The sequence below is a fragment of the Rhinopithecus roxellana genome, chromosome 1 (assembly GCF_007565055.1).
Source record: "Rhinopithecus roxellana isolate Shanxi Qingling chromosome 1, ASM756505v1, whole genome shotgun sequence".
In the NCBI taxonomy this organism is placed as follows: domain Eukaryota; kingdom Metazoa; phylum Chordata; class Mammalia; order Primates; family Cercopithecidae; genus Rhinopithecus; species Rhinopithecus roxellana.
This window is the reverse complement of record NC_044549.1, coordinates 98,131,513-98,203,601: the sequence shown is the minus strand read 5'-3', so window position 1 is coordinate 98,203,601 and position 72,089 is coordinate 98,131,513. Positions and strand designations below refer to the sequence as shown.

Below are 72,089 nucleotides of genomic sequence, written 5' to 3'. Positions count from 1 at the left end.
CTCTAATTTAGTCTCTGTGAAACTGTAGCTCAGAGCACAAGATAAGCACAAAAAGTCTTCAGGGTAGGACTGCCAACATATAGGACATTTTAATGCCATCTTCTTTATATTTCTGGGACTATTAAAATTCAAATCTGTTGAAAATGAAAAATATAAAACACTCAATTGCACAGAGTATAGAAAATAAGTGATGATGAAACATTTGGTTTCATACAAACATGCTTTCCCATTCTAAATAGATGCTAGTTTCCTTTTTCCTTAGCTGCAAATAAAAGTGCCCCAAATGAACTGAGATTTGTGTGGTTTTTAATATAGATGCATACAATTTTAGTGACTTTAAAAAGGGGTTACAGTTTATGAAATATTTTTATTTCATACTTTGTAATAACTTATAAACTATAGAAGTACTACCACCCTATTGGAAAGTATATTTTAGTGGTCTGGGCTAGGCAGTTTTCTCAATATCCCTCATCATCTTATCTATAAAACAGTGAAAATCTGGTCTACTTCAAGTATATTTAATACCAGTGTTCCTCTATGGCAAGTTCCCCAAATACAGAAGCTTGTACTGTGACAGAATTGTTTTTTGAGTTTTTGTTTGTTTGTTTGTTTGTTTTTTAGATGGAGTCTCACTCTGTCACCCAGGCTGGAGTGCAGTGGCGCGATCTCAGCTCACTGCAAGCTCCGCCTCCCAGGTTCATGCCATTCTCCTGCCTCAGCCTCCCGAGTAGCTGGGACTACAGGTCCCTGCCACCACGCCCAGCTAATTTTGTGTGTGTGTGTGTGTTTTTAGTAGAGACAAGGTTTCACTGTGTTAGCCAGGATGGTCTCGATCTCCTGACCTCGTGATCCATCCGCCTCGGCCTTCCAAAGTGCTGGGATTACAGGCGTGAGCCACTGCACCCAGCTGAAAACCAAATTTTTTAAATGAACCAAACTATGGTCCCTACGGGAATTCAGTGACTACTTCCCTCCTCCCTGATTTTCTACATGATTCATTTTTATATATTATTAACTTCATTTACCTGCATGCCTATCAAAGACCACAATATTACCACACAAGCCAAATCAAATTTCATGGAAAGGACTGCATAGAACATGATCAAACATATTGCCTAACTCAAGCTAGCCTTCTTTAATATACTTTTATAGTGAGTCTATAAAACAGAGTAATTCCTTTCATGTCACTTGATTAATAATAATTTGGATGTACATGAGACCTTAAGTATTTTATGAAACATTGATTTCTTCAGAAATGATGGATACTGATAATACAGGTTAAGTTTTCATTTCTGACAACTAAGTATATTCTCAAGGAAAATGAAATAAGAGCATTTTTCCTGGCACTCTCTAGTTAAGAGGAGGCAAAGAGCTAAAGATATGAGCACAGAATACTTTGAATCATTCACCTCCTTTGCTTCATCATCCTAACATGTGAAATGATACTAATTGCAGACCTGCCTACTTTGATTTTTCAGTAAAATGACATAAAAGAAAGCCCTTCATAGAAACTTCTGCTATTTATGCCAAGGGAACATTTGACATGATAGACATCTTAGTGAAATGTGGAACAAATAGTTGCTATACTCCAACTTAAATGTGTTTATGTGTGTTCTTGAGCTACCATGGTCAGTAGTTGCCATTCCAGCGATTTCCTCAGCCCTCCCTGCTCTTCTTCCCTGCCAAGGTCATAAGAAACCTTACTTGCTCTGCAATTAGTGACCTACCATCTACTTACTTGAGAAATCTCAGGTCTTCTTCACAGTCAGATTTACCCATTTATTCATTAATATCATGTTGAGTACCTACTTCATGCTGGGCACAGTAAGATGTGCTTGAGGAATGCATATCTGAATCCAGTAGAGATCCTGCCCTCAAGAGGCATAGTTATGAAGCCCAGACATGTAAATGTCGGTGATATAGTACTTAGTGGCAGAGGAGAGGGTTTGGTTGCAAAGGAGAGAAATTAAGTTAAAAAATTAAGGAAGGCTTCATGGAAGAAATCACAATCGAACTGAGTCTTGAAGGACAAGAAAGCTGGAGCCACAGGAACTCCCAGTCACCCACATATATCTTCCTGATAGCTATTCTAGAAGACTGGGAACTACTGCAGTTTTGAACAGAGTCCCTCTCATGAAATACCCAAGTGGCCCTGCTCAATCAATCTTATCAAAAATCCAGGCAAAATTTCAGGTACCTGGTAACCCTCTGTCTCTCTATTTCTTTATTTTTGCGGAGAATAAGCTGAGTAAGATAAGTCTTGACTTGGCCAGAAGCATCAACAATCTTGCGTACTGCCACTTGTCAGCCAAGACAACAGATTCTGCAATGGAACTGAAAAGAGACTTTCAGTGCTGCTAAAAAAGAACTGCATCTGCCAATAAGGGCTTGCACGACCATGTGGACCACTGTGTGTTCCTTTACTCTGTTTTTCTACTCTGTACTGTTATAGAAAACATCGTTTTGGAACTGAAAGACACAATTCATTTGCCTGTGGTTAGGTCCCTCCCCAGATTTTCCTTTGATTTGTGCATCAAGTGAAAATCTTTAAGTGAGCAAATAAGATAGTAACAAAAACTAGAAATGAAATAAGACATAGAACATTTTCAGCCACTAAACTCTAGATAGAGTTTATCCCAAAGCTTTCGCCCATGTTACTCTTTCCTTTCCTCCTTTCCCTACCCCAAAATTCCTTGTGAGTATTACAAGAGATTTTAAATCAACTCTTGGTCATTACTCAACTGATACAATGTTTGGATTATTTGGACAATTTTTTAATGCCCTCCTGTAAGCCTTACTCTTTGTAACTCCTTTATAGAATAATGGAAAAGTAAGTCCTCTTGATAAGAAAACATTTCAGTCAGTAGAGCACAGCAAGAATACAAATGGATATAAGAAAGAACACGTTGTAAAGTCTGTAATCATCTTAACCTTTTATCATAGGGATGGACACTGATTAATATATTCAACTCTATTTGGTAAGTTTTTTCTAAAAGAAAACGCTGTCATGATATATTTCCAAGTTATTTTGGCTATTATTGTTTCCCCAGAATCTGGTCTAATGCCTGACATAGAGAAGGTCTCAATAAATATGTTTTAATGAAGAATTAATTAGCCCATCTTAAATAAGAAATCTATTTAGCAGTCTGTTTATTTAAATTGCTCAAGCTATTTGGAGTCAGTGCAAAAATAAATAAATAAATAAATGTTATAACCAAATTATTTTGGTTTCTCTGATTTATATCTACAAATGGCTCTGAGCTGACAGAGGTTTTTGGATGTCATAGGGAAGTACACTGTATGTGGTGCCTTCTCTATTGCATTAGGAACTAAACAGTGGGGCTGGAATTTAAGCAGGGATCTTATTAGTCCTACTCTTGCCCAGAATTTTTCTAGTCTGACTCTTTTTTTGTATAAGTATTTCAAAATTTGTTGATGTAACCACTCTGGGTCCACCAACTGGCACCTATCATTGCTGTCCTTCCAAAGCTATAGGTCAACTTTCAAGAAATAAAAACTACGAATAGAGTAAGACAACACTTTAAAATCAACAATGTAATCGTTTTATTTTTAGGTCTTGAGAAGGAATGGCAAAATGATCCCAGTGCAGTTCTGAGAGAGTGATGAACTGAACTGACCCTCTCTCCTTAGCATCTTGTATTGTTGTTCAGGCTTGTTATCTCACAGTGTAAAAAACGTAGTATAGTTCAGGCTCCCTTTATAATAATCTTTTAAAATATTAGGGAGGTGCTGGGCATGGTAGCTCATGCCTGTAATCCCAACACTTTGGGAGGCCGAGGCAGGTGGATCACCTGAGGTCAGGAGTTCAAGACCAGCCTGACCAATATGGTGAAACCCTGTCTCTACTGAAAATACAAAAATTAGCTGGGTGTGGTGGCAGGTACCTGTAATTCCAGCTACCTGGGAGACTGAGACAGGATAATTGCTTGAACCCGAGAGGTGGAGGTTGCAGTGAGCCAAGATCGTGCCACTTCACTCCAGCCTGGGCAACAGAGCAAGACTCTGTCTCAAAAACTATATATATAAAAACTAGGCCTACCATGGTAACTCATGCCTGTAATCCCAGCACTTTGAAAGGCTGAGGCAGGAGGTTTGCTTGAGGCCAGGAGTTCCAGACCAGTCTGGGCAACAGCAATGTGTCCGGAATTTATTCCTTCCAGTGGGTTCTTGGTCTTGCTGACTTCAAGAATGAAGCCGCAGACCTTCACGCTGAGTGTGTACAGCCCTTAAAGATGGTGTGTTTGGTGTTTATTCCTTCAGATGTTCAGATGTGTCCAGAGTTTATTCCTTCTGGTGGGTTCGTGCTCTCGCTGACTTCAGGAGTGAAACCACAGACCTTTGCAGCAAGTGGTACAGTTCTTAAAGGTGGTGCAGACCCAAAGAGTGAGCAGCAGCAAGATTTATTGTGAAGAGCGAAAGAACAAAGCTTCCACAGCGTGGAAGGGGACCTGAGAGGGTTGCCGCTGCTGGCTCGGGTGGCCAGCTTTTATTCCCTTATTTGGTCCTGCCCATGTCCTGCTGATTGGTCCATTTTACAAGTGCTGGTTTGGCCATTTTACAGAGTGCTGGTTGGTCCATTTTACAGAGTGCTGATTGGTGCATTTACAATCCTTCAGCTAGACCCAGAGCACTGATTGGTGCGTTTTTACAGAGTGCTCATTGGTGCATTTACAATCCTTTAGCTAGACACAGAGTGCTGATTGGTGCATTTAGAATCCTCTAGTTAGACACAGAGAAGTTCTCCAAGTCCCCACTCGACCGAGGAAATCCAGCTGGCTTCACCTCTCAGCAAGACCTCATCTCCAAAAAATAAAAATAAAATTAACAAGGTACAATGGTGCATGCCTTTAGTACCACCTATTTTGGAGGCTGAGGCAGGAGGATTGTTTCAGCTTAGGAGTTCAAGGCTGCAGTGAACTGTGATTATGCCACTGCCCTCCAGCCTGGGTGACAGAGCAAGACCCTCTCTCTAAACAATAAATAAATAAAATGAACTGCTAAAATCCCATGTCTTGAGTAAAATTCATAGCTGCAGTCTGTGATTCTATAAATGTTCTATGAAAATTGTGTTATAAACTTGAATTGAAAATCATAAGTAATTGAAAAACGAATCTTTTTTAAAATAGCACAATGGATTGAATGACTATATTAAAGATTGGGTAGATTTTTGAAACAAATTATATAACTAGATTGTTTGACCATATTATAGCTTTTCTCTTCACTTTTTCTGCTATGGTAAGTCTTAATTGATCCAGAGAAGATAAGGTAGATGATAACTGATTTATTAGCAATTTGAAAAAAAAGTTTTTTCTCAAAATGCTGTATATTTGAATCATCTGCAGTCTAATTACACGAGGTGAAAATGGAAGTTCATCTAAAATTATAATGTCTGAGATATATACATTTCATGCTTGAAATGTTTTCTTAAAAAACAAATTTTTTTTTTTTTTTTTTTTGAGATGGAGTCTCGCTCTGTCGCCCAGGCTAGAGTGCAGTGGCCCGATCTCGGCTCACTGCAAGCTCCACCTCATGAGTTCACACCATTCTCCTGCGTCAGCCTCCCGAGTAACTGGGACTACAGGCGCCTGCCACCATACCTGGCTAATTTTTTTTGTATTTTTAGTAGAGACGGGGTTTCACTGTGTTGGCCAGGATAGTCTTGATCTCCTGATGTCATGATCCGCCCGCCTCGGCCTCCCAAAGTGCTGGGATTACAGGCGTGAGCCACTGCGTCTGGCCAAAAAACAATTTTTTATATGCCTATTATAACGCATAAGTAGCAGCTCAAGCCCTGTATTACTTAATAGCTACTCCATCAAAAACACTTTAACCTTTAAGAAAAATGTATTTTCACATTAATACTTGTTATCCCATAATCATACCTGTGTTTCAAAGGTCATGTTACCCATTTTCAGCAAAGTGCTCAGAGAATTTTAATATATCTTATTTATAATTAACAATATGAGAAGGTGACAAGTGATTGATAACAGGTTATGGTTCACCACAGCCTAGAGAATGCCAGAGACTCTGTTTCTTTTGGAGGTCTTTAACTTGAAGTTCCAATTTTTAAGTATTTTTACCTTACTATAATAACTGCAATATAATTATCCAGAGAAATCATTCAATTGATTTATTACTTCCTTGGAAAGATATTTACACAGAACTTGGAGATCTTTGAAAGTAAGAATTATAAAAATATATGCTGCTTCTCTTATTTTTTGAAAAAACTGTTTCAGAATTACCACAATCTGTGGCAAAAATTTCTGTCCTTTTACTAACAAAGGCAGCATAGATTTGAAATGTATTTTTACTCTGGGAATTTCTTTTTTAATCTAATGTTTAAATGTCTTCAATTGGGATTTAAATATTGGATTCCAGTTTTAATATGGAATTTGTAAATTAAATAGGACTGACCAACATTTTACTAAAGTAATTATCTTTCTGCTAAGTACTTAAAATTTTTCTCAATATTTATATTTTTTCTATAAATTATATAATGTAAGTATCCAAGCTACCAAATGGCCACATGTACTTTAGTAAATCTGCTGATTTGCTAACCTTATATAGAGGAAACTGCCTGATAAAAGGATATTCAAAATGAAAGTTATATCCTGAATTAAGCTTTTTCTTAAGTGAGATCTTCCATATTTTTGTGATTTGGGTTTTTTTATTGGAAAATACTAAAAAACATGAAAGGAAAGTCATCCATAGGCAACCAACTGTGTAAGGTAAAGAAAGTCTCCCCCTCCTTTTCTGCTGCTGCTGTTTTTCTCCTGACCAGGTGACCATTCTGAACAGTTCTTCTCAACTTTGCACTATGCCTAAACAAATACATCTGTATAGAGATATTTACACATGAGCTTGCTTTTCAGACCATAACAACATACTGGTTTCAGACCATGAGAAACATATTGGTCTGCAGTTAACTTTTTTCCCTGGTTATATACATTGAATAACTTTCCAAAGCAGTACAGCTATATGCCTCATTCTTTTTAGTGGATGCACAGATTCCTAAAAGTGGAATTGCTGAGCCATAGGGTATGTACCTTTCACATCTAAACTAGTAAACAATAAATGAACAGCAGCAATAAACTTTCAAATTATGTGATTTCATGCAAATTAAGATTATATCAGTCTCTTCTTCAAGCCACTTAAAAACTAAAAAGTGGGCCAGGTGTGGTGACTCATGCCTGTAATACTAGCACTTTGGGAGGCCGAGGCAGGCAGATCACCTGAGGTCACGAGTTCGAGACCAGCCTGGTCAACATGGCGAAAAACCGTCTCTACTAAAAATGCAAAAATTAGCCTGTAATCCCAGCTATTCAGGAGGCTGAGGCAGGAGAATCATTTGAACCCAGGAGGTGGAGTTTGCAGTGAGCCGAGATCACGCCATTGCACTCCAGCCTAGGCAACAAGAGTGAAACTCCGTCTCCAAAAAAAAATTAAAAAAAAAAAGAGCTAAAAAGCCAATTTGTAATTAGGATAAATTGCATATATGCTAGTATTCTCCATCATCCCTTCACAATCACTCTGGACTCCTCTTTCCCTGCAGTGTCCCAAGAGGCTGACTCGCAGACTGCATCACCCAGTTTCCCTTGCCCTCTGGCTTCTGGTTGCATTTGGCCAATGGGAGGGACTGTCAGGAAATTAAAAGGAGGGAGGAGAAAGAATTGGGTATCTGTTGGGGCCATGTTTCAGTGTGGCTGCCTTTTTTCTTTTTTCTTTTTTTTTTAAGATGGAGTCTCATTCTGTCCCCCAGGCTGGAGTGCAGTGGCACAATCTCAGCTCACTGTGACCTCTGCCTCCTGGGTTCAAGTGATTCTCCTGCCTTAGCCTCCCTGAGAGGCTGGGACTACAGGTGTGCACCACCATGCCCAGCTAATATTTGTATTTTTAGTAGAGAGGGGGTTTCACCATATTAGTCAGGCTGGTCTCGATCTTCTGACCTCAAATGATCTGCCTGCCTCAGCCTTCCAAAGTGCTGGGATTATAGGCATGTGCCACCGTGCTGGGCCGGTGTGGCTACTTTTCTAACCCTTGTAGGCTAGCCTCTGTCTCAAGGATACAGCTCTCACCATGTTGAATCAACAGCTCCCTCCTTATACCTCTTCAGACCTAGGTGCTGAAATAGTTTCTTGTAGCTACTACTCCCAAATTGGTTCCTTTAACCCTGCCCACATCTCTGTATATAATGACTTCATTAAAGTTTTGAGTATGTCATCTTTTCCTGCTGGGACCAAAGCTGATAAAATTATCTTCAAAGGCATTGTGTCATTTAGGATTAATTAAGTATATCAATTAGTTTTGATAACACAACAGAAACAATGAACAGTGGCTTACGTAAGAAAGATGTATTTTTCCCTCAAGTGAAAGACATTTTAAGGTAGGTATGGTGGCTTCATATGTCAGGGACCCGGGCTCTTGTTTCACAGGTCTCAGTAAGTGGCTTCCACCATATGGTTCTAGATAGCTGCTGAAGCTCTAGCTGTGAAGAATGCACTGCCTCCCTTTAAGGTGATTCCAAAATTAAAATTTGAAGATATATATATATATATATATATATTAAAATTTATACCTCATTGGCTACAACTGAGTCAACTGACTGCTCTCCTGTTGCAAGAGATATTTGGAAAGATAGTATTTCAGTTCATCCATAGCAGAAAATACCCTGATAATTATGAAGCTTTAGAAAATATTTAAATCCTGGAAAAGAATCTGGCCACCTAGCACATCTACCAATTCAAATTTCCATTAACTCATGGAATACTGCTAGGTGGCATAATTCCTTTCCTAGCTCTTCTAAGGCTAGTAGACAAGCACTCTTTTCACAAAGTTATATTGTAATAGCAAGAATAGCTTTATGTAGAAACATTTCGAACATGAAGTGAACGACTACATATAGTCCCTGAGAATTCCTAATTATCATTACTCCTCCGTTCTCTATTCCAAGTCAATGCTAGTCAGTTAAGAGTACCTCTCTGAAACTGAATGTATCCCATTTAGAGAGATCTGGCATGAATGTTTCAGCTTGACTTTATGTCATAATGGTGTGATCTCTTAAGGAGTGGGCTCAAGGCAAAGAAGGCACCAAATCATCAATTTAATTCTGGTGCCTGATCACCTCCTTGCCAATCTAATTAGTTTCTACATCTTTACTCAACTAAACATTTCCTCCTTTAAAGAAAAAAAAAAAAAAAGCCTTTCATTCATCTTATATTCTAACCACATGGAAATGGCTAATTCTACTCTAATTCTATATTTACCAACCATTCTTTGAGCCATGATTTCAGTCTCCACCAGCAGATGCTTCCTATCAACAAATCTTTTAATTTACAAAGGATTAGATACCAGGTGCATGAACTCCTGTGAGTGAAGCAATAAATAGGAATTTTTTCAGCCTGCACTTGGTCCTGAAGAGCCAAGAGAAATGATCTATGGGAAACAAAAGGTATAATGTGGCTCCCTCTGTCCTCCGGAGAAAAGGTTGAAAAGGGTCTGCGGCTGTTTCTATTCTTCTCTGGCCAACTTATCAAGGCAGCAGACCAGCTAGAAATTAGTGGCAGAAGCTCTAGCTGGTAATAGAGGTGCATTTGCCTGGAGCTTCTCCTTGCTTCTTATTTTCCCGGGAATCAAATAGGTAATCAGGAAGCAGCTGGAGAGAAAGTGGGTCAAAAAAAGGAACTAGATAAGAACCCCGCACCAAGAAGTAACAATATATAGTAGAGTTGATACTGTCTGTAATGGTGTTATAAAACATGTCTGCAAATTTTTGATGCTTCTCCCATTGAGAGGTGAACATCTATGTCCCCTTACATGACTCTGTGTCAATCTTAGTAACTTGGTTGTAGCCAACAGAATACATCCAAAGTGACACAACATAATTTCCAAAGCTAGTTCAGTAAAGGTTTGTGCCTAATTCTTGGGATGCTGATATGGTTTGGCTGTGTGAAAACAGACTTATAGAGTAAATCGGTACCAGTAGAGTGGGGCAGTGCTGTAAAGATACCCGAAAATGTGGAAGTGACTTTGGAACTGGGTAACAGGCAGAGGTTGGAACAGTTTGGAGGGCTCAGAAAACAGGAAGATATGGGAAAGTTTGGAACTTCCTGAGAGTTGTTGAATGCTTTTGACCAAAATGCTGATAATGATATGGACAATGAAATCCAGGCTGAGGGGGTCTCAGATGGAGATGAACAACTTGTTGGGAACTGAAGTAAAGGTGACTCTTGCTATGTTTTAGCAAAGAAACTGTTGGCATTTTGCCCCTGCCCTAGAGATTTGTGGAACTTTGAACTTGAAGGAGATGATTTAGGGTATCTGGCAGAAGAAATTTCTAAGCAGCAAAGCATTCAAGATGTGATTTGGGTGGTGTTAAAAGCATTCAGTTTTAAAAGGGAAACAGCAAAAAAAAATTCAGAAAATGTGCAGCCTGATAATGTGATAGAAAAGAAAAACCCATTTTCTGAGGGGAAATTCAAGCCAGCTGCAGAAATCTGTATAAGTAACCAGGAGCCAAATGTTAATCACCAAGACAAAGGGAGAGATGTCTCCAGGTCATGTCAGAGACCTTTGCAGCAGCCCCTCCCAATACAGGCCCAGAGACCTAGGAGAAAAAAAATGCTTTTGTGGGTGGGGCCCAGGGCACCCCTGCTCTGTGCAGCCTGGGAACTTGATACACTGCATCCAGCCACTCCAGTTGTAGCTAAAGTGGGCCAAGGCACAGCTTGACCTGTGGCTTCAGTGGGTGCAAGCCCCAAGCCTTGGCAGCTTCTATGTGGTGTTGGACCTGTGGGTGCACAGAAGTCAAGAATTAAGGTTTGGGAACCTCCACCTAAATTTCAGAAAATGTATAGAAATGCCTGGATGCCCAGGCAAAAGTTTGCTGCAGGAGTGGTGCCTTCATGGAGAACCACTGCTAGGGCAATGCAGAAGAGAAATGTGGGGTGTGAGCCCCCACACAGAGTCCTCACTGGGGCACTGCCTAGTGGAGCTTTGAGAAGAGGGCCACCATCCTCCATTCCCCAGAATGGTAGATTCAATGACAGCTTGCACTGTGCACCTGGAAAAGCAGACACTCAGCCCATGAAAGCAGCCAGGAGGGTGCTGTATCCTGCAAAGCCACAGGGGCAAAGCTGCCCAAGGTATGGAACCCCATCTCTTGCATCAGTGCAACCTGGATGTGAGACATGGAGTCAAAGGAGATTATTTTGGAGCTTTAAGATTTGACTGCCCTGCTGGATTTTGGACTTGCATGGGACCTTTAGCCCCTTTGTTTTGGCTAATTTCTCCCATTTGGAATGGCTGCATTTATCCAATGCCTGTACCCCCCATTGTATCTAGGAAATAACTAACTTGTTTCTGACTTTACAGGCTCATAGGTGGAAGGGACTTGCCTTGTCTCAGATGAGACTTTGGAGTGTGGACTTTTGGAGTTAATGCTAGACTATGGCCTTTGAGTTAATGCTGAAATGAGTTAAGACTTTGGGAGACTGTTGGGAAGGTATGATTGGGTTTGAAATGTAAGGACATGAGATTTGGGAGGGTCAGAGCAGAATGATATGATTTGGCTGTGTCCCCACCCAAATCTCAGCTTGAATTGCAGCTCCCACAATTCCCACGTGTCATGGGAGGGACCCAGTGGGAGGTAATTGAATCATGAGGGCAGGTCTTTCCTGTGCTGTTCTTGTGATGATGAGTAAGTCTCACAAGATCTGATGGTTTTAAGAAGGGGAGTTTCCCTGCACACACTGTCTGTCTTCCTTGCTGCCATGTAAGGTGTGACTTGTTCCTTCTTGCCTTTTGCCATGATCATGAGCCCTCCCCAGCCATGGAGAGAACTGTGAGTCAATTAAATCTCTTTTCTTATAAATTACCCAGTCTTGGGTATGTTTTTATAAGCAGTGTGAAAATGGACTAAGATAGATGCTCACTCCTGGAGCCCTGAGCTTTCATATAAGATCACCACCTACTCTGAGGCTGCCACATCCTGAGAAAACCCACGCACTATAGACAGTGTGGATTTTAGTGTTCTAGCTAACAGTCCCAACTGAGTTTCTGACGAATAACCAGAATCAACCACCAGACATGCGAGTGAAAACCCCTCTAGCCATAGAGTCTTCCCAACTGAGGCTCTAGAGATAAGCCATCTTCATTTCCCTGGCTAGATTTCTAACCCATGGAATCTGTCAGCATAATAAAATGGTTCTCTTATACCACAAAGTTTTGGGAGTAGTTTGTTACACACAACAGTAACCAAAACACCAACTCTGTTGAATCCCTGAAAATCTGGTTGAACCACATACTGATAAATACTGATGTTCATATAAATGCTGTGTACATGCTACAAACATGAGGTATAGAGCTAAATTTTGGCAAGCTACTTCCTGAACCTCCATGTCATGATCTAGTAAATAGGAATAGCAATTTCTGTCATGCAGAGTTCTCATGTGGATTAGAGTTGATGTGCATAAAACACCTAGCAAAATGCCTTACAAAGAAGCAGAACCAATTTTTAAAATAGTTAAAATAACGATACTATAATTTTCTGATTTTATGTTCCCTTTATTTTATGAAATTTTATTTCATGAGTGATTTCCTAATTTTATGAATCAACTCACTATATACTGCTATGGAGGGACATACCTATAAAGAGTGTTTGGGTTCAATGACAAATATAATTAGAAAATGAGAGTGCCATGAAAAACAAATACAGGGTTATTAGTGCCTTTAGCTGGAAATCAGTGTGTCCTACCAAGCTGACTGCCATGAGTAAGACTGAATGAGCTGTGATCATCAGAATGACTGAAAATTAAGAAAGAACATTAATTCCCAAAGGAAATCACTGTACATCTCATTATTTCAGGAATAACCTACCTTAGGACTTTAATTAAAAATAATATTTATTCAAAATAAATGAGTGCTGGCAGGTTTCTGCAGAATCTGTAATCTTGGTTATGCTAAATTTTCTTATATTAAGGCAAACATCATTAATCTCATTTGAGATGCCCTCCTGTCTGACAGTCCTTACAGCACTGGGGCAATTTCTTGCAGAAGCCTTTTTATCTTCACAAAAGAGTTATAACTCATGCAGATACCTAATGTGAAAAGGTCTGGGCAATTACAGCCTTCACTTTGAGATCTACACTGGTACTTTATCATGTTAGCAAGCATCTCATAGTAAATTTGCTCTCAAAAGCAGGCCAATATCTCAACATTACCATAAAATTAACAGTGGTTATTTTATTATTTATTTATTCCTACCAATCTTTGTTTCAGAAAACCTCCAGGTGTTTTATCAAAATTCATAGAATATGACCAGATAAAACAGAAATTTCAGCAAGCCAGCGGATAAAATGGGACAAAAGAAGGAATGAAAGTAGAATAGTGATAGGGTTTGGCTGTGTCCCTACCCAAATTTCACCTCCAATTGTAATGTGAGTTGTAATCCCCATATGTCAAGGGAGGGACCTGATGGAAGGTGATTGGATCGTGGGGGGAGATTCCCCCATGCTGTTCTCATGATAGTGAGTTCACACAAGATCTGGTGTTTGATAAGTGTCTGGTACTTCCCCCTTCTCTCTCTCTCTCTCACCCACCACCATGTAAGACATACCCTGCTTCCCCTTGGCCTTCCACCATGATTGTAAGTTTCCTGAAATCTCCAGTAGTATCTTTATAGTAGTGTGAAAACAGACTAATACAGAACATTGATACCGAGGTAGTGGCGCATTCTTATGAGATATCCAAGAACATGGAAACAACTTTGGAACTGGTAACTGGCAGAGGTTGGAGCAATTTGGAGGTCTCAGAAGAAGACAGGAAGATGAGGGAAAGTTTGGAGCTTCCTAGAGACTTGTTGAATGGCTTTGACCAAAATGCTGATAGTGATATGGACAATGAAGTCTAGGCTGAGGTGGTCTCAGATGGAGATGAGGAACTTACTGGGAACTAGAGTAAAGGTCATTCTTGCTATGCTTTAGCAAAGAAAGTGGTGACATTTTGCCCCTGCCCTAAAGATCTGTGGAACTGATGATTGGATCATGAGGATGGTTTCCCCCATGCTGTTCTCATGATAGTGAGTACGTTCTCTCAAGATCTGGTTGTTTGATAAGTCTCTGGCGCTTTCCCCCTCACTCTCTCTTGCCTGCCACCGTATAATACATGCCTCACTTCCCCTTTGCCTTCCACCATGATTGTAAGTTTCCTGAGACCTCCCCAGTCATGCAGAACTGTGAGTCAATTAAACCTCTTTCCTTTATAAATTACTCAGTCTCAGGTAGGATCTTTGTAGCAGTGTGAAAACAGACTAATACAAACAGGTAAGAAGTTAGAAGGAATGAGGTTAATCTCTACAATGCATACTGTAAAATTTTGTAAAGTCATATACTTTCAAGTTTGCCAGGTGATTGTTGGGTCATATTGCAAGTCTTATATAACAGTTAACACTGATAATTTTGTTCTCTAGCTATTCTGATTATCTTTGTGCAAGTTACTAATAGATACTCATACTGGGTTAAATAATACCCTCCCTTAAAATGCACATCCACATGAAAAATGTGAATATGACCTTATTTGGAAATAATGTCTTTGCAGATATAATCAACTTAAGATGAGGTCATAGTGTATCAGAGTGGGTCCTAAATCCAGTGACTGGTGTCTTTATAAGGAGAAGGAGAACTGGACTCAGAGACACACGGGGGAGAAGGCCACGTAATGACGGAGGAAGAGATTGGAGTGATGCAAGGCAAGCCAAGTATCAGCAACCATGAGAAGCTAGGAAGAGGCAAGGAAGGATTCCTCCCTAGAGCTTCCAGAGGAAGCACAGCCCTGCAACAGCTTGATTTCAGACTTTTAACCTTCAGAACTGTGAAAGAATAAATGTGTGTTGTTTTAAGCCACCAGGTTGTGGTACTCTCTTAAGGCAGCCCTAAGAGACTAATAAAATGCTTAAACATTTTTTTTTCCTGAGAACCTAGAGTACATATTCAATATAAATATAAAGGTTTCAAACCTTTATATTTATATATAAAGGGGAGAAAAATAAGGTAAAAGAAAGACTCTCCTAAAAATATTGCCTAGTAAGTTTTTTGTTTAACACCTATGACTCTACAATAGGTGACAAAACAAGTAACAAGTAAACAAATGACTAATATTATGAGAAAAAAATTTGGAAGCAGTCACCTTTAGTTTAATAGATTGTTTTTATATGGAAATATGGGCTTTTGATATTTCATTATATACATTATTAGAGTCTAATTTTGCAAAGCTATACAGGGAGGACTGTCTTCATAAATAAGAAATTGAAAGGCAGGCACTTTAAAGCAGAGACCAAAATGATGTCAATCTATTTTAAGACAGAGTAAAGAGAATTAAAAGGGTAATGTAATACCCAGAACCTGATAAAGTTGTGCTAACCTTTTGTGGTCCAAATGAAAAAATTAATCTATAATCTAAAAATCCTGCAGAAATAAAACAACTCTCTCATGGCCCTGGAATTTTAAACTATGACTCTTCATTGATATGGTTGGTAACTGGTGTCCACTCACAAAGGCCTACTGCTAGGAGTCAGGGCGCTTTGCTTCTCAGCTCTCACAACACAAGACCTGCCATCAACATAGTTTTGAGTTACACTCAAAAGGCAGTATGTGAATGTTACCGGGATCATGTGTCTCTTTCATGCCATGAAAACTCACTCTAACTAGATCACAGGCTTGCAGTCTATGGGCCAGGTTCACCCAAAGATTTGTTTGGCCTGCTATTTTGTTTTTAATTAATTGTTAACTTTAAAAAATTAGATTTCATACACAATTCCATATTACCAGTGGGCATGAATTTCTTCAGGGCAATCATCTAGAGCTGAGTAGCAATATTCCTCCTGCTGGAGGCAAGCTGCCTCAGTGCCCGACTGTGCCCACCATGCCAGGTTCCTGTGAATATACAGCACAGTGATAAGAGCTGGGGTCCTCTGGCTGTTTGACCTTGAGCAAGCAGTTTTTCTTCTCTGACCTGTATCATCCTCTTATATACAATGGCCATCCTTAGAGTGTTTATCTCATTATATCATTTGGGGGATTAAGAGAGTTAAAATTTGTAAAGCACTTAGAGCAGTGCCTGGCACACAGTAGAAACTCAACAAATGTTAGTTTTTATTTTTATTATTATTAACTTTTTTTTTTTTTTTTTTGAGACGAAGTTTCACTCTTGTTGCCCAGACTGGAGTGTGCAATGGCACGATCTCAGCTCACTGCAACCTCTGCCTCCCAGGTTCAAGCAATTCTCCTGCCTCAGTCTCCCAAGTAGCTGGGATTACAGACCTGCACCACCATGTCCAGTTACTTTTTTTTTTTTTTTTTTAATCTTCAGTAGAGACGAGGTTTCTCCATTTTCGTCAGGCTGGTCTCAAACTCCCAACCTCAGGTGATCTGCCCGCCTCGGCCTCCCAAGGTGCTGGGATTACCGGTGTGAGCCACTGTGCCCGGCATTATTATTATAATTAATTCTTATTCTCCTTATCATCTTACCTAGTTCACTTGCCTCACATTTTTACTTCCCTGATCCCTATTGGTGTTGTGTTTTTGACTCCAACTCTAGGTAAAGCCCTACCCTCAACTGGAGGTGAAGGAGACAGCTAGTCTCCTGTGTGTTAGCCAGTGAGTGTCCCAGCTGAGGTTATACTCAGTGATTAAGAGCCCAGATTCTACAGTCAGACAGCCTGAGTTCCAGTCCTAGTTCTTCCACTTTCCGGCAATACAGCCTTCGGCAAATTAGTTAATTCTCTAAAACCTGTGTTCGCTTATGTAAAATAGTAATAAAACTGTTGTGAATTGCAGGAACAGAAAACCAGACAACACATGTTCTCACTTATAAGCGGGAGCTGAACGATAAGAACACATGGACACGTTGGGGGCAACAACACACAATGAGGCTGGTGGAAGGGGGCGGGGGGGCGGAGAGCATCAGGAAGAAAAACTAAAGGATGCAAATCAACCCATCACCTGGGTATTAAGCCCTGCATGCATTAGCTATTTATCTTGATGCTCTCCCTCCCTCTACACCCCCAACAGGCCCTAGTGTGTGTTGCTCCCCTCCCTGTGTCCCTGTTATTCAGCTCCCACTTACAAGTGAGAACGTGTGGTGTTTGGTTTTCTTTTCCTGCGTTAGTTTGCTGAGGATAGGTGATGGGTTGATTTGTTCAGCAGACCACCATGGCACACGTTTACCTATTTAACAAACCTGCACATCCTGCACATGTACCCTGGAACTTGGAGTTCAAGAAAAAAAAAAACTGCTGTGAATTAATGTGCCTAACAAACAGGTTTTAGCTTTTATTATTAACAACCTGCAGCAAACCCCAGCATTCTCCACTCCCCACCCCCACCCCCTGCCTGGCAACCTCTGGCCTCAGCTGTCTTATTTCTCCCAACAGACTGCCAGTGCCATTCAGCAGTGTGAGCCTTCCTGGAGGCTGTTTCCCATGGGAATTTCTAGGTCTTTGGGAGATACGAATTGGGAGGAAATCAGGTATAGCTTGGAGCCACGCATTCTCAATTCCGCAGCTCCCCTTAACTTGTTACCCCAGAATATATATCACAAATGGCATTAAAACTTACATGGCCTTATAATGACTATTGTGTCCTTTCTAGCTTCTTGAAATTAAAAACAATTCTTCTGTAATTATTCCTCCAATTTCAAATAGTAAAGACATCTAAGCATATGACAAAGAGACGAAGTCATTCCAGGTCCTTAATGTTTTCCAAAATTACTTGTCCTCTGAACAGACTTCAATTGATTGCCTTGGCAGTGGGGCCTCCAGATTACAGTGTGAACTCTCTTCAAATCTTATCAAGGTTTTAAAAATAGCGCTCTAGACAGCCACATTAAAGTGTTCCTGAGAACAGATGACCTCAACAGTATTTTCTGAAGAGTGCTTTCTACTATTCAACTTGTTTTAGACTCTATAATTCTAAGATTTTTTATTTTTTAAAAGAAGTGTTTCTAAGACAGTAGCAACTATCAAGGTGTTGACTCAACACAAAAATCTTTCTTATAAAATTATTGTCTGTAGAAAAATGTTTCAGAATCTCAATAATAAGATTCAAGAATAGCTGAATGTTAAGTTGATTTTTAAAACTTAATCAGGAAAAACACAAGCATGATCATAGTAGCCTTGTGTTTTAAGCCAAAAAAAAGAACAATTCAAAAATCCATCAACGGTAGATGGGTAAATTACTTGTGGCAAATTCATATACTAGAATACAACAAAGAAAAAGAATAAACTTGCTACACACAATGACAAGGACGAATTTTGCAGACATAATGTTAAGTGAAAGAAAGAAATCTCAGAATACTGGTTACCCTAGAGGGACATGGATGGGAAAGGAACACAAGGGAATTCTCTTGAGTATTGGAAATACTTTATATCTTCAACTGGGTGTTGTTTACATAGGTTTACACATATGTAAAAAGCTATTGAGCTATACATTGAAGTGTAGTAGACTTTATCATGTTTAAGTTACACCTCAATTTAAAACGTAAATTGTAAAGACTAAGCAAGCTTTGGATGTGGACTTTCATTCATCAACTGCTCATGAATCCATTATGAGCTGTGTGGAAACTTGGAGTTTTGTCACCAAAATAATTGGTATATTTATATTTGACATTGCCATTCAAATTATTTGTCTTTAAAGTAATAACCTTTGTTTTATTCATTGAATGACAGTTTCAGTGTTGTTTGTTTCGTTTTTCAGGAAAATTGAAAACTTCTTTATGTACTTAAACCAAACAACCTAAGTTTGGATTCTCCCAGCAGCTTTACATTTACGTAATTCCACAACATCAAGGCCTTTTTGTCATCATGAGAGTTGGCTATGCGTGCAGTGAGAAGGGAATGGCCTTCAAAATGGTCAGGTCTGGATCAGAATTCACATTAAACCACTCACCAGCTAGAAGACCACTTACAGTTGAACCATACAAGCTAAAAATCATTTCTCCTACCTGAACCTCTGTGTTGGCACATGCAAAATATAAATAATGCCTCCCTCATAGCATTATTGAGAGAATTAGTTGGGATAAAAGTTTACAAAACTCTTGGTAGATACTTTTTTTTTTCTTTTTCTTTTCTTTTTTTCTGGGGGGGTGCGGGGGGTATGGAGTCTTGCTCTGTCACCCAGGCTGGAGTGCAGTGGCATGATCTCGGCTCACTGCAACCTCTGCTTCCCGGGTTCAAGCAATTCTTCTCCCTCAGCCTCCCAAGTAGCTGGGACTACAGGCACACGCTACCACACTCGGCTAAATTTTTGTATTTTTAGTAGAGACAGGGTTTCACCTTATTGGTCAGGCAGGTCTTAAACTCCTGACCTTGTGATCCACCTGACTCGGCCTCCCAAAGTGCTGGGACTACAGACGTGAGCCACCGCATTCAGCCCAGTAGATACTTTTTAAACAGGAACTATTACTGAATAGAAATTAGCACTTAACTAAATCATTATTTTATTTATTCTTTTTTTTTTTTTTTTTTTTTTTTTTTTTTTTTTTTGGGTCACTGAGGCTTTTTATTTTAAGCACAAAACCACCGGGCATCTTGCCTGTGGCCACCCTGGAGATGACACGAGGCTCACATGACTCCAGACACTGGGTGGAAAGTAAGGCAAGAAAAACAGTGATTTGGGCCAATTACACGACGGCAAAGCTAGAGCTGCCAAACAGGGCTCCGGGGAGCTTGGTTCTGTAGAAGTTCTAAGGAAGCGGCACGGACTCCACGGCGGTGGGTGAGGGGCGCTAACTAGCAGGGACCCCTGCAAGCGTTGGTCGGGGCCTCGAGCTGCCTGAGCTGACACAAGGGGAGGGGTCTATTTAGCCAACAGGTGACCGAAGGGCTTGCCTGCCCACAGCTTACTTGGCCAGGGGGTTTCTGAAGTTCCTGCCGGCAAACTTAGCCTTGCTGCCCAGCTCCTCTTCAATTCTGAGAAGCTGGTTGTACTTGGCCAAGCGCTCAGATCGGCAAGGGGCACCAGTCTTGATCTGACCAGTGCACAGCCCCACAACCAGGTCAGCGATGAAGGTATCTTCAGTCTCCCCAGAACGATGAGACACCATGACACCCCAACCATTGGCCTGGGCCAACTTGCACGCCTGAAGGGACTCGGTCACAGAGCCAATCTGGTTGACTTTGAGCAGGAGGCAGTTGCAGGACTTCTCGTTCACGGCCTTGGCAATCCTCTTTGGGTTGGTCACTGTGAGATCATCCCCAACTACCTGGATTCCTGCACTGGCCGTGAACTTCTGCCAAGCTCCCCAGTCATCCTGGTCAAAGGGATCTTCAATAGACACCACTGGGTAGTCCTTGATGAAGGACATGTACAGGTCAGCCAGCTCATCAGGTGAGATGTACCTGCTGGGGTCATCGGGAGACTTGAAGTCCAGGTCATACTTCCCAGACCTGAAGAACTCGGAGGCTGCTACGTCCATGCCAATGACCACCTTATCAGTGTAGCCAGCTTTCCCAATAGCAGTCTTCAGCAGCTCCAGGCCTTCTTTATTCTCTAGGATGTTGGGAGCAAACCCGCCTTCATCCCCCACATTGGTGGCATCTTTCCCGTATTTCTCCTTGATGACATTCTTCAGGTTGTGGTAAACCTCTGCTCCAATGCGCCTGGCTTCCCTGAAGTTTGCTGCACCAACTGGGAGGATCATGAACTCCTGCATGGCCAGCTTGTTACCAGCATGAGAACCGCCATTGATGACATTGAAAGCCGGGACTGGCAGGATGACTTCAGAGTTGCCAGCCAAGTCAGCAATGTGGCGGTACAGGGGGACCCCCTTCTCAACAGCACCAGCTTTGCAGACGGCGAGGGACACCCCCAGAATGGCGTTCGCACCAAACTTAGATTTATTTTCTGTTCCATCCATCTCGATCATCAGTTTGTCAATCTTCTCTTGTTCTGTGACGTTCAGTTTCTTGCTAACCAGGGCAGGCGCAATAGTTTTATTGATGTGCTCAACAGCCTTTGAGACACCCTTCCCCATATAGCGAGTCTTATCATTGTCCCGGAGCTCTAGGGCCTCATAGATACCAGTTGAAGCACCACTGGGCACAGCAGCTCTGAAGAGACCTTTTGAGGTGAAGAGATCAACTTCAACAGTGGGATTCCCACGAGAGTCAAAGATCTCCCTGGCATGGACCTTGAGAATAGACATGCTGAATTTCTAGCTGCTGGGTCTCGTGGCCTAGGAGAGGAAGCGGCGGGTGCAGCAGACACCGAGGTGAGTGTCTATTTATTCTTTTCAAATTTTATTTTATATTCATGGGGTACATGTTTGTTACATGGATAAATTGTGTGTCATGGGGGTTTGTTGTACAAATTATTTTATCTCCCAGGTAATAAGCATAGTATCCAGTAGGTAGTTTTTCAATCCTCACCCTCCTCCCACCTTCCAACCTCAAGTGGGCCCCACTGTCTATTGTTCTCCTCTTTGTGTCCACGTGTATTTCTTTTCTTTTCTTTTCTTTTCTTTTCTTTTTTTTTTTTTTTGAGACAGAGTCTCGCTCTGTCGCCTGGGCTGGAGTACAGTGGCCGGATCTCAGCTCACTGCAAGCTCCGCCTCCCGGGTTTACACCATTCTCCTGCCTCAGTCTCCAGAGTAGCTGGGACTACAGGCGCCCGCCACCTCGCCCAGCTAGTTTTTTTGGGTTTTTTTAGTAGAGACGGGGTTTCACCGTGTTAGCCAGGATGGTCTCGATCTCCTGACCTCGTGATCCGCCCGTCTCGGCCTCCCAAAGTGCTGGGATTACAGGCTTGAGCCACCGCGCCCGGCCATGTCCACGTGTATTTCATGTTTAGCTCCCACTTATAAGTGAGAACATGCAGTATTTGATTTTCTGTTCCTGCATTAATGACCTTAGGATAATGACCTCCAGCTGGATTCATGTTGCTGCAAAGGACGCCATCTCATTCTTTTTTATGGCTGTGTAGTATTCCATTGTGTATATGTACCAAATTTTCTTTATCTAGTCCATCGTTTATGGGTATCTAGGTTGAGTCCATGTTTTTACTACCGTAAATAGGGCTGCAATGAACATACATGTGTATGTGTCTTTATGGTAGAAAGTAAAAGATTATTTTTTACAGATTATGAAATACATCCCTAAGTATCCAAGCCTCAAAGATATACATCAAAGAAATGAGGGAAAGGCCAAAACTTTTGCCTACGCTTATTAAACAACAGTATAATCTTTGGCTCAGCCATGATCCAGTAGCAGATCTTGACTTCCTCTCCAGATTTTTCTGTCATCCTCACCCCCTTTGCCCATCCATCACTGAAACAGAACATTCCTCTGCTTACATAGACCCTCATACTGCCTGAATTCTTACAACTCCCTCACTATCACCTGAATTTTAAGATCCAACTCCAGGGCCCAAGGCTCCAGCTTCTTGCCTCTAGCATCTTTTCGCTAAAGCCGATCTGTTGTTACCAACCCCCCCAAAAGTGGTTTTTACTCAATAGTTTTCAAACTAAAATATGCCTCAATTATAATTTGTGTAAAATAAACCACTAGTCATAGGCATACACATCTACAGATAAAAGTTGCAAAAGTAAATACGACTTTAAAAGTCTGCCACTTTTTTCCTTTGTTAACTCAATTCTTCTTTAAATTTTTGCTTCACTGGAGGAAACATTTGCTCTAGAGAGTGTATTTCTTAAAAGGAGAGGACTGCTATTTAGGGAAGGACAATTCATTGTGCCAGACTGTGCCACACATAGTGAGATGTTTAGTGCCCTTGGCCCTACCCAGTGAGGGCAATAAAGATGACTTTAGGAATGCAGCATGGCTAGCAACCAACTACACCTTGGCATTGTCTCTCTGGAAGAGGAAATGGGAATGACTCCCAGTGGAATGTAAACCCAGAAGGTAAGTTAAGGTTGATTGCAGGAAAATAAAATTACATTTCTTGCACATGAGTTTGGGGATGAAGCTTGGCACTCAATTAACTTGTATGTAGTGGAAAGAATTGAAGATTAGGAACAGCGCTGCCATGGACATGTATACAACACCTAAGCGAGCACCAGTCAAATCATATACATTACAGCCTTGTATATTTATTAAGACAAATTTCTCGTTAATAGAAGTATCATGAGAGGGAGGCACTTTTCCTAATTTCAGCAAAGATGCCATATGGACTAGAGGCAGCCCTACTGGGAGTTTGAGGACCTTGGGATCTGTGCTCTTATAGGTCACTTAATTGCTATGCACCATTTTCCCATCTCTCAAAAGGATATAAAGCAAAGCTATTAGAGGACTGGTAAGTCAGCTGACTGGAAAGAAGATAAACATGAAAAATAAAATGAAACATATATTTCTTAGAAAATGAATGCATGATATTTTAAATTTCTTTTTAATTTGAAAGAAAGATTGTGGGGTTAGAGAGAGGTCCCCAAACTATCTTAGTTCATGAGACCTTAGTTCGTCAGTAATTGTTTCATTGTGCCCCCTAGGTCTAAAGAAATACTGAATAGGTCCATTGTTGTATAATTTAGATACAAACAGCATATTTCTGACCTAAAAACTTAGTAACTTCAAAAAGTAATGCACAAAAATTGAAAGAAACATATTTTTGTATAACTCTTAAATAATCATACTAACAGATGGGTGCCTGCCTAGCACAGCACAATTTTTCAAATCTTAGAAACAGACTGAATGTTGCCGCCAATCTTCACTGTTACACATTGACAGGCACTTCATTTTCATCATAGTAACTTTCAAAAACCTACCTTTCCAATGATATGACATCATCTAAAACAATGTAGTGCAATCTAATATTGAAATACATGAACTGCCCTAAACTAGCACATTGCACAATGTCTAACACATGCCAAGTTTCTCTCAAAATTTGTCCCATAACCCCTTGTGAGTTTGCTGTGGCATCTCATTCTCAGAGGACCTCTATGCACTGTTTAAGACAAAGGGATTAGGACAACGAAACCCTAGACACATTGAACTTAATTGTGGTAAAGGTGTTTGTAATGGCCTAGTACTCATGGCTCTGGAAAGCTATAATTAAGTTAAAAGTTCAGCACTCAAGAGCCTGTTGATTTTGTTTTGGGCACATGAGATAATGTCTTCAGAAACATTATGAAAATTCTGAGGTGGTGTAACAACAGTATTTGTAAAATTAGCTGGGGAAAGAGCTGTCCACTAGAATGTAAATTCCAAAAGGCCAGGGAGTTTTGTAACCTCAATGTCTAGAATAATGTCTGGGATATTACTAGTCCTTAATAAGTATTTGATAAATCAATGAAAGAAACATGAAATCACTTACATATTGAGGTCTTGGTGTTTTTAATAGAGTTGCAGACTTGGCTTGGGTTTCATGCTTTTCTCCGTATTTCCTTAGTCAGTGTCCTTCGAAATGAAACCTAGGCAACAGTGTAGTTACAGATTATATATGTAAAAGTGTTTACTGCACATATTTGCCCCATAAATAGTTAATTTTTAAAATAGGGAGGCAAAGTATGGATGGTAGTGAGAATATAGGCTTTGAAGTAAGACAAATCTGGGTTTGAATTGAGTGACATCGAATTTTAATTATTAAAATTTAATCAAATTATCAACTTTCAAATCAATTATCAAAATTCAATTATCAAATTTCTCTGGGTTCCAGCTTTTCTGTATGTAATATAGGGACAAACATAATATTAGACATGGTTGCTATAAAGGTTAAATGAGAAATTTATATGTGAATTATATGTGAAGCACTTAGTGCAATGCTTGGAACATATGAAGTGTAAATGAGAGCTATTATACTATTAGGCAATTTTTCAATTTACTTGGCTCATCTCATTCCTCACTCGGAAGGTGAGTTTTAAGACATGTGAGTAGAACTGTACATTATATATACCAGGCAAATGCTCAAATGCTACTTTAGGATTTCACTGGTCTGGAATGCTTTTCCACTAGACATCCACTTCCTTCCTATGGGTCTTTGCTTAAATTCCCCTTAGTAAGGCATACACAAAACTTGCTATTTATAGTTGCACTTCTCCATACTCCTTACCCTGATCAACTTTTCTGCCAAACACTTATCACCTTACAATATACTGTTTTCTATTTTGTTTATTTTGAGTCTGTCCTTACAAGAACATAAACTCCAGGAAGGAGATTTTTGTCCATTTTTTTCAATGATGCCTAAGATTGTAGATCAGTCCCCAATACTGGGTTGTCACTCAATAAATATTTGTGGAATTGAATTTATGTGATTTGAATATATTCCCACTGAATTTTGTACTTTTTAGTTTGGGTCCGCTTAGCTTGTCAGCGTGATTTTGAAAAATGATTACCAGCTTTCATCCTGCATCTTTTAAGTATGACTCATGACTCACATACCATATACCCAGTACTCACCGAGGAAAGCTTCAGGTACCCAGCTCAGTTCAATCACTAGCTGTGTGAACCTTGGCAATTTATTCAGCTTCTTTGTGTCTTGAATGTATCATGTATACATGGGGATAAGAGCCATCTCTACTACATAAAACTGTTAATGAGGATTCAATGAGGCAATGCATATGGAGTGCCTACAACAGTGCCTGGCACACATTCAAAAAATATTAGCTATTACGATGATATTTACAGCCAAGTCCAGGACCCTCTCCTCTCAGTCCTGTTCTGCTTCTCTATTCCTCCCATGCTGGAGTATTCATTCTCTCCTGACCCACCCTTTCTTTAATTTCCACCTCTTACCCATCAGTTCTGAAAATGATGTCAAGGTCTCTTCAGTGCCAACTCTCCTGTGCCCTACTTTTTTTTTTTTTTTTTTTTTTTTTTTTGCATTTGTCATTAGATCCAAACTGCTTTCACAGGCTTCAGCTAATTCCCTAACTAATCTGTGCCTGGACTAAAGCTTTTGTAACAATATGATTCTTAAAAAATTCCCATAGAAACTAGAGGGTAACATTACAAATTTACTTGGCCTTAATCCAGAACTATTTTAATACTATCTTTTATCACATAACTTACTCCATTTCAAGTTTTTTTTAAGTGTGGCCTCCTTCACATCTTGTGCTTGTACTATTTTAAAGAGGAAAACAATTTAAGGTCTTGTAAAACAATTTTGTTTGCCTTGAAATTTATTTAGAAATTTTAGAAATTTTGTATATATGCTCTCAGAGTTTTATTCTGAGTTCAGAGGAAAAGAAAATATCCTCTTCCCTGGATGGGCTGTGCCATCTCATCTTGGGCTGTGAAGTCTGCCCTACCTCGTGCTACTAGTCTCAGGGGAAGGAAGCTGGCAGAGAACTTGGCTAAAAAAGGGGGGTGGGGAGTAAAAGGTCCAAAGGATTAAATTTCCAGCTCTCAAAATAAACCCTGACTACTCCTGTCACCTCCAAATCAGGCCCTGCACACTTCTTCATGCTGGCAAAGTGCCACCCCTCTGGCCTGATCCCAGGGGGCCCTGATGAGCTATGGATGCCCCTTTATCTCTGCAAGGCAGCCCTGTAGAGAAGCTGGGGAGCCCACTGAATTAAGGGTGGACATGCAAGATGTATTTTCTCTTTTCTTAAACTCTTACCATTCTTCTCCTTACTTAATCTCTCTTCTGTTTTCTCCTCCATCTGTCTCCAGGCTCCTGAAAGGCCCCGTGATAGTGTTTTCTAAAACGTAGTAATTTGAGTACCACTATCATGATGTTCCCCTCCCCTGCTCTGCCTAACCCCCCGGCCCACCATATCCAAATCCCACCTGTTCTATTCGATAGGTTACTTTTTCACTTAAAAATGCAAAAGCTAGCTCTTAATGTGTAGCACTGCTTTAAATTTAAAATCAGTTTCCTTGCCATAAATAGAAAGCTCCCTGCTAAATGTAATGCAAACAAAAATACATAGTAGTGGAATTTTAGTTGGATATGGCTGCTTGCTGCAGGCCTGAATCCTGCTGTTAAGAAATGCTGGAGAAGTGTTAAAAACATATCAGAATCAAAGTGAGACTTGATCTTTGAAAGAGAGACACAGAAAGACAACCGAAAAGAGAGCAGCTTTCTCGTTTACTTTTTAATACTAGGTCTACATATCACTTAAGCGTTTCCCACTTTGGGAAACATTATTGCTTTGAGTTTCAAACTCACAAGAGGTAAAAAAGTTTGTTGAAATCTGATAGGCTTCATCCCATTTCCTTCAAGAACTATTTGCTAACTGTACTAAAAAACGTTTTGCACATTTTTTTTTCTCATTATTTGTTCACAGCTTTTGACTACCAGAGAATGTTTCGGATACAGGACTAATTCCTGTGGATGACAGAATGCGACCGCTGAATGGGACATTGGGTGTCATCTGGTCCAAATCTTGACCCCTTTTCATTTTCCCCGAAAAAAAAGACTTGCGGCTCGGAACTGACGGCGGCATGCCCAAGGTCACAGAAAGGGTGGTCTAATGTTTTGGTTCCTGCAGCCCGGAGAACAAGCTATCCCATCCCACCGGAGCCTTGGTGAAAAGCTGCCCGGCCGGCGCAAGGCCAAACTTCTCGCCTCCACTGTGTTGATTGTGGTTGCCAGGGCAGCCGCGCATTGCTCTCCGCCTCGTCCTGGCGACGTCACAGAGCAATGTCCAATAGGAAAGCACCTTGGCGTCACGCACCTCCTTTCCCGGCGGGCACCGCCTGCGCAGCGAGTGAGGCGTCGTCAGTGCTGGAGGCAGGCTCTGGTCGCGGCCGCGGCTAGTTAACATCGGTTTTCCAATCTGTCCGCGGCTGCCGCCGCCCAAGATAGAGCCAGAATGTTCAGGATGCTGAGCAGCAGTTTTGAGGATGACCCCTTCTTCTCGTGAGTTATGGGAGCCAGGAGTCCGCGGTCGCGCGGGAATTAAGGAATTTTGAGGGGACCTATTTTAAGGGAAAAGGAAGTTTTAGAGGACGAGAGAGAATTCGGGGTAACTCTGGAGGAGGTTTGAAAGAGACGAGGATATAGAGCCCTGGGAGGGAAGGGAGAGGAGGAGTTAGGGGTGTGTGAGAGAGGTAAGAGAAGGATTTGGGCGCATGAGATGAAGAGAGGAGGGTTTGGACGCGTGAGGTGGACAGAGGGAAGTTTGGGGACGTGAGGTGTGGGGAGGAGAGTTGAGGCAATGAGGTGGGGGGAGGAGAGTTGACAGCATGAGGTGGGGGGAGGAGCTTGAGGGCGTGAGGTGTGGGAGGAGGGTTGAGGGTGTGAGGTGAGGGAAGGGTTTGGGAGCATGAGGTGCGGGGAGGAGGGTTGAGGGCGTGAGGTGGGGGGAGGAGGGTTGAAAGCGTGAGGTGGGGGGAGGAGGGTTGAGGGCGTGAGGTGAGAGGAAGGGTTTGAAAGCGTGAGGTGGGGGGAGGAGGGTTGAAAGCGTGAGGTGGGGGGAGGAGGGTTTAGCGTGTGAGGCTGGGGAAGGGTTTGAAAGCGTGAGGTGGGGGGAGGAGAGTTTAGCGCGTGCGACGGGGAAAGGGTTTGAAAGCGTGAGGTGGGGGGAGGAGAGTTTAGCGCGTGAGGCTGGGGAAGGGTTTGAAAGCGTGAGGTGGGGGAAGGAGGATTGGGAGTGTGAGGTGGGAGGAGGAGGGTTTGGGGGAGTAAGGTGGAGAGGGGAGGGTTGAGGGCGTGAGATGGACGAAGGAGGATTTGGGTCGTGAGGTGGGGGAAGGGTTTGGGAGCCTGAGGTATGGGGGATAGTTGAAGGCATGAGGTAGGGGGAGGAGGGTTGAGGGTGGGAGGTGGGAGGAGGATTTGGGAGCATGAGGTGTGGGGGAGGGTTGAGGGCATGAGGTCGGGGGAGGAAGGTTTTGAGGGTTTTGGATCGCGAGGTGTGGGGAGGAGGGTTGAGGGCGTCAGGTGGGGAGACGGTTTGGGAGCATGAGGTGAGGGAGAGAGTTGAAGGCGTGAGGTAGGGGGAGGAGGGTTGAGGGTGTGAGGTGGGGGAGGGTTTGGGAGCACGAGGTGTGGGGGAGGGTTGAGAGCTTGAAGTGCAGGGAGGAGGGTTAAGGGCATGAGTTGGTTGGGGATGGTTTGGGAGTGTGAGGAGGGTGTAGGAGGGTTGAGGGTGTGAGGTGGACAAGGAGGATTTAGGGGCTGAGGAGGATTTGGGGGTATGAGATGTGGGAAGAGGGTTGGGGAGGAGGGTTGAGGGCGTGAGTTGGTGGGGAGGTTTTGAGAGCGTGATGTGGGAGGAGGGTTGACAGCGTGATGTGGGAGGAGGGTTGAGAGCGTGAGGTGGGGGAAGAAGGTTGAGGGTGAGAGAGAGAGGTAGTGGGAGGAGGGTTGGGGGGCATGAGGCAGAGGAAGGAGGGTTTGGGGGCATGAGGTGTGGGGGTAGGAGGGTTGAGGGTGTGAGGTGGACAGAGGAGAGTTGATGGCGTGCAATGCGAGGAGGGTTTGGGGGTGTGAGGTCGGGGGGAGGAGGGTTGAAGACATGAGGTAGACAGAGAGTTGAGGGCCCCAGATGCAGGGAGGAGGATTTGGGAGCAAGAGGTGGAAAGAAGTCCTAGTGGCCTCCCTCCCTCACGCTCCCGAGGAGCCTGCTGCTCTCCACTTGGCCGGACTTTGGGTGTCCGCCATGGCTTCCTATGTGCAGAGTTGGCCTTTGCCCCTGCAAGGGCTTTGCAGGTGACAACTGCCATCTCGGTGAAACTTATGGTGAGAATTATGTTCACATAATTTCAAATGGGATCAGGGAATATTTTATAGCTCCCCTTAAAATTGCAAATAGGAGCAGGTAATATTTTATAGCATGACAGTTCATTGAAAAGGGGAAGTTTTTAAAACAGCATTTTCCATGTGAGTGGGGAATGTGCCTATGAGAGCACAACAAAGTTGGAGACTTGTGCTCTCTCTTCGAAGTTGTTGGACGTTGCCAAGTGCACTGTTTTCTTTGCTCGCTTTGTTACAGAGCTAACCTTGTTTGTGAAGGGACTCCTCTTTCTGTCAAAACTAAAAATAGTACAGGGAGCTGATAGTGGGGGGCGCAGGGGGCGGGTGTGTGTTTAACACCTCAGGTAAGCAAGTGCCATTCATTGCCTTATGAAGGTTCCCAGTGAATTAATGTGATGCCCTAGGAAGAAGACATCCAGAAATTAGTTTCACTATGATTTATTTTTGAGTAGTGGGTTTTTGGGTTTTTTTTTCTTAATTATAACTTTGGCCATTGTTACAAACATATTGACATAGTCTAGTTGTATCCCTAAGGGGGGAAATTTGTGATACTTTTTAGCCCAAGTGTTTTTTGCCAGTTTGAATTTTGAATTCATGTCTAGTTTATTTTGATCCCTTAAATTTTCTAGGTTTGCAATTTGGAGAGCATTTTTTAAAAAGGTTTTAAAATAACAGTTTATTGCACATCAAACAATATCAAACAATATCTGTGGGGGGTGTGTTGTGTTTGTTTGTTCGTTTGTTTGTTTGAGACAGGGTCTCACTGTGTTGCCCAGGCTAGAGTGCAGGGGCGGGCTCACTGTAGCCTCTGCCTCCCACGCTCATCCTTCTGCCTCAGCCTCACAAGTAGCTGGGACCACAGGAGGGAGCCACCACACCCTGCTAATTTTTTTTGTAGAGACAAGTTTTCACCATGTTACCCAGACTGGTCTCAAACTCTTGAGCTTAAGTGATCTGCCTGCCTCAGCCTCCCAGAATGCTGGGATTACAGGCATGTACCACTGTGCCTAGCCAATGTTGTTGTTTAAATAAATGATTGACTTAAATGTGTTAGTACTGATTTAAAGCAAAATAACATTAATAATTAAAAAGATAATGAACAGTGGGAAGTGAAATGATTAATATAGAAAAATAAATAATGTTTTTTTCTGAAGATTATTTATTAAGGCATACAGGAACTCAGGCAAATTTATTGTGCCATTTTAGTTAACTTGTTTAGGAGCTGTTGGGATATGGACAGTGTTATTTTAACAAGTTTAAATTTTTGTATTATTGTGATTCTCTCTTTGGAAAGCCAGAGGCCAGGCATGATGGCTCACACTTGTAATCCCAGCACTTTGGGAGGCTGAGGTGGGTGGATCTCCTGAGGTCAAAAGTTCAAGACCAGCCTGACCAACATGGTGAAACCCCATCTTTACTAAAAAAGAAAAAAAAATACAAAATTAGCCAGGCATGGTGACGCAAACTCCCAACTGCTTGGGAAGCTAAGGCAGGAGAATCACTTGAACCCAGGAGGCGGAGGTTGTAATGAGTCAAGATCGTGCCATTGCATTCCGGCCTAGGCAACAAGAGTGAAACACTGTCTCAAAAAAAAAAAAAAAAAAAAAAAAAGAATATTTGAGCCAGAGAATATTCCACAATTTTATTATTTTGTATTATATAAGCTCTGGCTTTCCAGAGAATCACAATACTACAAATCCATAGATTACTGAGCTGTTGAAGTCGTTCATATGTAAATATGACATCATACAATGGGTAACAGCTAAGAAGATTATGATCGACAATTTTTGAGTTGTATTATATCCTTGATTATACCAAAAGTTGTTTTATATCCTTCATTGTTATAGTTAAGGATTCTATCCTTAACAAAACTGAATGTGTAGTAAGTATAATATGTTCTTTAAAAAATGTCTAGCGGAAGTGTAATTTAAACTCTTGGGTGATTCTTTCTGAGCAAAGGCAATGAATTTAAGAGTCAGGGTCAGAAATAGTAACAGACTACAAATAGTAAGCATACAGAAGAACTCTTCCTCCATGCTTAGGATGGAAAGGACCATCAGTTACTCTTTCAGTTATCACTATCTATAGCCTTTTTCAAATGCAGGGAGCCATATCATACAAATTTAAGGTAAAATTGTTGCAGTTAACTTTTTTTTTAAGCCTAGTCTCCTTTATTCATCACAAAGCTTTTGCATAGACCTTTTAAATATCCAAAACAGTGGCCAGAACTCTGCTTACAGACTACCATCTTTCATTATCACCATATTACAGTTGACTTTATAAAATTGATTCACACTTAACAATTTCTTTTCTCCACAATGAATTATATTTAACACACTTTTGGGGATAAGGGAGAAAAAGAATGTGAGTTTATGTTTATTTCAGGTAATCGATTTGACCCTCCCACCTTTTACCTCAACTCCCAAACAAAATGAGTATCCATTTCTTAAGTCAAACATAAAGAATTCATAAAAGTGACAAACTCCTTAATGAATCATCCCCAGACCTAAGGAACATAGAAATGTGAAACACATAGCCCATGCTCACTCTCTTTTATATAAATATTATCCCTGTTGCTAACATTGTGTCAGGTCATAGAAAAGAGTAAATATTGTTTAATGGTGAGTTGGTGTCCTTTATTCTCTTTCTTGTAGTCAATCTGGTATTTAGTTGGTTGCTGAAAGTAATTATCAATTGCATTCAACAAATAACATTGTTGATATTGGTATTTTCTAATCAGAACATTACCATTTTCTAAATAATCCATTAGAGTTGCTTATATTGTTCATAATCAAGGTTATTCAATATAAGCAAACTCTACTGATTTACTAATTATTCAGAAATGGACCAAAAATATACACTTCTTTGATATAAAAATAGAATTACTAAGTACGAGACTGATAAGATGCTGTGGTTAAATTGTTAATTGCTTAAAATACTTAAGTAAAAAGTAATTAAAATCTGTAGTTTTGAATTCAAATATATTCAGTTTCAATGTTTACCTTATAACAGTGCATCTTAAATGTTTCTTCAGAAAAGTAAAAGGAAATGTTAAAAGTGATATTTTAAAATTTGGTGTTTTGTTCCATACTTGGAATTTTTAAACTTTGGTATCTTATTATGTCTCAAGGCTAAAGTTATTTCATTGAAAATTTACATCACAGTATATTCAGATATACTTTCTTAAACAATATCTGTTACTTGGTTAAAAACACAAAGGTTAAAAGCTAGCACTTCCTGGCATGCAGTTTTTTCAAGAATACTACCTTTCTCTCACATCTGTATTTGCTAACAATATGCATATTGTTAAGTAAATATGTATAGACAAGAGGATTTTGAGGTTAAATGGTTTTGGCATTCTATACCCTAAAAAACATTGATTATGTAGTATGAAAGTTTATAAATATGTAGTATGGTCCAGAATTTTCTATTTGATACGAAACAGGAACTCTGAATCTTCTGAGCTACAAAAATGTAATTCGAATCGGGCAAGTCTACAAATAATAACTATGTTACCACTTACCACCTATTGGAGATAGAAAGCTCAGAAGCAGGCTGGCAAATCTGTCAACCTTAATTCTTTTTTTTTTTTTTTTTTTTTTTTTTTTTTTTTTTTTTTTTGAGATGGAGTCTGGCACTGTCACCTAGGCTGGAGTGCAGTAGCATGATCTTGGCTCACTGCAACCTCTGCCTCCCGGGTTCACGCGATTCTCCTGCCTTGGCTTCCCGAGTAGCTGGAATTACAGGCACCCGCCACCGCGCCCGGCTAATTTTTTGTATTTTTAGTAGAGACGGAGTTTCACTATGTTGGCCAAACTGGTCTCGAACTCCTGATCTCGTGATGTGCCCACCTCAGCCTCCCAAAGTGCTGGGATTACAGGCATGAGCCACCGTGCCCAGCCAACCTTAATGTTTGATCATAAATTATTGTCTCTTCTTTAAGCCTCTCAACTCTCCATATGAGCATCATATATCTGATGACCAGTATTTGGTTAAAATACTGCATGTATTCACAGGATGTTACTTCTGTCTCCTTATATGTATAATCTCAATTTTAAAAATTTTTACAAATTTGTATTTATTTTATACTTGGAAGTAGTTGGATTTATTAAAGGACATTGCTTTGTCCTATCCACTGGTGGAGTTCAAAGTGAATGTATTCTATGTACAAGATGTGGATTAACTTTTTTATTGATGGAAAACATTCTCATTGTAGGAAATAAAACCACCTTGTTAAGCTTTTGGAAACAGTATTCAAGGTTACTACTTAAATACTTAAATATTTGTTTCAGACATACAGTCTGAGGTAGAGTCTTTGCCAAATTGTCACAACTTGACTAGTTAATATTCTCCCATGTATACCTCTCATTGTAAACATTTTGTTAATAAAAGTAGCTTGAGAATACTCAGCTAAAATTTAAGTTACTGATTTCTCAAGGTCCCACTTTATTCTAAGACCCTGAATACCTACTGTGAAATTACCTACTATAATTGTTCTTAGGAATATTTTGATATATAAATTTCTTATAAATGAACTTTGCAAATTATAAGATCATATGTGAAAGAATGACACTGTAAGCCTTGAGTTGAAAGGATTACTAAGGTATACTATTCATTTGGGGCATTCTTTGGTTCATGAGGTAAACACCACTGAATTAGGAGCCAGGGAACACAACATGACTAGGACATGGTTGCTTGGTCAAAAATGCCATACAGTAGCATGTACCCAGAAGATAATGCCTACTTGTGCCAATTAATATTGTAAATATCCACGAAAAAGGAGCGAAATATTTATAAAATATCAGGGGAGCATAATCATTTCCACAATTCTTTTGATATCAAAGGCTTCTGCCACACCAACACTTTGAACTTCAAGACAATGGAAAAATAGAATTGCTTAATAGAAATGTAATTCATTCTTTAAGTATTTCTTCAGTTTCTACTATAGGCCCAACCCTGTGGGTTCTCGTTTAAATTTTTAGATGTCTTGGCCCCTACCCTCAAGAGCCTTCTTTAAATGTTACATGCATTATTTCTAGTATCAAAACTTGGATCTTCTGTTCTATTTTCCTTATAGACCTCATTGAAACTAGGGAACATTTCTTTACGATCAAGAGAACCATAACCATCTGCTGGCTAAGCTTTTGCCACTACCATGTATAGTGGAAGGGAGGAATTTCCCTTAATGAATGAGCCTGCCATGTCAGTTATCTGAGAACCTTATGTCATAGGTAATGCTCTTTACTTAGAAGCACAAGTATCTTTATTCTTACATAGATGAAAGAGAAGTGTAACTTAGGCAGAATAAGTGTGTGTGTGTGTGTGTGTGTGTGTGTGTGTGTGTGTGTGTGTGTGATAGAGAGACAGAGAGAGAGAGAGAGAGAGTTTTTAAAACATTGTTCTAAAGGGAGACATTACCAGCCCTTAAACACACATACATACGTACATACACTACGTTGAAATCATTCCCAAGTGACCTGGAATCAATCTAAGAGTTAAAACATAAACGCTTTTGAAGGGGAAGTAGGCAACAATTTATTTTTGCTAGCTCGTGATATATGCTGCAGGTAAATAATATAGAATAGAAAAAGTATGTTTGAGACCAAAGTTTATTCAGTTTGGCTGTGGTTTGTGTCAGCAATTCTAAAAGAGGTAGTATATAGTCATTATCATAGTAAGTAAAAGTACATTTTTCTTGACCTAAATGAAAATACATCCTCATGGAAAATCTGCAAAGTATAGAAAGTTTGGTAGCAGAAATAATACAACTCATTATTTTGATGTATTTTGTTTCAAATGTCCACATGTGGATTTTTATTTTCCAAAATTTCGACCACACTTTATGGTTAATTATTCAGTGCTTTTCTGCAACATATACCATGAACGTTTTCCTAGTCTTTAGATATTCACTAAAGCGTGACTTTAGAGTCTGCAAAATATTGCATCCTATGAACATACAAAGCATACTTCTCACATAAATGTTTAACAACATTTTCAAATTATTACCTTAGACTATTTTGTGTACAAGAAATGACTAGCTTGTATAGTATGGGCTTTTTAAAACCTATTTCCAATTTATTTTCCTAGAAGAATGAAATGTTTATTTTCAAAAGAGAACATTATGAATGGGCTAAAATTTTTCATTTGAGAAGAAAAGCCTAGGTTAATTTTAAAAATGTTAAAACAACTCTGTGCTACCATAGAGATTTTTTTAGCTTTGATCAAAGTGAATTCAAACTTGGACAAAAGAAACATTAAAGCCATATCTCCAAGCAGCTGCTGTTCTGGGTAGACATGAATTAAATTCACTAGAAGTTTCAGCCAGATTTATTCCTGAATGGTTCAGACAGGTGCAAACACCAAACTATAGGCTCACTTTTGTTTAATGCATCTTCCAACAGGCAGTCATTTGTTCATGTCACTCAAAAAAATAAAATTTTTAGCATTTGCTGAACATACGCATATTCAAATAAACATTTAAATATTCCCCTACCTCTATATAAAGAAAGAAAAACCTGGGCAAATTTTAAATGAGCCATATTTAGTTGATTAATTTTTAGCCCAATTATAATGCAATGAGAAAAATTGATTTACTAAGTTTTGTTTCTGTAGAAAAGTAATAGCTGTTTAGCACTTCCTTATTCAAAGAACAAATTTAGTATTTCTTGAAATACTTTTCTTCATTGTAGTCAAATCACATCCACATATCTAAAGGAAAAGTTGACTGGTTTTCTTAAGTAAGTGTGTATTAATGGAAACAAGCATTTTAGTCTCCATACTTTAACCATACTCTAAGCTGTAAATGTCCAGTGAGTTTGGAGCTCTAAGCAAAAGGACCTCCTTTTGAAATGCCTATTTTAAAACATCAGATGGTATGAAATCCTTTAACCTCATGCAGTTATATTTATTATGAAATATTTCAAACATACTGTAAAGGTGTAACAAATACTTTAGAATAATCTGTGTTTTTGAGGTAGGAGTTAGAAAATGTTCCATAGGTAACTCATTTATGCATCTTAGAACTACTTGAAACTCTGTACCTTCAAATAGAAAGTAGAGTGGGGACGAGGGAGGGAGAGCATTAGGAAAAATGGCTAATGCATACTGGACTTAATACCTAGATGATGGGTTGATAGGTGTAGCAAACCACCATGGCACATGTTCACGTATGTAACAAATCTGCACATCCTGCATATGTACCTTGGAACTTAAAAAAAAAAAAAAAAGGAAAAAGAAAAGATTTTGTGAGGTGGGAAAAAAAAAGTAAAGTGATACATACACCAAATTTTGAATTCTTAATTTTAAAGTAACTTTTGTTCTTCATGATTTGATTTTGGAAAACACGTAACAGCTCCCTTTCTGCCTTCTAGTGTGTTAAAACATGAGCTGCTCAGTGTGTACTATTGATCTGTACACACTGAGATTATAAATCAAAATTAATTTATAAATTGTCACAACTTCTTCATAGTGCTCATTGCATATAATTCTGCTAGAATAGTGATTCTCAAACTTTTAACAGGTAGGAAATCTAGGAATGATAGTCTTAAATTTCCTTTGCCCCTCAAGACAAAAATTCATATTAAAAATCCTACAAGAGTATGTGGCTGGGCACAGTTGCTCACATCTATAATCCCAGCACTTTGGGAGGCTGAAACGGGCAGATTGCTTCAGCCCAGGAGTTCAAGACCAACGTGAGCAACATGTCAAAATCCTGTCTCTACAAAAAAAAAAAAAAAAAAAAAAATTTCCAGGAATGGCTGTGCATGCCTGTAGTCCCAGCTAAGGAGGCTGAAGTGGGAGGATCGATTGAGCTTAGGAGGTCAAGGCTGCAGTGAGCCATGAACATGCCACTGCACTCCAGCTGACAGAATGAAACTCTGTCTCAAAATAATAACAATATTCAATGTAAGAAGCTTAAGGTTACCACTTCATGCTAGTAACAAATTGAAAACTGAACAACCTGAGAAAACAACAACTTTTCTTGTATCTAGCAGAGAAATGAAGTCACAGGGCAAATCTCTGCCCCCATAATTGGAGATAGGCAGATCCAGAGAATCACAACTTAACTGGTACAGAAACCTCCTCATGAACCACTGCGAGGGTAGTTGGAAAACCTGACCTGTAGTTGACAAATTACTGGAGACTCAGAGTGGACAAGTGTCAGAGTTAAAAACTCCATGGTCCCCCATAATTTTGTGAGTTTTACCTGCAGGAGCTCTACCACGTTCTCACAGTGAATATTGGAGAAAATCTTCTCATGCTTCCAGCAGAACAGAGGGGGATGGAAAGTAACCATTAAATATGCCAGAGCGTTCTATTTTTCTTAGCAAGTCCTGCAGTCAAGAGAAACTTTTTTACCAAAGCCCAGTCTACCTGGGGGAAGGGAAATACCCAACTCCAGCTCCTCCAGCCATCTGATCACACTGGAGGAGGACTAAGGCACACTGCTGAGGTTTACCACCCAAGGTCAGGCTAAGCAAAAGACTGTGAGTTAATCTTATGCATACAGAACACTTTGCCTCCCCCAGCACCTTATCACTACATTACTAAAGGTCTATTTACTGCAGTTCCCTTTACCCAGTAAATATGTACTACTTCCAACAAAAAATTACGAGGCATATTAAAAGGCAAAAAAAACAGTTTGAAGAAACTGAACAAGTATCCAAACCATATTTCTAGCAAGGAATATTGGAATTATCAGACCAGGAATGTTTTTAAACTATGATTAATGTGCTAAGGGCTTTAATGGGAAAAGCAGACAACATGCCAGAACAGATATAAGCAGAGAAATGGAAATTGTAAAAATAAAATAAAATGCTAGAGACTAAAAACATTGTAACAGAAGTGCAGCATGTGGTGGCTCTTGGCTGTAATCCCAACACTTTGGGAGGCCAAGGCAGATGGATCACCTGAGTTCAGGAGTTCAAGACCAGCCTAGTCAACATGGCAAAATCCTGTCTCTACTAAAAATACAAAAATTAGCCAGGTGTGGTGGTGCATGCCTGTAATCCCAGCTACTCGGGAGGCTGAGGCAGGAGAATCGCTTGAACCCAGGAGGCAGAGGTTGCAGTGAGCCGAGATCATGCCATTGCACTCCAGCCTGGGCAACAGAGGGAGACTCTGTGTCCAAAAAAAAAAAAAAAAAAAAAAAAAGGGTAAAAGAAATGAAGGATTCCTTTTATGGGATTATCAGTGGACTATGAACAGCTTAGGAGAGAATCTCTGAGCTTGGGCATATGACAGTAGAAACTTCTAAAACTGAAAATCAGAGAGAAAAAAAGGCTGAAAAAACCCCCCACAATATCCAAGAACTGTAAGTCAACTACGAAAGGTGTAACAGGTGTAATGGGAGTACCAGAGTACAAAGGAACAGGAGCAATATCTGAAGAAATGAAGACTAAGAATTAGCGCCAAATTAATATCGTACACCAAACCACAGATCTCAGAAGTTTAGAGAACACCAAGCAGAATAAATGCAAAACAAACAAACAAAAAACAACTAAGCCTAGGCATGTCATATTTAAACTGTAGAAAATCAAAATTAAAGAAGAAATCTTGAAAGAAGCTGGGCGGGGGGGATTGGAAAAACCTGTAGAAGAACAAAGAAAATAATTATGTCTGACTTCTCTGCAGAAACCATGCAAGCAAGAAGAGAATGGCATGAAATATATAAAGTGTTGAGAGGGGGGAAAAAAAACCCCACTAACCTAGAATTCTGTACCCTGCAAAATTATCCTTTAAAAGTCAAGAAGAAATAGACTTTCTCAGACAAACAAAAATTTGGTGAATTTGTTGACAGTAGACCTACCTTGCAAGAAATGTTAAAAGAAGTTCTTCAGAGAAGGAAAATCATACGAGTCAGAAACTGATGTACATAAAGAAAGCAAGAGCATCAGAGAATAACTTAAGGTAAAATGAACACGTTTATTTTTCTTATTCCTAATGGATCTAATAGAGAACAGTTTGTTCAAATAATAATAGGCACACACACTTTAATGGATTGAGTGCCAATTGACCTCTTATATTCTTCTTCCCTTTCCCCCAATTGTATCTCCCTTCTGGCCTTAAGTCTGCTCAGTAATTTCCGGCAGCAAAATGTTCTTTTCTCCTTTGTGTTGCTAGTTTAAAGCAGTAGTTGAAAATGGCTGTATATGACAGGGGAAGAACTAATTTGCAGTCACTCCACTCTTCCCCTCACTTCCCTTTTGGATGATAGATTATTGCCCCCAGGTGCTATTTTGCTGCAGGGAATCTGAGAAATAAAGGAACCAACAGAAAGGATAATGTGAGGACACACGGAGATGGTCACCATCTGCAGGTCAAGGAGAGAAGAAGCCTCAAGAGAAACCAACTCTGCTGACACTTTGATCTCAGACTTCCAGCCTCCAGAACTGTGAGACAATAAATGTTGTTTAAAAAAGAAATAAAAGGGAAAGAAACAAAGGGAAGAACAAGAAAATTAGCTAGAGAAGCTAATTTGATAGAAAAAAGATGTAAGTGTATTCACCCTTATAATGTAAGAGTTTGGGAAGCATGTAAAAGCAGGAAAGCTACTTAAAAAAAAACAACAACAACAACAAAAAAAAAAACAAATAAAAGGGCAATACAAGGTCTGAGAGACAGAGATGGAAAATGGAAGTCTCAGATACTGAACCAAACTGTAGGATCAAGTACACATACAGCTACTCCCCCCAATTCATATCTATGGAAGTAGCTTTACTTTTATTCATTTCCTGACATTCATTAATTTATTTTATTCTAAATATATTATTTCAAACATTTTATAAAAACTGATACCATGAAAGACAGAAGCTATGCTAACCAAACAGAAGAACCAACACTTAAGGAATCAAAGTTAATGAAACAGAAGATTATAGAAAACAGTGTAATTAAAATCTTGAGGAGACTTTTCATTTCTGCTGTGACCAACAGAGCTCCAACTGGACCAGCTGTCTTGCAGTTAACTTTATAAGCCCAGGATGAAATACAAAAACAACTTACTGGAGAAGACATTAGAGAATGACCAAAAAGCAGATACTTGCTGGAGAGGTCTCAACAGTTGAACAAAAGGAAAGACAAGTCTAGCCTAAAGGCAGGCCCCAACTCTTACGTGTAGAGTGACTAGAACTGTTTGAAGACCTTTAAAGTCTTTTTGACCTAACAACCAAAGACAGAGTTCAGTATAACCACAGTCGCTGGAAAGGGAGGGAGAGGAGTCCCCAAAAGGAGAAAGCCAGAGAACAGTGAGCACCAAATACTGTGAATAAATTCTGTACAAATCTCTATCTAAGGCTTAACCACATACACATAAGACAGACTCAGAGCAGTTCAGCTAATAAGGATAAATGAACTAAATGGAGATTTGAGCTACCACACGAGAGACAGAAGTTGACCTTTAAGGACAACCAGATTAATTACCTACTTTAAAAAACACTCTGGAGGAACATATCAAAATCCAGACCCTATACAACATAATATCCACAATGTATGGATACAACCCAAAATTACTTAACAAGAAAATGTCACCCATTCTCTAGATAAAAAAATAAGACACTTATCCTGAAAAGACCCGTATATTAGAATTAAAAGACAAGAATTTTAAAGCAGTCGTTACAATTTTGCCCAGTGAAGTAAAGGAAAATATGCTTGCAAGGAATGAAAGGATAATGAATCTCCATAGAGAAAGAGAAAGTGTGTGTGTGTGTGTTTATGTATACTTTTTTAGGTATATACCCCTCCACCCATAGAAAGTCTAACAGGAATGTCCAGTCTTTTGGCTTCTCTGGACCACATTGGAAGAACTGTCTTGGGCCACTCATAAAATACACTAATACTAATGATAGCTAATGAGCTGAAAAACAAAATCTCATAAAGTTTTAAGAAAGTTTATGAATTTGGCTTGGGCCGCATTCAAAGCTGTCCTGGGCTGCATGTGACCCACAGGCCACAGATTAGACAAGCTTGGTCTAGAATAATACAATATTTGAAAGAGAAAATTCACTGGATAGGCTTAACAGCAAAATGGAGATGACAGGTGAGTCATTAAAATTGAAGATAGATAAATGAAAGTTAATCTGAAAACCAGAAAATAATTGGGGGGAAAACCCTTTAGAAATCTATATGAAAATATTGAAATGTCTAATGTTTGGTGTAATTGGAGAAGAGGGAGAGAAATGGCGTAAAATTAGTTGAAAAATAATAATGGAAATTACGCAATATGGTAAAAGATAAAACTCTCAAGAATTAAGAAGGTGTAAGTAAACCTAAGCTGAATAAATATGAAGAAAACCATGCTTAAGTTCATCATAGTCAAACCTCTGAAAGCAAATGATAAAAAGAACAATCTTGAAAACAGTCAGATAAAATGATACATTGACTGGATACAAGAGGAAAACATTTGAATTACCTTTGACTTATCACCAAAAGCAAGAGGCCAGTAGATAAAGCAATAACATCTGCAGAAAGAAAAACAAAAACAAAAACTGCCAACCTAGGTTTATCTTGTGAAAATTTCCTTTAAGAATTACGAATGAAATAAAATATTTTCAGGTAAAAGAAAACAGAGAATTTATTGCAATCATATCTACAGAACAAGAAATGTTAAAGTTGTTCTTCAGTGAAGGGAAATTAGATAGCAATTTGTACACTAAAGAAGGAAAGAACAACCTTGAAAATGTTAAATATGTGAATATATGAGAAATATCTTGCCAGGTGTGGTGACTCACACCTGTAATCCCAGCTCTTTGGGAGGCCAAGATGGGTGAATTGCTTGAGCCCAGGAGTTCAAGACCAGCCTGAGCAACATAGTGGTACCCATCTCTACAAAAAATACAAAAATTAGCCAGGCACAGTCATGCACATCTGTAGTTTCAGCTACTCAGAAGGCTGAGGTGGGAGGACCACTTGAGCCTGGGTGTTTAAGGTTACAGTGAGTCGAGATCATGCCACTGCTCTCCATCCTGGGCGACAAAGCAAGACTCTGCTTCAAAAAAAAAAAAAAAAAAAAAAGAAAAGAAAAGAAAAAAGAAAAGATCTTGCTGTAGCTCAGATATTTGACCCTCAAAATGTCATGTTGGAATCTGATCCCTAATGTTGGTAGTGGGAGCTAATGAGAGGTGTTTGGGTCATGGGAGGGTGGATCCTTCATTAATAGATTAATGCCCTCCCTGGGGGTAGGGTGAGGTGGTAAGTGAGTTCTCGCTTTATTGCTTCCCCAGAGAGCTGGTTGTTAAAAAGAGCCTTTCACCTCTCCACCCCTCTCTTGCTTCCACTCTTACCATGTGATCTCTGCACATACTGGCTCCCCTTCACCTTCCTCCATAAGTGGAAGCATCCTGAAGCTCTCATCAGAAGATGATGCTGGCTCCATGCTTCTTGTCAGTCTTCAGAACCATGACCCAAATAAACCTCTTTTCTTTGTAAATTACGCAGCCTCAGGTATTCCTCTATAACAACACAAAAATTAACTAAGACATACCTTCAGAGTTGGGAGAGGATATTATCTTTAGAGATGTCAGAGGGTAGTGCAGCCATTTAACGAAGAACCAGAGATACAGAAAATTAAATTTGTTTAGAAAATGAGTTAAGCAGAATGTTCACAAGCAACGAGTAAATTAATAAGCTTGGAAATTGAGCCAAGGTATTTCTTCCAACATTCAACACAGAATCACAGAGGATGAGAAAAATATGCTTTAAGAAAAGTTTGACAAGGAAGGCGAACAGATAGAAACAAGGTAATAGTGAATACCCAAGGAAGTAATTTAAGAACAATTTCTAGAATTAATGAAAGACTGAACTGTTTTGGAACTCAGATTGAAAAGAGCAATTTAAGCCAGGCATGGTGGCTCATGCCTGTAATCCCAACACTTTGGGATGCTGAGGTGGGTGGATTGCCTGAGGTCAAGAGTTAGAGACCAGCCAGGCCAACATAGTAAAACCCATCTCTACTAAAAATACAAAAAAAATTTGTATGGCATGGTGGCAGATGCCTGTAATCCCAGCTACTAGGGAGGCTGAGGCAGGAGAATTGCTTGAACCCGGGAGGCGGAGCTTGCAGTGAGCCAAGATTGTGCCATTGTACTCCAGCCTGAGCAGCAAGAGTGAAACTCCATCTCAAAAAAAAGAAAAAAGAAAAAAGAAAAAGAAAAGGGCAATTTGGTGGTTGTTGGGATAATTTTTTTTTATCTACACTTGGACCCATGAAAATGCAATTTTGATACATTTAAATATATATAAACAAAATAACCATAAAGCATCCAGAGAGTAGATGTCTTAAAAAGAATGAGAACCAGATTGTTATCAGATTTCTGTTCAGCTACACTAGATGTAAGAGGATGATGGAGCAATATTATCAAAATACTGAGAGGAAATAATGGAGATTTATATACCCAAACAAGCCATTGTTTAAGTTTGAGTATGAAATGAATTTAGACATAAGATACTAAGAGTTTACTGTGTACAAATTACTAGATGTTAGAATCCAGGAAGGATTATTATTATAAGATACAAGAAGCAGTGGTAATTCAGAAGTAAACCATCCTCAACTTTTCTTGATGGAAAGAGACTGAACTCTAGAGCACTATCTCTTCCCCTATTCTTTCAATGGAATTGTTTCTCACCATTTTTCCATTTCTTGGAGCTAGCACAGGACAGATTAAAAACTCCCAAATAGCTCATACCTGAAGTTTTGAACCTGGATGACTTGGAGTATAATGGTTGTGCCTTTAATAGAAATAGAGACATGAAAAGGAAAAGCTGACTAAGGAAAAAATGTGGAAATATAATAAGGTTTCGAGATACTAGAATGTAAAAGGGTAAATATTTAATCATAGCTTTATCATTATTTGTAATTTATATTCTGAGTACTTTGAAAGTATACCAACTTCTTGACCAATAGGACATTGAAAATTAGCTTTAGACCTCTAAAGTTCAGGGCTGTATCCCCACTACCTGGAACTATGCCTTTTATATATGTGTTCATTAAGTGTTCGTTAAATAAAGGAGACAGTTTGCATTAAAACAAGAAGAAATTGAATGCAGATTCCTGACAATATTGTTGAATAGATTGAATGCTTGCTAAAATGGAGATTAATGGGCCATGCTTAGTATATACTGAATCAGAATTCCAGGTGTATGTCTCAGAAATCTGTAATTTTAATAAGTACCTCTAGTGATTTTTTAAGCATGTTCAAGTTGAAGTAGTCCTTAGAGGACAGGGAAGAGAAGAGATAACGGATTAAAACTGGAGAAAGCATGTCTTTAGGGGGCAGTACTTTCAACATTTTAATGTCATTCATTTTTAAAAGATGTTTGCCCATGTACTTGGGGTTCAAGAAGGGACAGACACTGATGGGAGCTTAAGTAACCAGCTCCAGGGCTCAGTCCTCACTGGCTGCCCCAAGGCTGAGAGTATCAACGTTTTGAGACACCAGACACCTATCTGTGACACTCAGAAGCTCTGTAAAGGGCAAGAAGGAAAAGGAACAATTAAGAAGTTTATCAGTCAGAGTTCAAAGTTAGAGATACATCAAAGTTAGAGATACATGCTGCTGAAATTCAAGGAGGAAGAGGAATGACCTTTGGGTTTCAGTAGTTGGAAGGTCAAGGGAATCCTTGCAGTTTTAATGCACAGGTGAAGGGAAGGAAAAAGGCATCATCACATCATTCTGACTTTCATGTCTCCTTCTTCCAGATTTAAAGGATCTTTAATTAAAAGAGCCCTCCTGGATAATCAAGGCTAATCAAAGTTACCAGAACAACAATCTTAATTACATCTGTAATGTTAATTCCCCCTTACCATGTAATGTAACATATTCACAGGTTCTGGGGATTAGGACATAGACATCTTTAGGGGAACCATTCTGCTTACCACAGATATGTTCCTTAAAAATAACAGTATTTAAAGCAATTTCTAGAAAAACCATCCAGCTCTTACTGCCCAGTCTACGTAACATAGTTTCAGAAGTTGGAAGTGCTGTTAAAATACAGCTTTTTATTAACCTGGCACTATTATGTTGAATGGTATGTCTATGAATGATGATGAAGAGTGATAGCGTGAAGAATACAAGCTTGAATTAGGACAAGTCAAAAAGAGATCTTGAAAGCATCAGCAGTTGAAGAAGGATCCACCCCAGTGGCAGCATTCTCTCTATACTAATGGGCTGATTTGTAACTATTATTTCCTGTTGTAATTCAAGGGAATGTTTGAGTTTTTTTCTGAGACTATTGAAAGATTACAAAATTAAATAAATAATCAGAATTTATGACATCTATGCCAAGGAGAACTGTTTTAATCTAGCGAAGAAAGGCTTCTCATACACATTACCTCCCTCTTCCCAAAACTTTCCTGATACTCAAGCTATTATCTTTTTCCCTTTAGCACTGAAAAATCTTCAAATAGTCATCTGTATGTGTCTTTTACTTCCTTGTAGCTCATTCACTTATTTCTTTACAAATTTTAAAAAAGAATAAATTATGTTGATTATTCTAATGTACCTTCTGAATTTCCTGTCTGAAAGTTTGTTACCTTAATATCATCTGATATCAATATTTGTTTATGGCGTGCTGCAAAATATACTGATATTGTTGAACTTAATTAAGAATATTATAAACTTGATTATATGTGTCTCTGGTAAGCTAATGAACCCACATATTTATGTGTGGTAAACAGCTACTAAGATAGCTTCCAGTGATCCCCACTCCCTGGTATTCATGCCTTTGTGTAATCTCCCCTTGAACATGGGCTGGGACTTACTCATTTGTTTCTAATAAACAGAATACAAAAGAAGAGATAAGATGTCACTCCCAAAATTACATTTTTAAAAGAGCATGGCTTGGCCAGGTGCGGTGGCTCATGCCTGTAATCCCAACACTTTGGAAGGTCGAGGCGGGCGGATCACGAGGTCAGAAGATCGAGACCATCCTGGCTAACACAGTGAAACCCCATCTCTACTAAAAATACAAAAAAATTAGCCAGGCGTGGCGGCGTGTGCCTGTAGTCCCAGCTGCTGGGGACACTGAGTCGGGAGAATGGCGTGAATCTGGGAGGCAGAGCTTGCAGTGAGCTGAGATCACGCCACTGCACTCCGGCCTGGGTGACAGAGCAAGACTCTGTCTCTAAATAAATAAATAAATAAATAAATAAAGCAGCATGACTTCTGTCTTAGGTGTTCTCTCACACATGGTGGCTTACGCTGGAGAAAGTTACCATGATGTAAAGCAGCACTGTGGAGAGGTCCACCTGAACGAGCTTAGAAGCACATTTTTGAGACTAGCCAACAGCCGTGTGAAGGAATTTGGAAGTAGATTCTCCACCAGTCAAGACTTGAGATGACTAAAGCCTCAACTGATAACTTCATTGCAGCCTACAGAGAGGCCCTAAGTCAGAACTACCCACCTAAACTGCTCCTGATTCCTAATCAATAGAAATTGTGACATAACAAATGTTGTTTTAAGCTAAGTTACAACAGCAATAGATAACTAATACGAGGATAACACATTTAAAACTGCCCTCATTCTAAGTCATCAGTTTTGGTGGTTTCATCTAAAGACAGGAAAATGAACTACAAATCTACAAAAAGTTTATACATCTGTTTCTGCATCATAAGAAACAGATATTTATAGATATTTGCAAAATTTTGAGACCACATTCAGGATGGCCTCAATTAAGACATAAGCTTCTATGGCGTAAACCTCATTTGAGGGTGTAGTTTCTCAGATATACAGGTGTTCTTACTCTGCAGCAGCTGAAACTGAAGCACAAGAAGCCCTTGGAACTATTGTCAGGACATGTAAGTCCCATGTACTAAAATACTTGGGCCAGAGAAAACCAAGTATAGTTTAAATAGGAGTTTCCCCTCCCCTGAAATCAAAAGTCACTAAGGAAGAACTTCAAGACTGCAGGTATTGGTTGCAGTGGAGATTTTTCTCTGTAGAAAGCACCAAGGTGAGCCTTTAATTAAGAATAGTTAGTAATTTTGCCAAGAAATGTTAGGGGGACTATCTGATATATAGGATGGTTCAAATTCCATAAACATTATTTATTTATTTATTTTTAATGTTTTTTGTTTGTTTTTTGAGATGGGGTCTCACCCTATTGCCCAGGATGGAGTGCAGTGGTGCGATCTTGGCTTATCACAACCTCTGCCTCCTGGGTTCAAGTGATTCTCCTGCCTCAGCCTCCCGAGTAGCTGGGATTACAGGCACCTGCCACCACACCTAGCTAATTTTTGTACTTTTAGTAGAGATGAGGTTTCACCATGTTGGCCAGGCTGGTCTCAAACTCTTGACCTTGTGATCCATCCACCTCGGCCTCCCAAAGTGCTGGGATTATAGGCGTGAGTCACTGCACCCAGCCCTCCATAAACATTTATAATGTATACTGTGTGTCAAGCACAGAGGTTGGTAATATGAATGAAGATACAGTTCCTAGTCTAGAAGAACTTATACTCTAAAAGAGGAGTGAGACTTTTGTATATTTTAAAATTAAAATTTAAGAACTTATATTAGTTTCCTATTGCTGCTATAACAAATTACCACGTATTTAGAAACTTAAAACAACAAATTGTCTTACGGTGAAGATCAGAAGTCCAAAATGGGTTTCCCTGGGCTAAAATCAAGGTGTTGGCAGGGCTACATTCCTTCTGGAGTTTCTAGGGGTGAATCTGTTTCCTTGTCTTTTCTAGCGTCTAGAGACTGCTGTGTTCCTTGGCTTTTGGCCTCTTCCTCCATTTTTAAAGCCAGCAGTGTAACATCTTCTGATTATGACGCTACTATCTCCTTCTCATAAGGATCCTTGTGATTACCTTGGGTCCATTGGGATAATCCAGGATAATCTTCCCATCTGAAAATCCTTAATCACATTAGCAAAATGTGGTAAAAACTGAAGACCTGACAAAGATTCATGGTTGTTTGGCTGAATACATTCATGTTAAGAGAATGAAAAAGGCAAGTCCAAGACTGGGAAAAAATTTAAAACCTGTATCTGATAAAAGTCTGTGTCCAGAATATATAAAGAACTCTTATAACCTGATTTTTAAAAATGGGGAAAGTATTTGAAAAGACAGTTCTATCAAAGAACATATATGAATGACAAATAATACAAAATTAAACCACAATGAGATGTTATGACACTATGACTCAAATGGCTACAGTTAAACATCTGATTATCCCACATTTCAGCAGGAATGCAGTGCAACTGTAACTCTCAGTTCACAGTTTTTATAAAATTTACATACTCTTCTAATACAAGCCAGCAGTCCTTGCTCTTAGGTGTTTACTTAAGACAAATTATCTATACACAAAGACTAGTACATAAATATTCATAGTAGCTTTATTCATAGTAGCCAAAAACTAAAGACAGTTTTGTGATTATGATATTGATATATGTATGAACTTAGCAATAAAACTGAATGAACTGAAATAGGGAAAAACATGGATGAATTACAGAAGCATTATGCTAAGGGAAAGAAGCTAGACACAAAAGATGACATACTATGTGATTCCATTATATGAATTCTGAAAAAGACCAAACTATAATGACAGAAAGCCTATTCATGGTAACTGGGGCTCGGAGCAGGTAATTATCTGCAAAGAGACGAGGGAACTTTTTGGAATGATGGAAATGTTCTACATCTTAATTATGGTGGAGGTTATGACTGCACTTTTTAAAATTCGTCAAACTGCGCAACTAAAATTGGTAAATTTCATTGAATGTAAATTATGCCTAAACAAGGCCAAATGAAAACATCTGTCTATACACACAAGCACAAATCCAGTTAAGCAGTTTGCTAATCTTAAACTCACACTTGGAACAATTATACTTTTTTTAAGCTCCAAGGTAATGTATGAGTAAATCTGAGGTCTTTTGGAATAGGTTTATATATATAAATGCTATGAAATTCAGAGGAAAAGCTCTTTCTACTTGGACTTACAAGCAGAAGACAAAATTTTTAAGCTTCCTCTGAGCCGGAGCTGCAAGGAAAATTCCTTTTTTTTTTTTTGAGACGGAGTCTGGCTCTGTCACCCAGGCTGGAGTGCAGTGGTGTGATCTTGGCTCACTGCAACTTCTGCCTCCCAGGTTCGAGCGATTCTCCTGCCTCAGCCTCCTGAGTAGCTGGGATTATGGGCATATGCTACCACGCCCAGCTAATTTTTGTGTTTTTAGTAGAGATGGGGTTTTACCATGTTGACCAGGCTGGTCTTGAACTCCTGACCTCAAGCAGTCCACTTGCCTCAGCCTCCCAAAGTGCTGGGATTACAAGCATGAGGCACCATGCCTGGCCAAGAAAATGTTTTAAAAAACTTCCTAGCTTCTTTATGATGACATCAGAGGATTGAAATTAGAAGGGGGAAGGGTGACCTAAGAAGAATGTAACTGAAGTGGAGAATCTAAAAGGAGGCCAGACTATTGGAGAGGGGATTCCATTGGACTGCAGGAAAGCATAATATTGCCTTGGTAAAGTGAGCTTCAATCATGGTGTACCTTAAGTTCTAGAATAAGGAATAAGGAATTGATTAGTGGGTCAGTAACTGTCCAACTGGAACAAAATTGGAAAACCATTGTGATAAGGCAAAAAAAAAAAAAAAAAAAAAAAAAAAAAAAAAAAAAAAAAAAAAAAAAAAAACATAGGTTCTTGAATGAGACTTGTGACAAAAGGGTAAATATCAGATTATAGAGTGTTGATATTTATTTTTATGCAGTATGGGATAAAGGTGTGGTTTTTATTATGCTTTAAATGAATTATATTGGATAAAAACAGGTTTTCATTAATTTTATTTATAACTACAGATGTTTCTCAACTTATGAGAAGATTACATTCCAGTGAACCCATCGCAAATTGAAAATATTATACATCAAAATGCATTTAATACACTTAACCTACCGAGTATCATCAGAACATATACATTAGTTTACAGTTGGGCAACATCATCTAACATAAAGCCTACTTTATTATAAAGTGTTGAATATCTCATGTAATTTATTGAATACTATACTGAAAGTGAAAACCAGCATGGCTGTATGGATCCTTGAAGTACTGTTTCTACTGAATGTGTAGTGCTTTCATACCACAGTAAAGTCAAAAAACCTTAACTTGAACCATTGTAAGTAGGGAACCATCTAATAGTGGATCTTTATGAGATAATTCTATTTTTGTATAAAATAGAATTATCTTCTACTCTTCTTTTATCTAACAAACATGTTAGCCCAAAATAATTCTTTGTAGTATTTAACTGCCTACTTACTATTTAAATTCCAACACTGAATCTTTCATGATTATGTATATTTTCAACAGTGAGTCCATTCTTGCACACCAAGAAAATATGCCACAGATGATGAGAAGTTTATCTGAACCCTTTGGAAGAGACTTGCTCAGTATCTCTGATGGTAGAGGGAGAGCTCGTAATCATAGAGGACATAATGATGGTGAAGATTCTTTGACTGTAAGTTCTTTTTTTAAAGACAGTTAGTGAGAAGACCCTGTAGGAATTTGAAGAAAATCATTACAGAAGTATATATCTATAATGATAGGATATGACTCATATTCTTGTTATAGAAATCACTATTATATTAAAGGGGGGAACTTTGGAAAGGTGAATTCTTGAACAGTGACTTGTCAGCTATATAGAATTCCACTGTGCTAACCAAAACTTTTAGGTCCATAGGGTTATATATTAGAAGCAAAACTTAAACCATTTTTTTTTATATTTATGTATATGTTTCTCACCTTGTAATTTCCTCCAATATCTGAAATGAGAACAGGCAAGGAAATATCCTTTCTCTCCCATACTCATTGTTTTAATACTTGAAAATCATATCAAAAGCTACAAAGGATTGTCTTTATTGGACCAGGAAACACTAATCTTCTATAATCTTACCTATGGACCTTCAAAACTTAGATTAACCTTTAATTGTATCTCGAAAGCCTTACAACTGAAATATATTTTCATATATCTTGCCTTAGAGCAAAGCTAGAGGTTACAAACATACTCAACTAAAAATTTTTAAAAAACAGGATATTTATATATCATAACCGTTTTCTTTTTTCCCTTTTTTATTTCTGTTGCTTTTTCAGCCTCAGGAATAATAGTTCTAAGATAACAAGCCTTCAGGGGTTTCAATAAAGATGAATCTCAGCAATTGAAATGTAGATATTTGAAACTCAGTAAACATTTAATTGGTAAATTGAGAAACTTCTGTATAGTAAATGTCATAATCAAAATGAATTGGATATTATTTTTCCAGGCAATGAGTTCTCTTGTACCTTTTGGCAGTTTTGGTGGTATGGTTCGTATCCTAAGACACAAATCATTTTAGCAATATTTTCTGACAAATACTTATTTTTCATTAACTCAAGCTGACTAAATTGGCCTGCAGCCTCACTTTCATAATGGCTTTTTAATATTAGTACTGAAAACCTCTGTTTCAAGTATCAAACTTACCTTAAAAAGTTTAGGCACATGTTTCCTGAAGTAAGTCATTTCAACATATATAAAATTCATCTTCAGAAATAAGAAGTAGATTTTATTGGATGAATATTTGCTTGATTTACAAAAGGGATCCTCATAGTTGTGTTTGAAAGTTGGGGACTTCCACATGCTTATGATTACTTTCTAAAAGGTTTTTAAAAAAGTACTAAACTGTAGATAGATAAGCACAACATTTGGAAAAACACAGATTGACTGCTTTCTCTAGGATTTTGTTGCCACCTTGCCTGTGCAGCTTTTTCTTGTCTGTACTTAAGAATGGCTACTCTGCAACCAGCATTTCTGTCACCTGTTTCTTAGGGTTTTTGTGCTGTGTCTGTGATGCTAGCTTCCAACACACTAAAAGCATTCTGGGGAGTAGCAGAAAATAATATGAATTTGGAACATTTGTATCTACAGTCTCATGAAACGAGTTTTTTTTTTAATTATTATTTTGTGCTACAATGGAATCATTTGTTTCCTTGAAGTTTGACATACAGGTATAACATTCGTCCCTCCTGACCAGTGTACTTAGTAAGACAAATGACAAAAAAAGCAGTTGTAACACAGAGTTATGAATAAAAATGATCAGGAAGTTCAGCATGCTATGGGAGCACAGATGGAAAAAAGCACCTTTTGAGGTGGGGTGGGTCAGTCCAAGCAGACTTCCTGAACTTTAAGGATTAGTAGAAGTTAGCCTGAAAAGGAGGGAGGGGAAAGGAATACTGTTCAACAGAAAGGAAACAGCATGTGCAAAGACCTGAAGGCTAGGGATCTAAAACATGTTTAGTATCACTTAACCCTGGAGTATGAGTTGAACAGTAGATATTGATGAGGAAGAAGAGGTATCCAGAGACTTCTTTGGGCCATAGTAAGGAGAGTAAACATTATCTTAAGAGCAGAGGAAGCAGTGATGACTTATGTCAAAGTGGTAATAGAGTTCAGATTCTTGAAAGATTAGAAGAGACCATAGTGGAGGCAGAGAAGCCAGAAGGCTATTGAAGCATTCTTGGTAAAGTATTAGTGATGGCTTACTTCTACTAGGTAATGTCTGTGTTGATAAAAATGAATTACTTCATTTGAGAGAGTTAAAAGGGCAAATTGATAGAATTTGGTGATTGATAGGGTTGAAGGAGCAGTAGAGAGGGAGAACGGGAGTATCACACCCATTTTTCTGGCATGAAGATTAAGGTAGATGGGAATGCCACTGAGATAAGGCATTGATTCAGTACAGATATAGGAGTGTGGTGGTCAAAACAATCATTTTAGTTTTGGGTGTTTGGCATTTGAGGCATCTGTGGGTTTTCCAGGTAGATTTATCTGGTAAACTGTTGGATATATGGATTTGAGCTGAGCTAGAGATAATTTGTTCATTCATTCATTCCACAAATATTTATTAAACCCTCTTAAGTGCCAGGAATTATTATATATATATTGGGGATATTGTAGTGAATAAAATAGACAAAATTGCCCTGCCCTCATAGAGATTATTTATATAAAGTGGGAAGACAGACAGTAGTACACAACAAAATAATTTCAGATAGTCACAGTACCCTGAAGGAGATGAAACAGGGTAATGATATAGAGGTGGGGGAAAGTGAAGGAGGGATTAGACAGGTGACCAGCAGTGGCCTTTCTCAGGTGATGATACTTGAATCATGAGAAGGAACTAACTAGGCTAAAAGTCAGGAGGAAACATTTAAGGCAGAAAGAGGAGAACGTATACAAAATTTTTGAAGGCCTTAAGGGCCCACTGAAGTCTCAACTCCATTTTGTACCCCAACTTTTTGTCACTCCAGTGTGTTGGGTCACCCCAGAGCAAGTGCAGATACATCTTTTGATGGTTGATTTGAACGTGAATTGAGAAGAGGACAGAAATACCCAAATGCCTAATCTTTTCCTCTCTCTCTTTTTCTCCTTCTTTGGGTTAACCCTTCCATATCTCATGATAATAAGAACGGATTCTCAATCTAGTGTTAAAGCAAATATTCAGAATATTTCCTGAATTGCGTTTGCCTCTTTGAAATCCAGAATGAATTCTACTTCAGTCTTTTTTGTACCCAACTATATATTAGTGTTTCCTAAATGTGCCTTTGTTGTTGCCTAGTATATTAAGTGCAGGTTCTAAGGAGGAATTTGGTTTTCCCACCTATTTTACATTATTAATATCTGTAAAAATCCAATAGCAATAGAAGGCAGAGACACAAACAGAACTTAGAGGATTCAGAACTCCGCTTGCTTGAACAGAGAAGTTCATTAAACCAAGCAACTCATTCTGTTTTATAACAGGTGATTTACTGGGTAATACATTGGAATGTGTGCTTGACTTTTATTTTCTGGTGAGTCTTCCAGTGATAAAACCTAAAATCACTGGTAGATTTTAAGACCTAAAATCAGTGGTAGATTTTCCTAGAGCAAAGTTTCTCAACCTCAGCACTACTGTCATTTTGGGCTGGGTAATTCTTTGTTCTGGGAGACTGTCCTATCCATTGTAGGTTGTTAAGCAGCATCCCTAACCTCCACCCACTAGATGCTAGTTATATGCTCTCCTCATCTGTGACAGCCAAAAATGAGTATAGTTATTGCCAAATGTCCCCTGAGAATCAAAATCAATCTTGGTTGAGAAACTACTGTTTACAGGAATTCTTAACTGTTTTTCTGAAGACACATACCTCATACTTCAAGGGTGTAGCCTACTGACCCTTCAGTAGGCAGCAAATTGAAGGCCTATTAGTAAAGTGAATTGACTTCTGTCACCTGGATCCTACTATGATGAGAGGAAGGCTGGCTACTTACTTGAGGGGCAACTTCTATCAGCCATGTGGTACTGCTGGAGGTGACACTGGCATCTTATACCCAAGTTTTATTTATTTGTATGGTGGAATATTGAGAGATAAAAAAGAGAATTATGAAAACTATCATATGCTAAAGAATATATCACTTAGTATTTAACATACACCAAATTGTGTTTTGAAAAAGTGAGTAATGAGTGATTAGGTGTGTATGTGTATTTATGCATGCACATATATGTGTATATATACACGTGTGTATATATTTATAATGTTACAATTCCCTAATTATTTGTATGCTGTCTCTTTGGGATTTTGTGTATGCTTCAATTTTCTCCTTAACTAATCACTGTTATTATATCCTCTTTAAGTTGTCTTTGTCTGGTTGATTACTGCATGAGATTTCACTAAATGAATTGGAAAAAAATGTTTTAGCTGTTTTGGAAGATATATTTGCATCTTTTGTGTTGTTACTTATAGTTAATAATATACTTTCTGATATTCTGTAGCATACAGATGTCAGCCCTTTTCAGACAGTGGACCAAATGGTGTCAAATATGAGAAACTATATGCAGAAATTAGAAAGAAACTTTGTAAGTACTGAAAACAAAGCATTGAGAACATTGTGTATACTTTGGTATATTCTATTTCACAGTGGCTTTTAAACACTTTTTTAACCATAGTGGTTAAAAAAGATATCTTACATGATTAACCCAGTAAGCAATATTTGTATACTTTATAAATATATTTGAAACACAAGTTTCATGAAAAAATGACTATACTATTTACAGTATATGCAGTTATTTTCTAGTCTATTTCATGTTTTAAAAATCCTGGTTACAATGCACTAAATTGAGTTCATAACCTCCAAGTTTGAAAAATAATAAATTGAGTTCATAACCTCCAAGTTTGAAAAATAATGTTAACTTTCAAAATTTTTTTAAAAATTGGAAAAAAATTGACCTCAAAAACATTGATTCTATTGAAAGTCACTATTGTAAATGAACATTTTATATGAATTTGCATAATTTTATTAATAACCTGTCTACCTAAAAGGATTTGTAACATCTAAAGAGTTTTAGGGTTTTATAAACAACTCTGAAAACAGAAATTTTAGGAATGATGTTTAGGTCCCTAATAGTCCAAATACTTATAAACTAGTACTATAACAGTACTCTCTATATTAACATCAAAACCAGTCACTTGATTTGATCTGAAGAAGACCCATATCATTCTAGTCATCCAGTTTGAATTATTTGGATCATTTCAGAATGCTCAAATAATCTAGGGCATTATTGGTTTTAGTAATGTAGCAATCTGGTACCTACAGGAAGAGGTATGAAACTTGATGTATAACTAACTGATTGGCTTGACGTTGGCAAGATTATGCACAAGGGTCAACCACTGACTATAGAAGTATCACAGGTTTGGGGGCATAGCATCTTCATTGAAATCTAAGCCACAAGCACCCAAAGACTTAAGGATCTCTCAATTAGTCACTTATTAGTCTTTGTAATGAGAGTGAGATGATGGTACCTAAAATGGACGACCATCAGGACCCTCTAGGGGTGCCTTTTTTTTGGGTGGAGGTAATTTTTCAAGTCACTTCTCACTTGAGAACCTGGATGTGCCCTTTGACTATACTATATTGGTAGTTTAGTATCCTTAGTAGAACTTAGAGCTAGTGTTACTTATTTGAACTCTCTGGCAATAATTATTTATATTTGACTCGACTGAATTTACAATCTGTTTACCTTTAGGGTCAACTTTCACTGGATCCAAATGGACATTCATTTTGTTCTTCCTCAGTTATGACTTATTCCAAAATAGGAGATGAACCACCAAAGGTTTTTCAGGCCTCAACTCAAACCCGTAGAGCTCCAGGAGGAGTAAGTTTTCTATAAGCATTCCTAGAGCTTTATAAAGTTAGGGGATGATAGACTGTCTAGATCAAATTTTAACTATTCAAATTTAATCTGGTACATGATGCCGGGCGTACAAGAGGGAGGTGTGGGGGTCGGGTGTAAGGTAGTCCTCACTGTGGAAACCATTAAAACTCAACTGTATTTACTCAGTTTGTGGCGATTTTTCGTGCCCCCACCCCCGTGAGGGTGCCTTTTTTCATGTAAATATCTATGGATGTTTATTACCTTTACTTGTTGACAAGGTAAGCAAAACACGAAAAGAAGCCTTTGTTTCATGAAATAATGTCTATTTTTAAGTTTACATTTGAAGTGAATTAATTTTTTAACTCATGAAATATTTGAAATGTACAGAGAGGATATAGAGAATAACATAATAAGTGCTCATATTCCTGCCACCCAGTTTAGTCATATCATAACATTTTTCTCTATTTGCTTCAAATTGTCTCTTGCTTTGTTTTCCTTTTAAGCAAAAATGTACAGAGGCAGTTAAAGCTTCTAATACATTCCTCTGAGGTCTGTTTCCCCTTTCTCCCCTTCTCAGAGATTACCATTTTCCTGTATCTGGAGTTTATCATTTTCATGCATGTTTTTACAATTTTATTACTTATCTTTCTATCATAAAAAGATGGATTATTTTCCAGATTTCCCAACATTACATAAAGGGTATCATATTGCATGTGTCCTCTGCAACTTGTCTTTGCTGAGTAATATGCTTCTGAGATTTATTCAACTTGATACATGTGGCCCTGGTTTCTTTATCTTGTATATAGTATCCAAAATATGAATATATTGTGATTAATACGCTTCTGAGATTTATTCTAGTTGATACATGTGGCCCTGTTTTCTTTAACTTCTACGTAGTATCCAAAATATGAATGTACCATTATTTTTAAATCATTTTCTGTCAGTAGATATGTAGGTGAGTCTAATCTTTCACTAATTCATCTTTATATACGGCTCCTTATACAAAGAGTCTAGGAGTGGTATTGCTGAGTTGTAGGATATGTGTACTTTCCTCTTTACCTAGCATTTCCAAGCTACTATCCCAGTGATTGAAATTGTTGGCTTCCGGCCGGGCGCGGTGGCTCAAGCCTGTAATCCCAGCACGTTGGGAGGCCGAGACGGGCGGATCACAAGGTGAGGAGATCGAGACCATCCTGGCGAACACGGTGAAACCCCGTCTCTACTAAAAATACAAAAAACTAGCCGGGCGAGGTGGCGGGCGCCTGTAGTCCCAGCTACTTGGGAGGCTGAGGCAGGAGAATGGCGGGAACCCGGGAGGCGGAGCTTGCAGTGAGCTGAGATCCGGCCAATGCATTCCAGCCTGGGCGACAGAGCAAGACTCCGCCTCAAAAAAAAAAAAAAAAAAAAAAAAAAAAAAAAAAAAAAAAAAAAAAAAAAAGAAATTGTTGGCTTCCACAAACTGTGGCTTGTGAGTTTCCATTTCTCTACTTCCTTGTTAGTACTTACAGTAAAAATTTAGGTTTACCAATCTAATGAGTGTGAAGTAGTACATTTTTTAGTTCTTACATATAAAGATGAACCTTTTAATGATGCTCTTGCCGTAGTTCTGCTAATTAATCTCAGACATTTTAATTTTAACTTTCTAAAAGTGACAATCTTAAATGTAAACAGAATATAATTGTAGATGTCCCCCAGTAAATCATGTTAGTAGCTATCATAAATATTCTAGTAACACTTCCATAGAGTTGATAGGTGGGAATGATGAGATTCAAGCCAATCAACATGAAAAATAATTAGTTGCCCTTATTTGTAGGAATGCTATGATAAACTTGCTTCTATTACATTGTCTAAAACAGTCTTGAAGGCATTAAACTATAATTGCTACTTTTGTTTTAATATTTGATTATAATTTGGAAACACGTTAAATTGTATGGGTTCTGTTTGTTCTAGACATTTTCATTTTAAGGAGTTCAGGAAATATCAGAGACTTATCACCACAGTTTTACCACAAGTTAATAGTGGAACTGAGTACACATTATTTTGAGAGTGGTAGACCTATGGCCATACCTCAGTAGGTAAGCTGGCCCTGAGAATTTTAGAGTTATATACATTCTATATATATTTAAATAATAATAAAATTTCTTTATTTTTACAGATAAAGGAAACCAGGAAAGCAATGAGAGATTCTGACAGTGGACTAGAAAAAATGGCTATTGGTCATCATATCCATGACCGAGCTCATGTCATTAAAAAGTCAAAGAACAGAAAGACTGGAGATGAAGAGGTCAACCAGGAGTTCATCAATATGAATGAAAGTAAGTTATCACAAAAAAATAGTATTCTGTCTCATAAAGTTAAAATAACAGTTAAAGTTGACTAATATTTTTTGTAGAAACATGTTATAAGAGGTAGTTTTTGAATAATAGGTGTAGAGAATACCTTGTCAAAGTAATAGGATTGTGGTTTCATCCTTTCATAGGAGAGCTCTTTTTTATAGTGATTTTTGGCAACATGGGATATTACTTATTTTTATTTTATCCTTGGAAAGTGGAATCTTTTGAATTGTTATTAATATTATCAGTTGGCAAAATGCTTCTTTAAATATTTTTTCTGATTATCAAGAAAGTACATTTGAAAAGTGTAAAGACAAAAATCATCCATAATCCAAAATCAAAATACTAGTGATGTTTTAATGTATTTCTTCCTAATCATTTTATATATATATAAACATGCTTTTTCCTCAAATTATTATTTTACTTTTATATAGTTTATATTGTGCTTATTTTAATTTACCATTATAATTGTAAAGTCACTTATGATGCTATTTTTCAAAAACATTTTAAGTGGTTACCTAAAAGTTTTATTGTAAATAAGCCATAATTTTTACTTAAATCATTCTGTACTGTTCAGTACTTAGGCTTTTGTATAGATAAGATTTTAATTTCTGTTGTATGTTGAATTACATGTATGTCTCTCTCAAGTAAATCTTTTCTTTTTCTAGGTTTTATATTTATTCTTCAATGCATTTGCATTCTTCTAGTGTCCTTTCTCCCTGTAGTTTTTAATTATATTACAATTTATTAACAAATTTAATCATTAAATTTAAATTATTTTTATTAATTTTTAAATCAGTATTAAGCTTTTATATTTAATTAATTGTATTAATTCAATAATGAAATTATATTAAAATTTAGTTGGATTCATCTCCTAGTTTCAGAAACTAGTTTGAATAATGTTTTTCCATAATAAAGTGTTTAAATTTTAAATTGTTGTATTAAAAAAGAAATTCTGGCCAGGCATGGTGGCTCACACCTGTAGTCCCAGCACTTTGGGAAGCCGAGGCAGGCAGATCACGAGGTTAGGAGTTCAAGACCAGCCTGACCAGCATGGTGAAACCCCGTCTCTACTAAAAATACAAAAATTAGCCGGGCGTGGTGGCTCACGTGCCTGTAATCCCAGCTACTCATGGGGTTGAGACAGGAGAATCGCTTGAACCAGGAGGCGGAGGTTGCAGTGAGCCGAGATCGAGTCATTACACTCCAGTCTGGGTGACAGAGCGAGACTCCATCTCAAAAAAAATAAATAAAATAAATAAATAAAAATGCAAAACTCAGCCGGGCATGGTGGCCCACACTTGTAATCCCAGCTACTTGGGAGGCTGGGGCAGGAGAATCTCTTGAACCTGGGAGGCAGAGGTTGCAGTGAGCCAAGATCACACCATTGCACTTCAGCCTGGGCAGCAGAGCAAGACTCTGTTTTGGGTTGGGGGGAGGAAGAAATTCTATTAACATTGGGATTTGATAAAATTATTCCTTTTTGGTTTTTTTTTTTTTTTTTTTTTTTTTTGAGACGGAGTCTCGCTCTCTTGTCTAGGCTGGAGTGCAGTGGTGCAGTGGTGCGATCTCAGCCCACTGCAAGCTCTGCCTCTCAGGTTCATGCCATTCTCCTGCCTCAGCCTCCCGAGTAGCTGGGACTACAGGCAGCCGCCACCATGCCTGGCTAATTTTTTGTATTTTTAGTAGAGACAAGGTTTCACCATGTTAGCCAGGATGGTCTCGATCTCCTGACCTTGTGATCCGCACACCTCGGCCTCCCAAAGTCCTGGGATTACAGGCGTGAGCCATCACGCCCGGCCGGGGTTTGATGAAATTATTCTTTTGCAATAAGATAGAAGCCATGATATTGTGACCTGTGTTTAATTGTAACCTCTGTAATTTTATCACATTTATATATATACTGAGTATTTCACAATAATCAACATTTTGATGAAAAATTTAGTGAAGGAACATAATATTTTAAAGCAGTCTTAAAGAAGAAGTACTATCATTCTCTATTGTTGCTACTATGGAAGTTAGATTACTTACTTCATAACCGCATGAATTGACATTCTAGCTGAGTAACCTGTCTTAGGAAATTGACAACAGAAACTTGTGAGGTCAAGTTACATAGAAAGATGGTTAGGTGAATAGAAGTGCTAGTCACAGAAGTATACAATATACAGGAAGAGCATATTCACTGTGAGATGACCCAGGAAAAAAACTGTTAGTTATTATAATTGGGTCAGCTGGTCCATTGGGTAAAATAATATGATATCCAGGCAGGTGAAAAAATAGATCATCAATAACTAGGTCATTAGTAGGAATAGGAGAGGAACAGACAGGAAAAGAAATACTACTCTCATCAAAGATCCTTATATTTGAAGCAGCTTCCTGCCTCTATATTGAGGTTACACTAATGAAAACACCAGACTAGACTGAAATATGTAGGAGCAAGGCAATTACTGACAGTTGATACCTTAATACTTATTCCCATTATTTTTCTATTTAACATAGATGATGCTCATGCTTTTGATGAGGAGTGGCAAAGTGAGGTTTTGAAGTACAAACCAGGACGACACAATCTAGAAAACACTAGAATGAGAAGTGTTGGCCATGAGAATCCTGGCTGCCAAGAACTTAAAAGAAGGTAAAAGTTGTTTCTAAAATAGTTTAGTTTTTAAAGAAGAATTTGAAGTACAGTTACATAATTTTATTTCTGTTATCAGAAAGTTTTGATGATCATCCAAGTTGTATCCACAGTATCTTCTGTGAAAGATGTAATAATTTTATACTAAAACTGAGTATTCCACACAAATTTAAATTTATATCTAAAAATCAATAATAGTTTAGGACTGCATGGTTAGTAATTCACTAGTAAATTATGCCTCAGAAGACAGAGACCAAAATCCTCTTAAGGAAAACTGATTTGCTATGGAGTAGTTATTCTTGTAAAACAGATTCTAATGTGGTTATAGAGTCATACATTTCACACTGGTAAAGATACCTAGAGATATGTTAAGGGGAGAGGGACTCTATCTGGAAGACTTAACAACTTCCTTAACAAATCACAATTTATCATTTAATTGTAAATGAAATTTCAGACACGGGTATAATATGTAACAGTACATGCAATACCATATTTGATGTGTTTTAGGTGTTTTGGAAGAATTTTGCAAGAACATTAGCTTATTTTACAATTCCCTTTTAGTATAGCTGAGAAAAATAAATTTGCTGAAACGACATATTAAAGATTATAGAGATTTCTGGCTGGGCATGGTGACTCATGCCTGTAATCCCAGCACTTTGGGAGGCCGAGGCAGGTGGATCACTTGAGGTCAGGAGTTTGACACCAGCCTGGCCAACATGGTGAAACCCCGTCTCTACTAAAAATATGAAAATTAGCTAGGTATGGTAGCATACACCTATAATCCCAGCTACTTGGGAGGCTAAAGCAAGAGAATCGCTTGAACCCAGGAGGCGGAGGTTGTGGTGAGCCAAAATCACACCGGTGCACTACAGCCTGAGTGACAGACCAAGACTCCATCTCAAAAATAAATAAACAAATATTATAGAGATTTTAAAATACATTTTGTACATACCCTGGAGCTACAGTTTAATGTGGTTCTCTGGGGGAAAATGAATAATAATATCTAATTCCTATGAAGTTACACTAAAGAGAAAGGCCTCACCGGACCTTTAATAGAAATCTGTTCTAAGCTATAAGAGAGTGGAGAATTGCTGCAGAAGGTAGAAGGCTTCACAGAACTAGCAGTGGACAAGTGAGTATCAAGCAAATCAGAAGCCTTATGGAGAATTTCATATGCTAGGATCTTTTCTTCTAAAATACTTGTTTAGGAATTTAGAGCCCTGGTATTTTCTATTGAATTGCTTGAAAACTTGCTCCTATATTAATTACAGATATTTTTCTCATTTGAAAAATGTACTGATTAAAAACCTAGCAGTGCCAAGTTTGAATAGGAAATCCAGGTCCCACTTAGAGAAGCATGCTCTTTATGGGTGACCTATAAATTTTTGGCCCTAACAGTGGCATTTTCTCTTAACCAGCAGTGTCCAATGGCATTTTCTGAAATGACTTCGGTAATGACAAAAATGCTATATATCTATTCTGTCCTGTGTAGTAATTACTAGCCACATGTGGCTGTTGATTCACATTTGAACCATTGCTGGTAAAACTGAAGTATTGAATTATTTTAGTTTAATTCAAATATAAATGTGGTTAGTGGCTACCATACTGTTAACATTAAACAGTGTTTAAACTATAAACAGTTAAATCTATCTCAGGAAAACAGCTGTTGCTGTTTTAAATTCACTGAAATAGTCTGCCTTGTTTTTCCTGTTTTATTGTTTGTTTGTTTGTTTGTTTTTGGTTTTTCGGAGGGGGAGACAGTCTGGCTCTGTCACCAGGCTGGAGTGCAGTGGCGCAATCTTGACTCACTGCAACCTCCACCTCCCAGGGTCAGGCAGTCCTCCTGCTTCAGCCTCCTGAGTAGCTGGGACTATAGGTGCACGTCACCACGCCCAGCTAATTTTTTGTATTTTTAGTAGAGATGGGGTTTCACCATGTTCGCCAGAATGGTCTCGATTTCTTGACCTCGTGATCCGCCCACCTCGACCTCTCAAAGTGCTGGAATTACAGGCGTAAGCCACCACACCTGGCCAGCCTTGTTTTTCAAAGCTATTAAGGAACTTTTAAGATAAAACTTTTCTTATATTACAGTGGTTTTTAACATGTTTATTGATTTATAAACCATTGGCCATTTTATAAATCATATTAATATTCACATGTATATTTCTCAGGGAGAAACCTCAACGAAGTCCAGCCATTGAACGTGGAAGAAGATCAAATGTTTTGGGGGATAAACTCCACATCAGAGGCTCATCTGTGAAAAGCAACAAAAAATAAATAGCCATGCATTTGATTTGCTTAGTTTTGGTTGTTTTAACAGTTAATAATGGTGCTGGGTAATAAGCATAAGACCAATCTCTTGCTGTTAAATCAGTTCTGTCCTTGGCAACTTTCTTGTGATACCTGAATGTTCATGAAGGTCCTAGCTTTATATTGTCCCTCTTGTAGGAATAAAATTTTGATTGTCAACAATGTGAGTACATTGTGAAACAGTCTATTTAATATAAAACTCTTTAAAACATACTAATTTTTTAAAGCTGATTTCGCTTCCCCAGCTGTTTTTGTGTTGGCTAGGTATTCTTTTATATTTATCAAGATTGATTGCAGAGCAGTTCTATCACTTATAATTAGTTATAAGAAATTATAATGTTAAAAAATTTCTCAGTTTTTACTAACACTGTACTCGGGTGATATTAATAAAGGTTTAAATAATTTATCTCTAATTTTATAATGTGTTGTACAGCCAGCTAGATTAAAACTTTAAAAATAATAAAGCAAAACTACACTGTTACTCTTTTATGAGAAAATAGTTATTATTTTGATAAAGGGCAAGAAAAATCAAATAGTTCATTTTCAGAGAAAAATATTTTAAATTGCTAATGTACATGATTGTTTTGGTTATAATTTCTTTATAGAATGTATCTTTTCTATATTACATTCTTAATATTCATCAGATACCATATTGACCATTCTCTTTAACTTCTTAACGTGGCATATTTCTGCTCTCCTTTCCCACAGACAGCTTCATCTATCTCCAAGGCTAACATTCTAGAGCTGGAGAGTCCTTGGAGAAACTCTGCTCAGCTTTTTTGGGACATTTAGAAAAATACATTTGGTATTCTCCAAACCAGAATGATACATTGTCTCAAAATTTGTTAGACAGCTGATGGGTGTTTTTGAGCAACATCTTAATAATTCAGTTGTTTCTGTTTTAATTGTACCATTAAAAATCAGCTTTAGCATTTTTATTCTAGAATTTAAACATTAATCTGTTTTTATAAAAGTTAGGTTTGAAGTTTATAAGAATATAAAATCTTAACTCACAACTGTTGTTTAATATTTCTATCAAGGAAAAAAGCCGCCAAAATTTGCTATCACTCTATAATCCTAAGTATTTTTCTTTTCAGTTTCATAAGTAAAATTATATGACTATGCTCATACTTCTCTAATTTCTTATATAATATTTTTGTTAATTTTAGTAGTTTATGTTTTATGCCTTTAGTCATTAAAATAAAATGCAAATGTGTTCATTCATTGTTAAATTTGAGCATGTATTAGTTAAAAATTTCCTTTTAGGCATACTTTAGTATACTACTAACATACCATAACACATTGGGAAATTGTCATACGGCACAAATTTTAAATAACATCTTTATATAAATTAACCTAATAGAGCAAAGTCTTAATAAAGTACATACTTTATTTTCCTTTTGCCTAAATCATTACACTGATGATAAGTTGAATCATTGTAGTAAAATCTAAAAACACCCTTTAATAAATAATTGTGTTTAACAGTATAATTCCTGTACATCAGATTACAGTTAAGAGATTGTGGTGGCCGGGCGCGGTGGCTCAAGCCTGTAATCCCAGCACTTTGGGAGGCCGAGACGGGCGGATCACGAGGTCAGGAGATGGAGACCATACTGGCTAACCCGGTGAAACCCTGTCTCTACTAAAAAATACGAAAAACTAGACAGGCGGGGTGGCGGGCGCCTGTAGTCCCAGCTACTCCGGAGGCTGAGGCAGGAGAATGGCGTAAACCCGGGAGGCGGAGCTTGCAGTGAGCTGAGATCTGGCCACTGCACTCCAGCCCGGGCGACAGAGCGAGACTCTGTCTCAAAAAAAAAAGAGATTGTGGTGAGGCAAAATTTGAAACGGTAGCACTGAGAAAAGTTCTGTTTCTTTCTTAAAAGTCAACTCTGTCTTTGCACCATAAAAAAAAACTGTCAATATCTATATCCCAGAATGATATTTGTTTGCAACAACTTCTTATGATGGGTGTTTAATACTGTTAGTCTGTAAATTTAAACTATTTAAAACTATATACATGCCGGGCACAGTGGCTTATGCCTGTAATCCCAGCACTTTGGGAGGCTGAGGCAGGTGGATTGCCTGAGGTCAGTTCAAGACCAGCCTGACCAACATGGCGAAACCCTGTCTGTACTAAATACACAAAAATTAGGCAGGCGTGGTGGCAGGCACCTGTAATCACAGCTACTCAGGAGACTGAGGCAGGAGAATTGCTGGAACCTGGGAGGCGGAGGTTGCAGTGAGCTGAGGTCGCACCACTGCACTCCAGCCTGGGCAACAGAGCAGGACTCCATCTCAAAAAAAAAAAAAAAAATCTGTATACACTTACTAGGTAGGATGGTTTATTTTTAAGATTAATATTTTATTTCCACTCCTTTTATGAGCCAATGATTTACGTGAGTTTACGAGGTTTTTTAATAAAATAAATAGAAATTAGAAGCTTTTTTCCATCTGTATATTCATTATTGTTAATTTCATGAGAATGCCATGTTTTTATTCTTGGAAGTCTTCTACAGGAAGAACTATGTTTTTTTTTTTCACTGTGCTCTGTTACAGGATGTTTTAAAGTGATTTACCTTGTGCCTACTTAAAAGAGTCTGAAGGCTGGGTGCAGTGGCTCAGGCCTGTAATCCCAGCACTGTAATCCCACGAAGCCGAGTCAGGCAGATTGTCTGAGGTCAAGAGTTCAAGAGTTCAAGACCAGCCTGGCCAACATGGTGAAACCCCATCTCTACTAAAAATACAAAATTTAGTTGGGCGTGTTGGTGGGCACCTGTAATCCCAGCTACTCAGGAGGCTGAGGCATGAGAATCTCTTGAACCCGAGAGGCAGAGATTGCAGTGAGCCAAGATCATGCCATTGCACTCCACCCCGGATGAAAAGAGTGAAACTCCCATCTCAAAAAAAAAAAGAGTCCGAAAAGTCAATGTGTTTAGATCTATGAAATTACTTTCCACGTAATTTGCTGATTGTTAAAAAAAAAAAAATCCAGACTTATAAAACATGAATGGCTGATCTTTTGGGAAATGTTAATCCTAGTATTAAAATAAGGAACAATAGATATAAATTGGAAGATCATCAGAATTAAAATTTTCTAAGGTCCTTGTAGTCTTAAGGTTCAAGGTAAAAATAAATGATTAATTGGTGACTGTGTTAAGAATGCTTGTCAAAATAGGGTAGCCACTGAAAGAATAGACTATCGATAGAGTGTATGCCTTTGAAGAAGATAAAATGAATTCAATCTCAAGGCAAGAAAGGAGGAAAAAGGTAAATACAAAACATAAAAAATTGATGAGAAATAAATGTAAATATGTATATAATTTGTGGCAAAACATTAAAAAGCAAAAATTTTCAGTTCAAATTTTTAAAAAATCTAGCACTATACTGTTTCCAAAAGTCATATTCAAAAGACATTAAAAGGTTGACAGAGGATGGAAAATATTAGCCATAAGAAAATAATGGCAAATATTAGCCATAAGAAAATTGGTACATTTAAGGCAAAAAGTGACTACTAGATAATAAAGGGGGACCCTGCTAAATTATAAAAGATTTACTGATCAGGAAGATACATCAATTCTAAGCCTATGTATACCTAATAACATAGCATTGAAATATATGAAGCAATATTTGAGAGAAGTGACCTCTGGTTCTAAACAAATGGAGCATACATATTTTTTCGTATTCTTCCCACTAAGTACAGCTAAAAACTCTGGTAATAATTCTTAAACATTAGAGCAGAGAGAAAAAGACTAGCTAGGGACTTTGGTACTTGAAGAATGATATGGTGTGAAAGGAGTGGAAATAAAATAATCTGAAAAAAAAGTTACGTTGTGTATATAGTCTTAAAATAGTTTATAGACTATCATAAACATACATACAAATATGGTTGTGGGATATAGACATTATTAATCCTCTTTCTATGGTGCATAGAGTTAATTTTTAAGAAAAAAAACAACTTTTCATAATACTCCAGCCTCAAATTTTGCCTCACCAGAATCAGTGTGTTTTCAAGAACTGGAACTTTCTCAGGTTGTTTTCATTCTTTAAAATGATCGACTTTACTATTTGATTACATTTATTATGGAAAATGTAAAGATGCAGAAGAATGCTAAAATAGAAAATACCCATTATCCCATTATCCCCCAAACAACGAAAGATTTCTATATTCATTTCTAGTCCTTTTATGTGGATATATAGAATTTTAAAAACAAAATACTGTAAAATTATATCCTGATTTTTTGCATTTTGGAGTAACCATTTCTTGAGGACAGTAAGTATTCTTTGAAAACATGATCTTCAGTTTCATTGTTTACATCAGAGTCTAATTATAGATGTACCATACTTTATCTCCAAATATTTGCTATTTCAGATTGTTTTAAATTTTTGCTATTGTAAATTTTTATGAATATAATTTTTATACATAACTATTGCTAATAATTTAAGATAAATTATGGGAACAGAGTTACCAATTCAAAGAGTATAGCTATTTTTAAATTTTTGATACATTTTAGTAAATTACAGAAAGATTGTACTTATTTATAGTCATACCAATGAACGTCCCAGAAATGTCCATTTGTTTCATATCCCTTGCCCAAAGAGAATAGTAGATGTTACCTCTCAAACTTTGATTATTACAAATTTTAATAGAGGTAAAATATTATCTCCTTATCTTAATTTTGGACTTTTTCTCTGATAATTAATGAAGTATGATCTTTTTCCATATGTTTGCAGCTGGTTTGCTTTGCTTTGCTGTATATTTTAAGCAGTGCAGATCTTGTAGGAGCTTCCAACATAAGCAATTTCTCGTCATATCATTAGTTCTTCCTAAATGAGCAAGACATGAAACTGTGTGTATTTATCACATTATTTCAAGTTAAGTATCCCAATGTGACTGAAATTATAATATTTTCTCCTGGGCAGCCATGTTATTTTAGTCTTGTAATCTAACAAAATTAGCTCTTATTCTTCACATAATAAAGACGTTTTGAATATTCCATGAACCCTATATGTGATATGATAGTGAAGAGTAAATTTAAGATCTTACTTGCATTTTCTATCAGGGTCTTTAAAACTCTATTAACTACATATTCATGCTCCTTATAGCAATCCCTATCTGTAGCCATGGCGATGTTGGTATAGTAAATTCCAGCTTATCACCTTTAGAATTCCACCTCTGGAATTGTAGTCACGTAATATCCACCCCTTCAGCATAGAACAAGAATATTTCTGCTCAGGAGCTAAAACAGAGGCCTGCACTTGTGTCCATTGCCCCCTTTGAGTGACATCACAGTCCTAGCTTCCTGGCAGTTGTAGAGAACCTCTTTAGTTTGGGGGCAGCTTCATTTAGTCATTGGAATATGTCATAGGAATGGCTCCTGTCATAGAAGATCTGAGAACTTATGATTGTCCTGTCAATGAACTGATCAATAATGATAACACCAGGCTGAAATTTCTTCTTTTACATATGTATAGAAATCTCCTCCTCCAAAGCCCAGATGTTTGCTTGGATGGTAACCAGGAGACTACACCTGGCTGGCCAACTCCAGGGGATTTTAGTTGACAAAGGGGTTGACTGGCTGTGGTCTGATCCATCTCTGCATTTTCTCTGAGAATGGTCTTTCCATGGGCCGCTCCCAGTCAATGACTAAGTCTTGCAGGGATATAGGTCTGTTCCTGAGAGTCGTCAGACTCTGATATCTGACTTTGGCTCAAGAACTCCCCAGTGGCCTTGCCAAAACTTCTGGAGAGTGAAAGGCAGTATAGGATGCTTTCACCAACTCTTCTTTCCCTCTCTTTTTCACTCAGGATCAAACTTGTATGACTGACTGGTGGCCCTCTCAACCTTACCTAGCTACCTCCATTTTCTCTCTCAGGTGTTTCTCCTAATAAAATCTTTGATCGTTTAATCCTTTCTTGGCATCTGCTTCTCAGAGAAACCAGACTAATGCAAGTTAGTAGTTGACTTTGAAAAACAAAATGGTTTTCTGCCTCCCATACTTTGCAAGAAGAACGTAATCAACATTTTATATTTTCTCTAAAATTAAGGCACTGGATGGCTTGCCATATGGATGGCCACATATTTTTCAGTTCTTTCTCTAAAGTTTCTGGATCATCCAGGCCCATTCTACCAATTATTTTAGTCCAGGGTCATGGTAGTAACATCTAAGTTACATACAAGAGACAGTAGCTGGGACTAGAGGTGCCACCATGCCTGTTTTTACTATGCACATGGAGGCTGACACTGGGAGAAGGCTGTGGTCAGAGCACAGGGAAAAATGTGCAAAAAAGTAGACAGCAGTTGAAAATGCAGTGGGAGGTGAGAAAGGCAAAGTCTAAAGGAGCAAGTTTCTTGTGCCCTGGAATAGCTGGATTGTTTGGTTATATTCAAGTTCATTTTTAAATTTTGACAGTGTGATGTTTTGATACATGTGTACATTGTGTAATGATCAAGACAGGATAATTAGTATACTTATCACCTCAGATACTTACCAATTCTTTGTGGTGAACATTCAAAATCCTCTCTTCTAGTTATTTTGAAATATACAGTCTGTTATTGTTAACTATAATCACCATACTGTGCAATAAATAGAACTTCTAACTGTAATTTTGTACATTAATCAACCTCTCCCCATTTTCCCATCTTCCCTACTGTCCCTAGCTTCTGGTGACCCACTATTCTACTCTTTTTTGTATATTTGAGATGGGGTCTCATGCAGTGGCACGATCCTGGCTCACTGCAACCTCTGCCTCCAGGGTTCAAGTGATTCTCCTGCCTCAGCCTCTCGAGTAGCTGGGATTGCAGGCACTCACCACCATGCCCAGCTAATTTTTATATTTTTGGTAGACACGGGGTTTCACCATGTTGGCCAGGCTGGTCTGAAACTCCTGACCTCAGGTGATCTGCCCACTTCAACCCCCAAAGTGCTGGGATTACAGGTGTGAGCTACTGTGCCTGGCCTATAATATTTTTCTATGAACTCATTTTTTTTTTCCCTTGGACTTTTATCTGTGGGAATCCTTTTTTTTTTTTTTTTTTTTTTTAATTTTTTGTCACCCAGGCTGGAGTGCAACAATTCAACCTCTGCTCCCTGCAACCTCTACCTCCTGGATTTAAGTGATTCTCCTATTCTCCTGCCTCAGCCTCCTAGTAGCTGGGACTAGAGGTGCCACTATGCCTGGCTTTTTTTTTTTTTTTTTTCCGCATTTTTTGTAAAGACAAGGTTTTGCCATGTTGCCCAGACGGGTCTTAAACTCCTGGGCTCAACTGTTCCACCTGCCTCAGCCTCCCAAAGTGCTAGGATTACAGGCGTGAGCCACTGTGCCCAGCCAATAATTCTTTAGTCCTGTGTTGAAGGTTTTTTTTTTTTTTTTCCTCTCTCTCTCTCTCAAAAAGGATTTCTATGTTGTTCTTCTAGCTGCAGTTGCTTGGGGATAGCAGTTGGTCAACATGGATAATCTTAAATTCAATTATCTGCATCCTTTCCAGCATTTGTTACTGTTTGTCTTTTTAATAATAGCCCTCTTAACAGGAGTGAGATGATGCTTTATTGTGGTTTTGATTTGCATTTCCCTCATGATGGGTGATGTTGAACTTTTTTTTTCAAATATTTTTTGGCCATTTGCGTGTTGTCTTTTGAGAAATGTTTGTTCATATTATTTGTCCATTTAAAAATCAGATTGTTTGAGTTTTTTGCTGTTAAAATGTTTGAGTTCCTTATGTATTCTGGATGTTAATCCCTTGTCAGATAAGCAGTTTGCAAACATTTTCTCCTATCCTGTACATTTTCTTTTCAGTCTGTTTCATTTGTTGTGCAGAAAATTTTTAGTTAGATATAATCGCATTTGTTTACTTTTGTTTTTGTTGTCTGTGCTTTTAATGTTTTATTCATAAAATCTTTTCCCATACCAATGTCCTGAAATGTTTCCCCTATTTTTTTTATATTAATAATAGTTTTATTATGTAGGGTCTTACATTTAAGTCTTTCATCTGTTTTGAGTTGATT

The 72,089-nt window shown here is 38.3% G+C and overlaps 1 protein-coding gene and 1 pseudogene across 3 annotated transcripts; one reads left to right on the top strand and one right to left on the bottom strand.

The window, feature by feature from the left end:
• Positions 1-19,554: 19,554 nt before the first annotated feature.
• On the bottom strand, positions 19,555-21,285 carry LOC115896834 (annotated as a pseudogene). Its single transcript, XR_004056722.1, has one exon. The product of XR_004056722.1 is annotated as an alpha-enolase pseudogene (transcript).
• Positions 21,286-27,617: 6,332 nt separating this feature from the next.
• On the top strand, positions 27,618-65,303 carry MLF1 (myeloid leukemia factor 1). Of its 2 annotated transcripts, XM_010367785.2 has the most exons (8): positions 27,677-27,830; positions 50,963-51,110; positions 51,913-51,954; positions 55,432-55,515; positions 56,683-56,811; positions 58,967-59,126; positions 61,644-61,776; positions 63,948-65,303. In XM_010367785.2, exons 1-8 carry the CDS (start codon positions 27,784-27,786, stop codon positions 64,051-64,053), a joined length of 849 nt encoding a protein of 282 aa, XP_010366087.1. In that variant the 5' UTR covers positions 27,677-27,783; the 3' UTR covers positions 64,054-65,303. The 2 variants fall into 2 exon arrangements, with proteins under 2 accessions (XP_010366088.1, XP_010366087.1); XM_010367786.2 differs by lacking the exon at positions 51,913-51,954 and having other exon boundaries at positions 27,618-27,830; positions 63,948-64,253.
• Positions 65,304-72,089: the final 6,786 nt, after the last annotated feature.

Excerpts from the sequence above, each read along its gene's own strand:
- MLF1 (XM_010367785.2), top strand. The coding sequence starts at position 27,784 with ATGTTCAGGATGCTGAGCAGCAGTTTTGAGGATGACCCCTTCTTCTC. Across the intron at positions 51,955-55,431 it reads TTGGCAGTTTTGGTGGTATG|CATACAGATGTCAGCCCTTT; the intron begins GTTCGTATCCTA and ends GATATTCTGTAG. Across the intron at positions 55,516-56,682 it reads AGAAATTAGAAAGAAACTTT|GGTCAACTTTCACTGGATCC; the intron begins GTAAGTACTGAA and ends GTTTACCTTTAG.